Raw genomic sequence first — 61322 nt, forward strand, 5'->3', positions numbered from 1 at the left:
CTAGATGTTGGGAACCACCAAGACTCTTCCTAGAGCTCGCCGCCCGGCCAAACTGAGCAATCGGGGGAGAAGGGCCTTGGCCAGAAGGAAGCCCCTCCTCAGTAAAAGGCACATGATACCCCGCTTGGAGTTTGCCAAAAGGCACCTAAAGACTCTCAGAACATGAGAAACAAGATTCTCTGGTCTGATGAAACCAAGATTGAACTCTTTGTCCTAAATGCCAAGCGTCACATCTGGAAGAAACCTGGCATCATCCCTACGGTCACCCCCAAAGCCAATTCCTCCTTTGGCCGCCTGTCTTTCCAGTTCTCTGCTGCCAATGACTGGAACGAACTGAAAAAATTGCTGAAGCTGGAGACTCTTATCTCCCTCACTAACTTCAAGCACCAGCTGTCAGAGCAGCTCACAGATCATTGCACCTGTACATAGCCCATCTGTAAATAGCCCATCCAACTACCTCATCCCCATACTGTATTTATTAATTTATTTATTTTGCTCCTTTGCACCCGAGTATCTCTGCTTGCACATTCATCTTCTGCACATCTATCACTCCAGTGTTTAATTGCTATATCGTAATTACCTCGCCACTATGGACTATTTTATTGCCTTACCTCCCTTATCTTACCTCATTTGCACACACTGTATATATACATACTTTTTTCTACTGTATTATTGACTGTATGTTTGTTTATTCCATGTGTAACTCTGTGTTGTTGTATGTGTCGAACTGCTTTGCTTTATCTTGGCCAGGTCGCAGTTGTAAATTAGAACTTTTTCTCAACTAGCCTACCTGGTTAAATAAAGGTGAAGTAAAAATAAATGATGGTGGCAGCATCATGCTGTGGGGATGTTTTTCATAGGCAGGGACTGGGAGACTAGTCAGGATCGAGGGAAAGATGAACAGAGCAAAGTACAGACAGATCCTTGATGAAAACCAGCTCCAGAGTGCTCAAGACCTTAGGCTGGGGTGAAGATTCACCTTCCAACAGGACAACGACCCTAAGCACACAGCCAAGACAACACAGGATTGGCTTCAGGACAAGTCTCTGAGTGTCCTTGAGTGGCCCAGCCAGAGCCCAGACTTAAATGGGAACCCGATCTAACATCTCTGGAGAGACCTGAAAATAGCTGTGCAGCAACGCTCCCCATCCAACCTAACAGAGCTTGAGAGAATCTGCAGAGAATAATGGGAGAAACTCCCCAAATACAGGTGTGCCAAGCTTGTAGCGTTGTACCCAAGAAGACACGTGACTCTAATCGCTGCCAAAGGTGTTTCAACAAAGTACTGAGTAAAGGGTCTGATTACTTTCCAAATGCACTGCGTATTTGGAAACCCAAAATGCAATCTGACACTTACAGAAAATGAAAGCAATTCATAGCTATTTCATTGAGTGTCATTAACTCCTCTAACAGCCATCTTCACTGAGAGAAGTCAAACACACGTACAGGTATGTCAATTGAATTACAAGAAGGGGTTCATTTGGGTGGGAGCGTATGTCTAGATTAGGGACATGACGTTTATAGTTTAGTATAAATATTTATGATGATGAATGATCCTCTATGAGCCAACATCTATTGGAGGTAGTTCTACCACCCTAAAAAAACATGTTCATCTTGTGTAATAGCCACACTCACAAAAGCAAAACTCAAGACAAGGAGTTTTTCTATCTTAGAATAGTGCATTATTCTCATACAATATATTCACAACATTTTTCTATTTGCTGCTCTTGCTATTTCCCCTCAAAAAGGATGAGGTTTCACTGAAAAACATAATAGACACTTCTTGCCTGGTTCTCACAGTTGGGGGAGGCTGGCAAATCCTGTGTTACGTAACGGGATGTATATCTCCCCCTCAGTGGAATGGATCTGGCCCTAAGCATGGGAAACACTTACCCCTAAAGCCCCCATTGCCACTGTAATTCTGTAAGGATATCATGAATGGTGTGAGAGAGCTATTGAAAACAGCCTTTCTTTACACCAAACTCCTTCACTTCCACTATAACACCTTGACAAGGAGAATCCCTCTGTGTAATGGATTGTGCAGAGACACCATGACTGGAGGGTGCACTACAATTGCTTATTACCTGGTGCATGAGGCAGTTGGGATGGCATGGGAATAGGCAAATCTCCACATACACACATCTTCCCCTGTCTCCCCCAATGGCAAACACACACACACACACACACACACACACACACACACACACACACACACACACACACACACACACACACACACACACACACACACACACACACACACACACACACACACACACACACACACACACACCTTGGCTGATGGTGAGCCAAGGTGTAAAATAGTGACCTTGTAGCGGTCGTGAGGACAAAGATTCAGCAGTAGGCAGGCAGGTAGAGGTGTAAATGGTGGTTGAATTTATTTACACAGTGCTGGTGATGATGGGGATACATTTACAATTCAATTGATTATATATACAAAGTTCTAGACTTCAAACGGACTATTCTAAATAAAAAGCTTATTATATGCCAAAATCTGTACTAACCATTCAAGTCACAGGTGGGGTCTACCTTGCCAGAAAGTTCCGACCCTACCGTTACGCTTGTTTACTCTGAGCTGCACTGGAGTTGGAACTCAATTACATTTTAGTCATTTAGCAGAGTCTCTTATCCAGTGCGACTTTCATACTTTCAATCATGGTTACCTTAAGACACGGTGGAGCCGGCGCGTGATCGGATCGGAAAACGTAGCTCAATGTAGGTATTCTAAATTTGACCTTCATCCACACTGCACCATTGAGAAGATTGAAATACTGCTAGTTTTCTTGGAAAACTGCCCTTTTGTCCTCATGCTAGCTAGCATTAGCCACAGCAGCCATTCTGGAATGGCAATTTCACACATCATTGGACAAGGTGGAAAAACCAGACATGTGCTCCAAGCAAAAGACAATGAAACAATTGACATAAAACTGGTAAATAGAGTTAAATAAACCAAAGCTTCTTTATAACAAGTGTTGCGCAGTTTCTGAGCTCTTCAAACAACTTCTAGAATGAGAAATGTAGGCTATGCATGTAATAATATATTTAGGTAATGACTGAACATAAATTAGGCTACAATAACCAAACATTATCGAGTGCTGGGGAAATGCGGGGATTAGCGATAACTTCAATACTGAGTATATATTTAACAGGGAATTGATAGACGTTGACAAACAAAGTGCACACAATTGACACAATGAATCAATGAATGTGCACAAATAGGCGGGAGTCAGTGGAGACTCCCGCCAACCCCGACAGTCAGGGTTGTAAAACAAACCTGTTTTCTTTGTCTACCTACGCAGCACTTTGCACAGTGTCTATCAGATGGCGGTTCTTTATCAAGGTGTGACTAACATTGGCTGAACACTAACGAAACACAAAGCACTTTAACACAAGAATATTGGAGGGTTCCATGTAAAAGTTAGGGGTGCTTAGTGTCTTCAATGTCCTACCAAGCAACAACTGAACTTAAAGGTAATATTTGCATTTATCTGGAAAATTGTGTATTGTTGGCCATTACTTTCTTTGGCCATTATTTACCAACATTTATAATCATAAAGAAATACAAAATACATTCATAAGTAAAATACAATAAAATCAAAATCAAAATCCTTATCCTACCCAATCAGACAATAGGATATTGTAGAGTTGCATGGCTGTTTGATGCAATGTAACCTAACATAGCAGACGTAGAAGAAACGCATGAGCAAAGTTCTCACTTCCGGTTTTCATCGGCAAAGGAAGATAGTTTGAAGGTACCGATGTCCCTGAAAACTGGATAATTGTGGTTGTTGGCAAATCCGCTAAAGGTAGATGCAATGACACCACTACCAGTAAATTATCAGGGTGTTGGGAGGTAGGGATAGGATTAGTGGTAATTGCCAACTGTGACGGGGTGGGTCCTCTGTAAGCAAATTATTGAGATGGGGAGTGATTACTGGCTTTACCAAAAGGGAAGCAAAAATTATCTGGGAGAGAAAAAAGGAAAATGGTTCCTTAGCTGCTAGTATTTGCCAGTTGATCCATATTGCAGAAAAAATATACACAAAAATAAACAAAAAGTGTACAAAATTAAACCTAGAAAGCATATCAAATTTGACAATGTTTAGGAAAACAATTCAATCAAAATTGAAGAAATGGAACAAATAAGGTGTGGAGTACCTGTAGCTTGAACGAAATGCCCCCTGGATAGATTTTTCATTTTCATTATTATACCAGTATGTAAAAGCATGTGTGCATCCACTATCAAATATTATTTTGCAATTTTGTTAGATACAATGCCTTGGAAAACTGGTAAATTCATTTGATTGACACTCTGTTCTCATATTTCTCACTTTATCCATACTTTATCATATTCGTCACTTCCTCCCTACCTATATGTGCAGTACCAGTCAAAAGTTTGGACACATCTACTCATTCAAGGGTTTTTCTTTATTTTGACAATTTTCTACATTGTAGAATAATTGTGAAGACAATCAAACTATGAAATAACACATATGGAATCGTGTAGTAACCAAAAAAGTGTTAAACAAATCAAAATATAATTTATATTTGAGATTCTTCAAAGTAGCCACCATTTGCCTTGATGACATCTTTGCACACTCTTGGCATTCTCTCAATCAGCTTCATGAGGTAGTCACCTGGAATGCATTTCAATTAACAGGTGTGCCTTGTTAAAAGTTCATTTGGAATTTCTTTCCTTCTTAATGCATTTGAGCCAATCAGTTGTGTTGTGACAGGGTAGGGGTGGTATACAGAAGATAGCCCTATTTGGTAAAAGACCAAGTCCATATTATGGTAAGAACAGCTCAAATAAGCAAAGAGAAACAACAGTCCATCATTACTTTAAGACATGAAGGTCAGTCAATCAGGAAAATGTCAAGAACATTGAAAGTTTCTTAAAGTGCAGTCGCAAAAACCATCAAGCGCTATGATGATACTTGCTCTCATAATATTTGATAGTGGATGCACACATGCTTTTACATACTGGTATAATAATGAAAATGAAAAATCTATCCAGGGGGCATTTCGTTTAAGCTACAGGTACTCCACACCTTATTCGTTCCATTTCTTCAATTTTGATTGAATTGTTTTCCTAAACATTGTCAAATTTGATATGCTTTCTAGGTTTAATTTTGTACACTTTTTGTTTATTTTTGTGTATATTTTTTCTGCAATATGGATCAACTGGCAAATACTAGTAGCTAAGGAACCATTTTCCTTTTTTCTCTCCCAGATAATTTTTGCTTCCCTTTTGGTAAATCCAGTAATCACTCCCCATCTCAATAATTTGCTTACAGAGGACCCACCCCGTCACAGTTGGCAATTACCACTCATGAGACCCGCCACAGGAAAGGAAGACCCAGAGTTACCTCCACTGCAGATGACAAGTTCATTAGAGTTACCAGCCTCCGAAATTGCAGCCAAAATAAATGCTTTACAGAGTTCAAGTAACAGATACATCTCAGCATCAACTGTTTAGAGGAGACTGCGTGAATCAGGCATTCATGGTCGAATTTCTGCAAAGAAACCACTACTAAAGGACACCAATAATAAGAAGAGACTTGTTTGGGCCAAGAAATATGAGCAATGGACATTAGACCGGTGGAAATCTGTCCTTAGGTCTGATGAGTGTGCGGTATGTGGTTCCAACCGTGAAGCATGAGGTGTGATGGTGTGGGGGTGCTTTGCTGGTGACACTGTCAGTGATTTATTTAGAATTCAAGGCACACTTAACCAGCATGTCTACCACAGCATTCTGCAGCGATACGCCATCCCATCTGGTTTGTGCTTAGTGGGACTATCATTTGTTTTTCAACAGGACAATGACCCAAAACACACCTCCAGGCTGTGCAAGGGCTATTTGACCAAGAAGGAGAGTGATGGAGTGCTGCATCAGATGACTTGGCCTCCACAATCACCCGACCTCAACCGAATTGAGATGATTTGGGATGAGTTGGACTGCAGGGAAGGAAAAGCAGCCAACAACTCCTTCAAGACTGTTGGAAAAGCATTCCAGGTGAAGCTGGTTGAGAGAATGCCAAGGGTATGCAAAGCTTTCATCAAGGCAAATGGTGGCTACTTTGAAGAATCTCAAATATATATTATGTTTTGATTTGTTTAACACTTTTTGGTTACTACATGTATCCATGTGATGTTATTTCATTGTTTTGATGTCCTCACTATTATTCTACAATGTAGAAAATAGTAAAAATAAAGAAGAACCCTTGAACGAGTAGGTGTGTCCAAACTTTTGACTGGTACTGTACATATATACCTCAATTACCTCGTACCCCTCGGTACTGGTACCCCTGTATATATCCAATTGATTGTATCTCAGGGTGTATTTATTCTATTATTTCTCTTTTTTCTCTCTGCATTGTTGGGAAGGGCTTTAATATTGAATGACACCAAACTTGGAGGTGGCGTGCAAGTGGTATTCATATCCTTGAGTAGTATATTTTGTGGAGGTATTGTTGCAAGATTCAATCTAAAATGAGCAACTGTTGCCAAAGCACCAATCTCCCATGTAACCAGTGGTTGTTTACACACTTTCTTACTCAGTTGGCATGGTACAGACCAAGACCTACATCGACTAACACTGAATTGCAACATATTGTCTTACACTATTTAATTTATGCATGGGCAATTTTTTTCTCCTTTTCTTGGCCTCACGTGGACAACTGGTTGAAATGCATGCATAAAAGGCTCGTGTTTTGGACCTAGCCATATGCATATCTCAAGTTTTCCCTCCAGTTCTACAGTCATCAGTGTGCAACAGGACCAGCACTAGATAAGGTCAGAGGTCATCACGTACTGCCTACCTACTTCTGCTAAACACCCGATTCTGCATGTTGCAAAACAGGCCTACATTTCATGCATTTGGTGACATATTAATTACTTTAAATAAACATTTTTATTTTCATTCTTAATTATCTATAAAGCATAAAAGAATGATACAATTTGACCAAATGTTCTAGGCTATAAATGAAAAATACAATTTGTACCACTTTGACATTGAATGGAAAAACTCCTCCTGCTCCAGTACTCCCACTATCTGGATCAGCGGTCAGTGACGTCATCGGAGAACTGGGTTGCATAACAAAAATATCAGTATCAAAACCATTGTCATAATGTGTTGTACATCAGTTGTCAAACCTGAGTGTATATTGGGCTCCATGTCTTATAAGAGTTGAATATTAGAGGGCTGCCGGACACCCAGCTGGTCTGTGGAGACAACCCGCCCAAGGAGAGCCAGAGCCAGGGGTTCAACACAGCAGGAGGAGGTGGGAGACAGCAAGTCCCTGGCCTACAACAACCAGATACAGGAAGTGACATCAGAACCCAGTATAGGGGAAGGCCAACCGCAAAAGGACAAGGAGGCGGGCCTCCGAGGTAACCAGGAGACGTCTGCAGCACGGAGGAGGGGGGCCGAGAGAGAATGGAGGGCCAGGTATGTGTGGGGAATGGTAGGATTTTGTTCAATTCTATTATTTCTTGTTCAAGTTTTTGATAATAAGTAACAGGAGCGGCATAAACTGCCAGTTAATCATACAGTGCAAAACAGTTCATATGTGCTTCCGTGAACAAAGAAAAGAAAAGACGGTGTCCAACCAAAGTTATTTCTTATAGTTTAAGAAAAAATACTTTCTCTGGAGTTCCCACCTTTGTAGTTATAGTATCTATTGACACTTGCTGAATAGAATTTGGCACTCTGAGTCAGTTGAGCGATACAGTATACCACTAAAGCCTGATGAGTAAAATGAGATGCATATCTTATCCAACAATGCATGGTCTTGGCTTCCTGAAGGGTTAAATAGATAGAAGGCTTGGGTGACCCTATGTTATTACTGTAGCAGCCTGAGCCTTAGTGAATAGCAGAGTTGAAGGCTCACAAATGAATAGGGCACGGAAGCTCCATTGTACTACACTAAACATACCTAAATTCAAGTGTGTGTATGCGTGCATGTACGTTACGAGTGTATGCATGTGTGTGTGTGTGTGTTTAGGTGTGTGTGCGTGCGCATGTGTGCGAGTGTATACATGCTTGTGTGTGTGTGTTTTAATCCATATTTCTGGGTGTGGAAGGTGTGTGTTTGGAGAGCGGTGCCTCAGTGGGAGCAGGAGGTCATCCCCCAGGGTGGTGTTGTTACTACCGTACCCAGAGAGGGAGAGGAGCCCAGGGGCCCGGGGCCCTTCTTTTTCTTTGAAGGAGTCACTCCCCTATACCAATGATGTGACATTTTAAGACAATTCAACATAAGTCTTGCTTTAGTATTTAGAGTATTAACCTCCTATTGTGAGAGTAGAGGATGGCAACGGATCTACGACAAGACCGGAGGACTTTAAACTCAAGTGGTCCGAGACCAAATCTCCTGTCACCTACTACAATTTCAAAGAAAGTAGCTGTAGTATACAAGCTCATGTGGTTCACCCCTCAAAGGTATCAATACAGTGACAGTAACATTACATTTTATTCAGTCTTGATTATTTCTAAATAAGCACCAAATATAGATCTGGGTTCAGTGTTTGAAATGTTGTGTTTTTTGTGGAGGACAGCAATAGGAAGGAGAACAGTTTTGAATGTGTCATCATGTTGTAGGTCAGCGTTTCCCAAGCTCAGTCCTTGAGACCTGGGGGTGCACATTTTGGTTTTTGCTCTAACACTACACAGCTGATTCAAATGATCAAAACTTGATGATTAGTTGATTAAATCAGCTGTTCAGTACTGGGTAAAAACCAAAACGTGTACCCCTTGGGGTCCTGAGGACCGAGTTAGGGAAACCCTGTTGTAGGTAAACAGCTTCTGTACCAGATCCCCAACAACAAGGTGCTGACCACTAACATCGTCCTCCTTAGCAACCTAAGGGAGTATGATTGCATCAGCAGCAAGGTCAACCACGGTCCAGGACTGAGGTGAGGCATCTGAGACAAAGAGGGTGCATAGGCCTCTCACAGTACAGTCAAAGATATAGATAGGTTTAATTTTCAGAAATTCATGTGCCACAATGGTTCACTTTGGCAGTTTACATTAAAGAAAACTGAATTTCAGTGCAGCTTACATAAAATAAAGACCATTAACATGATTAAAAGAGAGACCCATTAATAAAAGCATTTCAATTTGAACACCTACCCCATCTAGTGTTCATTTAAAAACATAACTAATGATGGTGTTGGCCTTTTTGTAGTGTTTCTTTCTTTTTTTTGCAAAATATGGTTTAATATGATGCCTAGAAACTGCTTCTCCAAAATAAATCTCAGATCACGCTTGTAGGCGATGTCATGGGCCTTAGATAGCTAAGCTTGCGCAGAAACACGTCATTGGGTCTAACGGTTGTGTAGGCCATCAAATCAAGGCACTCCTTCGATATAAAGTTTTTTTTTTTTTAAATGAAAACGTGTCAGTTTGTCAATAATGGGTTGTGCCTTGAGAAATTGAGAAAATGAACAACTAAGGACACATTATTCACTTCTCTCATTGACACCCCAAACCCGGCTCTGTCGAGTCTGCTTCATGAGGCAGCGTTCCCGGAAGTATTAGCCTGTAGTCACTGTTCTACATAAACTTATGAGTAAAAAAAAAAAAAGTACTTCCCTAGGGTGTCGTCTTTCCTAGAACCGTTTTTAAATTTGAAAAAGTAGACTATCCCTTTAAATAAGACAGTTTAACTTCCTTTCATCTAACAGCTGCTTCTGTGCCTTGTAGGAGGTTGAAAATTGAGGAGTTTTCCCCCGCTACCTTCCACATGGGAGTGAGGAATGAGAGAGAGGTTTTCCTTGCCCAGCGGTAAGGTAGAAATTGGCCCAGGTCAAACATAACGCCTCCAGTTACACGATGACGCGCCAATAACAGCAAACTACAATACAGAACTAGATTCTGTAGGGGGCGAGAGTTGAAAAAGGAACTTGTGCTTCATGGAAGAGACAATGAAAGCAAACTATGAAAACAAATCATTCGTAACTGACAGGTTTGAGTGACACAATAGTCGTCCTTGTGATTTTAATGTATTATTATTTATTGATTTTATGTTGGAAAGTTACGGTACATACTGTAGAGTACAGAACTTCAGTTCCCAGCAGGCTAGTATGATAAAATCACAAGAGAAACCTGCTCTGTTGCCATAGAGACATGTTGGCAGAGGGCAGGTCTGAGACACAAAGAGAGCTACACAGGGAGAAGCCATGACACCCACAGTCTTTTGAAAAGTCCCTACCGCCTCGCCTCAGCAGGATTTCCACCATTATGTCTCTCCAAATTTCAAACCTGTTTATTTGGTTTTTTTTATTAAAAAAAAATGTATTTAACCTTTATTTAACTAGGCAAGTCAGTTAAGAACAAATTCTTATTTACAATGACGGCCTACCAACAAAAAAATATATAATAAAAAAAAAAAACGTATAAATATAAGGCAAAACCCACATCACGACAAGAGACAACACAACACTATATAAAGACAGACCTAAGACAACAACATAGCAAGGCAGCAACACATGACAACACAGCATGGTAGCAACACAACATGGTAGCAGCACAAACATGGTACAAACATTATCGGGCACAGACAACAGCACAAAGGGCAAGAAGGTAGAGACAACAATACATCACGGAAAGCAGCCACAACTGTCTGTAAGTGTCCATGACTGAGTCTTTGAATGAAGAGATTGAGATAAAACTGTCCAGCTTGAGTGTTTGTTGCAGCTCGTTCCAGTCGCTAGCTGCAGCGAACTGAAAAGACCAGCGACCCAGGGATGTGTGTGCTTTCTTCAGTAAGAAGGTTTGTTGAAGAAGAAACCATGACACAGTCAGTTCTCCCACTTAACACCAATAGCACAAATAGACTTGTGACTCAGCTGTCGTAGAAGAAGGATGCAGTATTATTTGCAATGTTCATCATCATGTTTCTTCATAAAAGTAGAAACATACATGCAGTTTATAGTAACTTTAATTCAAATTCAGTTACAAGGATGACAGTGATGCATTTGCATATTGTTATCAACTGAAACAGCATATCTCAAGACTACGGCATAATGACAACAATAAGGTAAAATAACACGCAGTTATCAAAGTAAACAAATCCAAAGATACTGTACCGCCATCTGTGTGAGACCCCCATGTGATTGAGTGAGCCAGTGAGATATACTGCCTGGAGAACAACAGAACAGAGCTGCATTTGCCAGTGCTCTTCCCATTGCTTTGTGACATAAATAAGTAATTATTATGACATATAGGTAATGTCGTCAGCATAGGTGCTATTACTAATTCATCAGTATAGGTAACATACAGTGGGGAGAACAAGTATTTGATACACTGCCGATTTTGCAGGTTTTCCTACTTACAAATCATGTAGAGGTCTGTCATTTTTATCATAGGTACACTTCAACTCTGAGAGATGGAATCTAGAAATCCAGAAAATCACATTGTATGATTTTTAAGTAATTAATTTGCATTTTATTGCATGACATAAGTATTTGATACATCAGAAAAGCAGAACTTAATATTTGGTACAGAAACCTTTGTTTGCAATTACAGAGATCATACGTTTCCTGTAGTTCTTGACCAGGTTTGCACACACTGCAGCAGGGATTTTGGCCCACTCCTCCATACAGACCTTCTCCAGATCCTTCAGGTTTCAGGGCTGTCACTGGGCAATATGGACTTTCAGCTGTCTCCAAAGATTTTCTATTGGGTTCAGGTCTGAAAACTGGCTAGGCCCCACCAGGACCTTGAGATGCTTCTTACGGAGCCACTCCTTAGTTGCCCTGGCTGTGTGTTTCGGGTCGTTGTCATGCTGGAAGACCCAGCCACGACCCATCTTCAATGCTCTTACTGAGGGAAGGAGGTTGTTGGCCAAGATCTCACGATATATGGCCCCATCCATCCTCCCCTCAATATGGTGCAGTCGTCCTGTCCCCTTTGCAGAAAAGCATCCCCAAAGAATGATGTTTCCACCTCCTCATGATCATTGATGCCCCACGAGGTGAGATCTTGCATGGAGCTCCAGACCGAGGGTGATTGACCGTCATCTTGAACTTCTTCCATTTTCGAATAATTGTGCCAACAGTTGTTGCCTTCTCACCAAGCTGATTGCCTATTGTCCTGTAGCCCATCCCAGCCTTGTGCAGGTCTACAATTTTATCCCTGATGTCCTTACACAGCTCTCTGGTCTTGGCCATTGTGGAGAGGTTGGAGTCTGTTTGATCGAGTGTGTGGACAGGTGTCTTTTATACAGGTAACGAGTTCAAACAGGTGCAGTTAATACAGGTAATGAGTGGAGAACAGGAGGGCTTCTTAAAGAAAAACTAACAGGTCTGTGAGACTGGTTGGTAGGTGATCAAATACTTGTGTCATGCAATAAAATGCAAATTAATTACTTAAAAATCATACAATGTGATTTTCAGGATTTTTGTTTTAGATTCCGTCTCTCACAGTTGAAGGGCACCTATGATAAAAATTACAGACCTCTACATGCTTTGTAAGTAGGAAAACCTGCAAAATCGGCAGTGTATCAAATACTTTTTCTCCCCACTGTATACAGTTGAAGTCGGAAGTTTACATACACCTTAGCCAAATACATTTAAACACATTTAAACTCAGTTTCTCAATTCCTGACATTTAATCCGAGTAAAAAATTCCCTGTCTTAGGTCAGTTAGGATCACCACTTTATTTTAAGAATGTGAAATGTCAGAATAATAGTAGAGAGAATCATTTATTTCAGCTTTTATTTCTTTCACCACATTCCCAGTGGGTCAGAAGTTTACATACACTCAATTAGTATTTGGTAGCATTGCCTTTAAATTGTTTAACTTGGGTCAAACGTTTCGGGTAGCCTTCCACAAGCTTCCCAGAATAAGTTGGGTGAATTTTGGCCCATTCCTCATGACAGAGCTGTTATAAGTAACTGAGTCAGGTTTGTAGGCCTCCTTGCTCGCACACACTTTTTCAGTTCTGCCCACAAATTTTCTATAGGATTGAGGTCAGGGTTTTGTGATGGTCACTCCAATACCTTGACTTTGTTGTCCTTAAGCCATTTTGCCACAACTTTGGAAGTATGCTTGGGGTCATTGTCCATTTGGAAGACCCATTTGCGAACTTCCTGACTGATGTCTTGAGATGTTGCTTCAATATATCCACATAATGTTCCTGCCTCATGATGCCATCTATTTTGTGAAGTGCACCAGTCCCTCCTGCAGCAAAGCACCCCCACAACATGATGCGGCCACCCCCATGCTTCACGGTTGGGATGGTGTTATTCGGCTTGCAAGCCTCCCCATTTTTCATCCAAACATAACGATGGTCATTAAGGACAAACAGTTCTATTTTTGTTTCATCACACCAGAGGAAATTTCTCCAAAAAGTACGATATTTGTCCCCATGTGCAGTTGCAAACTGTAGTCTGGCTTTTTTATGGCGGTTTTGGAGCAGTGGCTTCTTCCTTGCTGAGCGGCCTTTCAGGTTATGTCGATATAGGACTCGTTTTACTGTAGATATATATACTTTTGTACCTGTGTCCTCCAGCATCTTCACAAGGTCCTTTGCTGTTGTTCTGGGATTGATTTGCACTTTTCACACCAAAATACGTACATCTCTAAGAGACAGAAGGTGTCTCCTTCCTGAGTGGTATGACGGCTGCATGGTCCCATGGTGTTTATACGTACTATTGTTTGTACAGATGAACATGGTACCTTCAGGCATTTGGAAATTGCTCCCAAGGATGAACCAGACTTGTGGAGGCCTACAATTTTTTTCTGAGGTCTTGGCTGATTTCTTTTGATTTTCCCATGATGTCAAGCAAAGAGGCACTGAGTTGGAAGGTAGGCCTTGAAATACATCCACAGGTACACCTCCAATTGACTCAAATTATGTCAATTAGCCTATCAGATGCTTCTGAAGCCATGACATAATTTTCTGGAATTTTCCAAGCTGTTTTAAAGCCACAGTCAACTTAGTGTATGTAAACTTCTGACCCACTGGAATTGTGACACAGTGAATTATAAGTGAAATAATCTGTCTGTACACAATTGTTAGACAAATTACTTGTGTTATGCAGAAAGTAGATGTCCTAACCGACTTGCCAAAACTATAGTTTGTTAACAAGAACTTTGTGGAGTGGTTGAAAGCGAGTTTTAATGACTCCAACCTAACTATATGTAAACTTCTGACTTCAACTGTAACTACAATGGTTACTATTGAGATATTCTTATAAGATATTCAAAAACACACTCACACATCTATCTGACTTATCTTGTTGCAGGCACGTGGAAATAATGTGATAACGTCAAAGAAAAAAGAAACATACACACTGCTCTTGCTCATCATTTTAAAATCCATTACATGAGATATTCTAAAAAGACCATTGCGTTGCTACTAGGTATGTGTGATGAGGAGATGAGCGTGTGGATCTGTAAACCCATGGGCCTTCAGTAGGGGCGGGCATCTTCCTCCTGAAGAACCAGATTGATATCTCAGCCTTTAGACTCAAGCTGCAGAACATCGCAGAGAGTCAATGCAACAGGAAGCTGCGTTTTCGCCTGCCCCAGGCATGCATCGTGCATCGGTGGGTGAACACTAGGGCTGTGAACACTACTCTGTTAGGACATTCAGTACTTTGTCTGCCATAAGGAATTGCAGATGATATGATCATATCATAGAGATAGATAGAGGACATCTTTGTAGCTGAGCCATTATAGTGTCTGTGAAAGCATGGGCAGAGCCATTAAGGCGATCTCCAATTTGAAGTAGTCAATTTTCTTCTTCACGATTGGCTGATCCCTCCTGATGACCCGGTTGGACATGACTCCAACAAGGTCACCAGGAGGAATCAGCCAATGAAGTTGGAAGTCCCACCTAGTTGACTACATTGAAGTGGTGGATGTCCTCAATGGCAATGTCCTCAATGGCCACTAGAGGTCTCTATCATTCTCTATGGATCATATACATTCGAAAATTTGTGTTTAATTCAATGTGGTTATACTGTAGTACTCCGCGGCAGCCACGCAGCTTGTATAAACCAAATTTAGAAAAGTGTTTCAAAATTCTCCATGAATTGTAAAGCTGCCAGTGTCAACCAGAATCGGATATGTTATTCTATTTCTTACCAACAGAGGGAATACAAGATCTGTTTTTAAAAGAGATGTACTGTAGATACAATGTGTTGGGCTTGTATTCAGAAAGATTCAGAGTATGTGTGCTGGTCTAGGATCAGTTTAGCTTATAGATCCAAATGAATAAGATTATATGGACTGGCTTGATCCTAGATCAGCCAAGTGCATTGTAAAGTATAATAACTCATGTTTCCTCAGGTATGTCCAGAACACTCTGCTCCTGAAGGCGAGAAAGTTTGAAGTGTGCTTCTATTTCCTCATTGCCAGCGCCACACCCACACACCTGTTATTTCGCCATGGTTACTTGCACTTCCTGTGACCTTTATGACCCCAACTCCAACAACCTCTCTTCCCATTTGACCAATAAGATGAGTAGAAAAAAGATGCTTCTCTTGTTCGGCTTTCAAAATTATTTTGCATCCCTTGACCTGCAAGTTTAGTAATATAATCTGAGATTCACTATTTCAGAATCAGGTTGTCAACAGATGCATGAAAATAGACCAGAAACCAGGTCATAAAATAATGGTACCAGTCCACTTTCAACAACTCTCTCCTCTCTCTGGCCCACTTTCTCTGCTGTTTCCCCACAGTACAAGCAGAAGAAAAACACTCTGTACAGTGTGTTGAAGGGGGAGACCATCTGGTTCATGGACTGATTTAACACCTACATCAATGACAAGCTCAGGGTTGACAAGGGTCTGCCTAGGGACTGGGTGCAGGGTACTTTGACCTGATTAGGTGACTTCATGATTGACGAGAACTTTAAGGCTAATTGGTTTTTAATATACTGTGTGTGGGTTTCAATGTATTAGTGAGCGATTGGTGAATTTAACAGCTGAAGTACTTGCTGTGTCTTGGTCTGTCCTAATCTAGGTTTGGCTGTTGAAGATGAACTGTAACCCAGCCCACCACACCAACTGCAAGGTCCTGAAGGCAGTGATTCCCAGTATTGTTGAGGAGACTTTGGGTGAGCACACACTACCTTAACCAGTTCTGTTGGATTATATGACCTAAATAAAGTCTCCTCAAATGCAGCTGATCTCAGAAATAAACTCATTTCGTAACTTTGTCTTCGTAATTCATGATAGCGAGATGATTTGTTGATGTGTCTCCAGTTCCCCTTTAATTTGTTAGTGTGTGGCTGCTCTCTGTGTTTCTGTTGGAGCGTTGAAAATAGTCTGATGTGTAATACTGTAGCTACCACCCAGCTGTTGGTTATTCAGGCCTTACTGCCTTATGCCTTATCTCCTGCATGTCTGACTCTGGAGATCTCCAGCAAGTGTCACTGTGGGCTGAAGCTGCTGCCACTGGCCAGTAAAAGGAACTTTGTGTTACTGTATGATGAGGAGACTGCCCCTGTCCCTGCTCTCAGCCGCAGGAGCAAAACAGCAGTACACTGCCGAGTCCAGCGCCCAAATAGTGCCTCCACCACCAGCAGGACTCAGAAGGCCGAGTCTGTAGCATCAGTGTCTGGGGAGGTCATTGTGGAAACATAGCTTCTCCTACAGTCATGACGGCTGTCTCTGAATCCCTCACTGGCACTGACACCACTCAACCCCTGCCGCCGACCCTCCTGTCCCTGTCACTACACACAATGATCCATCCCTGCAGGCTGCTCCCAACCAACCCACAGGCCCAGCAGGCACCCCCAGAGCCCATCCCACCCCAAAACCCAGTACTCGGCCCCCCAAGCGAGACCACACTCAGCTGCAGCTCCGGCTCAACAATTTCTGGCAGTGGCTCCCAGGTGAACACGCAACACTGCAAGCCCCTAGACCTCCTGCAGGTGAAGAGCACCTTCATGTCCCTTTCCATCCCGGCTCTGAGCGAGGGCTCGCACCTCTCTGTGCGACGCCTGCCAGTCACCAAAGCCTGCCCACCCCCCACCCCACCCCGACCAGGCCCAACCCTTCTGCTACTCCCTAAGGCCCATCCAGTTCCGCCTGGCCCAGCCTGGCACCAGCTGCCCCGTGTGGACAGACAAACAGGAGAAGGAAGGGGGGCAGGGAGGAGAGGGGGGCCAGGAGCCAGGTGAAGACACACAGAGCTCAGCCAAGGAAAGATGAGAAAGAGCACACGGAGCTGTGATATATTCACACTGAGACACTCATTTCGGTGAGTTGGCAGCAATATGGAACCTCGCCATGAAAGGAATCCCGCTTAGCTTTTCATTACAGAAAATCCCATTACATTACATTTAAGTCATTTAGCAGACGCTCTTATCCAGAGCGACTTACAAATTGGTGCATTCACCTTATGATATCCAGTGGAACAACCACTTTACAATAGTGCATCTAAATCTTTTAAGGGGGGGGGGGGGGTTAGAAGGATTACTTTATCCTATCCCAGGTATTCCTTAGAGAGGTGGGGTTTCAGGTGTCTCCGGAAGGTGGTGATTGACTCCGCTGTCCTGGCGTCGTGAGGGAGCTTGTTCCACCATTGGGGTGCCAGAGCAGCGAACAGTTTGGACTGGGCTGAGCGGGAACCGTGCTTCCTCAGAGGTAGGGGGGCCAGCAGGCCAGAGGTGGAAGAACGCAGTGCCCTTGTTTGGGTGTAGGGCCTGATCAGAGCCTGAAGGTATGGAGGTGCCGTTCCCCTCACAGCTCCGTAGGCAAGCACCATGGTCTTGTAGCGGATGCGAGCTTCAACTGGAAGCCAGTGGAGAGAGCGGAGGAGCGGGGTGACGTGAGAGAACTTGGGAAGGTTGAACACCAGACGGGCTGCGGCGTTCTGGATGAGTTGTAGGGGTTTAATGGCACAGGCAGGGAGCCCAGCCAACAGCGAGTTGCAGTAATCCAGACGGGAGATGACAAGTGCCTGGATTAGGACCTGCGTCGCTTCCTGTGTGAGGCAGGGTCGTACTCTGCGAATGTTGTAGAGCATGAACCTACAGGATCGGGTCACCGCCTTGATGTTAGTGGAGAACGACAGGGTGTTGTCCAGGATCACGCCAAGGTTCTTAGCACTCTGGGAGAAGGACACAAGGGAGTTGTCAACCGGGATGGCGAGATCATGGAACGGGCAGTCCTTCCCCGGGAGGAAGAGCAGCTCCGTCTTGCCGAGGTTCAGCTTGAGGTGGTGATCCGTCATCCACACTGATATGTCTGCCAGACATGCAGAGATGCGATTCGCCGCCTGGTTATCAGAAGGGGGAAAGGAGAAGATTAATTGTGTGTCGTCTGCATAGCAATGATAGGAGAGACCATGTGAGGATATGACAGAGCCAAGTGACTTGGTGTATAGCGAGAATAGGAGAGGGCCTAGAACAGAGCCCTGGGGGACACCAGTGGTGAGAGCGCGTGGTGCGGAGACAGATTCTCGCCACGCCACCTGGTAGGAGCGACCTGTCAGGTAGGACGCAATCCAAGCGTGGGCCGCGCCGGAGATGCCCAACTCGGAGAGGGTGGAGAGGAGGATCTGATGGTTCACAGTATCAAAGGCAGCAGATAGGTCTAGAAGGATGAGAGCAGAGGAGAGAGAGTTAGCTTTAGCAGTGCGGAGAGCCTCCGTGACACAGAGAAGAGCAGTCTCAGTTGAATGCCCAGTCTTGAAACCTGACTGATTAGGATCCCTAGATCATGTATGAAAATAATAAAGTATGTTTATCCTCTGAACAAAACAGATGAATCTGTCTTTGACGCTTTGCATTTTGAGGTGGCTTCAACAGTACAATTGCACGATGAGTATGACAACTGGTCCTAGCACACCTATTCAACACTGTTCTAATCTGTACCAACACCAACAACCGTGTTGAAGCTGTGGTTTGTTTTTATGACTGCATTGTCTCTCATTTAAACAGGAGGATTCTTTCAACAACAGTCAACAGTGTCTCTTGTTTCTCAATTGCTTAATCTGCATAATTCTAAAAGGGAGGCTGACAGGCTTCAGAAGAAGTTAAGTTTGCTTTGTGACACCGTCAAAGTGAAAAGACCACTGAGGAAGTTGCGTGTCTCTCTGCGTGGTCTGAGTGCAAACTGACAGGAAGGAAGAAAGAGTGCACTGTGACGCTGCTCACAGTTTTTCGCTTCTTGACTAAACTCATCTCAGGAACTTTGGCACCTTTTTCTTGGTATTTCAGGGATAGTGATATTGTGTTTTAGAAAAAAGGGGGAACTAAGAAGTTAAGCGACAGGCGTGTCCTCTTTTCCTCTCTATCCCCCCTCCCTCTCTCTACATATCCCCCATGTCTGGTCTTAGTGCGGTGCAGAAGCTGTGGGGATGGGTGCAGATGGAGGCAAATGGTACAGTATAGTTAGTGTGAGGACTAGGGACTGAGGGTGAAGGAAAGAGTTCTTTGTCTGTCTGGACTGGACTAGGCTGCAAGAGGAGAGGAGAGGGCAACCTGGTCATGGGATGCTGTAGTGTGACTCAGAGAGGAGCGCATTCTGGGATTGATGAGGTGGGCCCTGACGAGATCGAGCTTCTGGAGATTGACAACTCAGGGTGAGTCTTTGTTTGTTGATAGTTTGATGTATAACAGAAGACCATGAACTATATCAATCCCTCATGGGAGCGGTCTGTTTAAGTTTGATAGCCAACCAAGCTTTTCACAACCTCACAATCCCATTTTAATTTGATTCGGAAACACGACTGTGGAGATTTTTTATATATATTTATGACACATGACAGCATCTAAGACTAACAAGAAAATTATCTGATATCTCTGTTGAAAATACTGAGCCTCTTGGCTTTAGAGGAAAGTTTGAATGAATACTATTAAACAGTACCTATTGTTGGGTTTTGGCTGATTAAAAGTCATAAGACGAAGCATTGAGAGGAAGTGGTGAACCTTTGGGTGATGGGTGAAAATAATAGTGCTACAACCACTGTGGCTTCCACTATCCTTTTCAAACATATGAGTTTCAAATTATGGAAGAGAGATCACTGTAGTAAACTGTCCGGGTTTATATTCAAGCCTCTTCGTCTGTTTCTGCAGAGTTTTTGTAGTTGCCAGCACCAGTCAATCAGAATAACTATATAGCCTAAGGCTAATACCACAATCTTATATTGCTTCAGTTTTTACAGCGAAGCGATGCTGATCATGGTTTTACTAGGAAATGGACAATGAAATTGGAAGGCCTCTTTCTCTGAGCACTTCAGTTCCGTGACTAAGAAACAATAACATTTGAGGGCATATATTATGGAACAATGAATATATCTGTGTCGTTTTCATTCACACAAAAGCACACACACACAGAGGCAGAACGCTAGTTTGGACTCTGTTTAGACATGAACATATTGACGAGACACTGATATGATTAGGACATGAACGGCCGGTGAAATCAATCAAATGTATCAAAATGTATTTTCAGAAGTTGTCACAAAGTGCTATACAGATACCCAGCCTAAAACCCCAAAGAACAAACAATTCAGATGCAGAAGCACAGGAGGGAGGGATATTGTCTCACTAATTAGCAGACAATACTACCGTTCATCTCTTTTTTGTCCAGCCTGGTCTAAAACTGACCAGGCCTCTAAATCCCCTCATTAAAGGAATGGGGGATTAAAACAAGGAGCTAATCATAATAGCAGCTCACAGACGACATGTGTCCAAACTGAGAGAAGACGAGGGATCAGCCACCAGCACACACGTAAGGATGCTTGTTCGTACACACAGAGACAGACACACAAGCACAAACACAGATGTAACAGAACTGTTACCACACCTAGGGAATGGTTTAGGGGTGTGTGGCTACTATATCACTACCAGACGAAATGGTCCAATGAGGGCAACAGGTCTTTGTGTGAGGTGATCAGATGGTGGGTGTCTGCTCCTTGTGTGCACCCCACTTTAATCTGCTTATGAATGGACACTGGTCGGGCAGAGAGGGCTCAGGCTGTAAGTGGGGTGGGCAAATTGGTCTACAGTAAAAAAAAAAATAAGAATCCCTCTTCTACATTTGCTGTCACTACACTCAGTTCAGGGGAATTGCACATGTGTTTGTAGACTAGTTCAATTTGTGAGATGCTACAGTAGAGTGTGGAATAAATGTAACATGGTTTAATGGGATGTGGTAAAATGAGATTTTGGATTGACTGCTGATACAGTATATATTGTTTCAGGATATGGACTCTAGGAGAGAGCAGGCTTCAGCTCTCTGTGAGGAATGGAAAAGACGATCCAACCTCTCGCTACACTTCAGTGAGACACCTCGATCAGGAGGTCAGTGGAGAAGGAGAGGGTGTGTGTGAGTGCGAGAGAGAGACAGACAGAGAAAGAGATGTCTGTATGAAAATGACACTAAGATATAAAGTGGAAAAAGTTCTGCCATGCACTTATCACACAGTAAAACCCCCAGTGGACCGCATAATTTGAGTGCAAGCGAGTGGTGCCAATGGTGCCAAACGTCAACATACCATTTTATGTCAAAGTTGTTATATCACATTAATGATACAGTAATACTGATGTATACTAATGAAAACTCCTCCACTACATCTTATTTTTTCATGAGACACCTAAAGTATTCTATTCTATTCCCGTAGATTGTGCTATGGGGCAGGAGCAGAGAGGAGCTACACCACAGCATATACAACCAGCCCATTTGTGATTGGGAGGGCCAGCCTGCACACATGTATGGAGAGATAGTGCACTCCTCCCGTGTGTCTCTCCACAACAGCTACACACAGGTAACATCTCTCTACACCATGTTCATATATACTGTAGATGTCAATCATCACTCACTGTCCAGCACTCACTGTCCAGCACCCACTTTCCCGACTCTAGGACTTCTGTACTGATGTTCTGTTCATGTTTTCTTTGTTTATGTTCCTATAGGAGACAAGTGAACACTATCTGGTGCTGTTCTCCTTCCACTTATTGATCCTATCTCTGGATCCCTCTCATCAAGACTTTATCTACGAGGTTGGTTGCTTTACAAATGGGGAAATACTGTAACGACACAGATGCATGTTGAACATTTAACTTGAATGTACATTGCATTCCCCTAAGGCTAGTCAGTGTGTTGCTTCTTCTTTCTCAGGGCATCCTGCCTCTCTCTGGACTGTCTTTCCAAGCCACCTCACTGGACTCCAACAAGCAACACGTATTCCAGATCAGTGGTGAGTCCTATTATCATAATGGATCAAAAATCTTCACAGTTCAATAAAGCAATTAATACACAAGGCTGTTTGATTTATTGTGGTTTGTCACGGCTGTGCTATGGTCATAGGTGTGAAGCAAGCCATCAGAAAAGGGTTTAATTATTGTATTGAACATGGCAAGCATCTCCCTTCCACTATTAGGTCCAATGGTGGACTCCAAAGTCTTCACCTGTGCCAGTGCAGCCGAGCTGAACAAATGGATACACCACATGGAGGAGAGGAGATACAAATCCATTAGCCAACCGCTAAGCCCCTCCAGCTGTGCACTGTCTTACCTGGTAAGGTATTCAATCAGAACACCCCCTGGAAGAACCACCCCCTTTTGCAGTAAATTATAGATCTTAAACAGATGTGTCATTGTTAAATCTAAAACTGTCTTAACAATTGTGAGGTTTACTTTGCTTGATCACAAATTGAACATCTAATGCGCTAAATACATCATCATGAAAGGACATTTGTAAAAAATAATTATCATTGGCGAAACTCTCCAAATATGAAGCTACAGTTCTGTTGTAATTTACTGTAGGTACCCTGCGATGAGAGCTGGAAGAAAGAGGAACTGAAAAAGTATTTACTGCAAGCCCCAATAAGGCACTGGGAAGGGGCCCCCATCCAGCACATGGGCCAGCCGGGATACATATCCATGGTCCACATCATCAATACACAGAGACAGGTAGCTAACACAACCCACGCTGTAACTTCTGTACTCACCACTACTCTGAAGTCCATTTCAAGGGGTCTTGATAGCTTAATAGTTGTCATGCTAGCCGGCATTTTAGAAATGCTAAACGATTGAAATATGTCACAATAATACATGTTGTCCAGGAATGAAAAAGTCAAACATATGTGGAATATTGTAATTTAGCAGACACTCTTATCCAGAGCTACTTACAGTAGTGAGTGCATACATTTTTCATACTTTTTTCTGTACTTGTTCCCCGTGGGAATCAAATCCACAACCCTGGCATTGCAAGTGCCATGCTTTACCAACTGAGCAACACGGGACCAAATGGTGGCAGAAACGGTGGCACAATGACCATAAAACTGCAGAAATCCATTATATCTCCAGCACTAAGCCCCAAAAGGTCAACAGCTGCTCAAGAGCTCAACAGTATTTTATGCAAGTGGTAAGCTGGGTAGGTGAAGCTAGCTAACCAAAATGTACTGAGATGAAAACTCACCAAAAGACACAAATCCACCAAAAATGGCACCACTGCTGCCACCATTGTAACTTTAGGGGCTGCATACAACTGGATGGATGACTTCCTGTAAGCAGCAAGGACTGGATGATGGAGACGGATAACTATTTAGGCAGACCCCATTGAATAGGCTGTGGTAACTAGTGACAACCCATTGAATACCATTAGCCACAACTCAAGAACTGTCTGCCACTTCCTGTTTCAATAAAGATATTAAAACACAATTAATGCATTGGTAAATCAAATAACAGAGCATTAGTTCCCATGCAAAGATTTTCTATTATATTGACAAGATAGTCGAATGACCGGTCTAACAATGTAAATACATGTCCTCAAAGATGGAAGGCAGTCGGGAGGAGGCGAGATCAGATGGGACCATTCTAGCCAATGAGAGGGCAGATACCCATGTAAACAACAGGCACAACTCCAATATAAAGTTGTTTTTCTCAAATCTGTCGAAATGCCACGTGCATACACTCACATCAGTGCATTCGTAACAACCTAACCATTACGAAACTTCTATTCGAGCAAATGAGCCTCACGTAGCAAATTAGTAATGATTTTTTTGTTGACCAAATTTGACACTCTCTTATTGACCACCATACAAGAATTCCTCACTTCATGGTCTTATTTTCATGGACAGATTTTTGGCGGAGTAAACCCTCTCACTTTGCCTCTTCTTCTCTTTTCACAGGTTAATAATGAATTACATATTTCCAGAATTAGGCAAACACAGTTATCTTCTAAAACACAGATTCACCACATATTAGAAATGTGTATAAATGCCATACAAATTAAACAATTACTTAGAAAATAATCCTACTGTCACGTCCTGACCATAGAAAGCTTTTATTTTCTATGGTAGAGTAGGTCAGGGTGTGACTGGGGGATTAGTTTATTATTTCTATGTGGGGTTCTAGGTTTGTTTTTCTATGTTGGTGATTGTGTATGATTCCCAATTAGAGGCAGCTGGTAATCATTGTCTCTAATTTGGGATCATACTTAAGTAGCATGTTTTCCACTTGTGGGTTATGGGATATTGTATTTTGAGTAAGTGTATGTAGCACCTCTGTAGTCACGTTTTGTTTATTCTTTATTGTTTTTGAATTCTGCTTAGTTTCACTTTATAATAAATATGTGGAACGCTACTCACGCTGCGCCTTGGTCCGATCATTCCAACGAACGTGACACCTACACTAGTTTACTCAGAAAATAATCCTACACTAGTCCAGTACTCTGTCAGAACTATCTGCTACATAAAAAAGCATATATAAATAATGCTAATGTTAATACATATACTAATAGTAATAATGGTCATAGGGCTAATAATAGTACTTGATTATGCTAATGGTCATATTGCTAATGATAACAGTAACTATGATGATAATAGTGGACTTGAGATAAAATAAACACTGTGACAACATTGATATATTCTTGCAGGGACTTCATGGGCAGCTACTCGTACTCTTCCCTCAAGATGTCCTCCTGCTCTCTGTGGATAATGAGCGCCTCAGTGTCAAATATGAGGTACAGTCAAATTATGTTCTCAAGGAAACCATGTCACAGTAAACATTGTGAACCTGGTGACCTTACCTAGTTTGCCAATTTCCGCTATACAGTAGATGTTGGTGTGACATTCTAAAATGTACAGTTCAGAAGATGTTGTAATTTATAGAGCTGATCCAATACATGACACTTCAACCTGTTTGTCATAACACTTTAGGGTAGATTGTCTCGGAAAACCATCACAGCCGTGGAGAGGTCTGCATTACCTGGGAGGCTGGAGTTTGAGTTAACAGGTAAAATACAAAACAGACATAATGTACGTCATACTGCTCTAACATTTTTGCATAGTGAGGCAAAAGGACCCTAAATTAACCATTGAAACTGCGACTAGATCTGCAGCAAGTCAACTCTATCAAGTGTTGCTGTAGACAGTGGTGAAGAGCATTGCACTTCTATTGTATGTTGTGTGGTGCAGGTGAACTGATGGAGCCGCTGCAGGTATCCTGCACCTGTCCTGAAGACTATCAGAACTGGATCTTCCAGCTACAACAGGTACAGTACCATTACAGTCCCATTAAAAAGGGAAAGGAGGGAACAAAGATAAAACTGGTTGGAAAAACTGTGTGGCCAGCCTTCTCTGCCTATATATATTAATTCCAATTGAGCCATACATGTATATCCATTTTGTGAAGATGCAGGATGCTAAAAATGAGTTAGCTTAGCCTTGAACTGTTGTGATAGCAGATTAATTTACAGAAGAAATCAAGTTAGTGACAGTAAGTCCCCAAAAGTAGTCCCAAAATGTAATAACCTAAAAATTCATTTATTTTCTCACATAGCTGGAAAAAAACCTCCAAGCTACCTCAAACCACACGGCTCCACCCCTCATGCCGAAAAAACAGCGGAGCAGGAAGGAGTCCCAGGGACCAATGACAGTAGCACGAGACTGAGACTCACTGGCCAATGGCCTCACTCAATAGAAGACTCCTGCCTCTTTTCATCAATAGACACTGCAATTGTGGATAGCATGTACTGTATACAGTGTATATGCATACATTATTCAGTCTGGTACAATGAAATGAAGAGATTCTGGTGAAATTTCATATGCTGTAGGTTACTGTCTGTAGAAATCTGCTTCACTAGTGACAGTAATAGCAATGGATAGGCTAAATTGGGAGTATATTTTTAGTGCACTGATCTTACAATATTTCTTGTCAAATCGCTGTTTAAATCAAAATAGAAAATGTAGTGCTGTTCATGACCTTTTTCATATTTTCTATTATGTTGTTCTTGATACTGTAAGTACAAACTCAATAAAAATGTTTTTTTCATCACTACCTTTCCCAAATTGCGTAGGCCTACTTATTTTGTACAAGTAACTCAAACTTTATGTCATGTCCACAAACATTCAGGCCTCACCTAAATACTGTATTATTGAAAAAAAATACATTTTCAGTAGTCATTTAAATCACTGAAAAATGTAAGTATGTGCATTTATTTCAGGGGTAAAGCATTTACAGTATTGTGCTCATAACCAGAAATCTCAAGTAGCTCACATATGTTATTAGTATTTTGTAATCTATATTTCTGAATTCTAATATTTGTTGTAATGGTATGGCATGTTTTTGGCAGATCCTGGCCCTTATAAATTACAGTCATAATAGTAAATTAGACATATATTCATTTAAACATGTAAGTACATCTACAGAATGTAAATTTACATCATTTTCTCCATAGAGAATAACCAGCTAGGAGCATAAACAAATACACATGCTGCAACAGCAATCATTTAAATTAGTACTAACAACTCAGAAATCCAACAAAGGTATATTTCAAAATAATAATAATAATGTGCCACTGGAATGGTGTACATCAACATGTAGATGGTAGTAGTGGTTGGTCAATAATATTATGTGCTTCCATCTTCATTGTTGTCTACGTGTAAACAGCTCTCACTGTGAAATCACAGGGAAGATGTACAAACTCCGTAATCCTCAATGTTTTGTTGAAATTGACTTTTTCCATTAGTAAATTAGTAGGCTAGTCATGATTTGAATGTACAGTATGTCTGAAATTGTGTTTATTTCTGCTGAGAGGACTCTTTAAGATGACAATTAAAGTGCTTGGGGGCAAAGAAAAACACTTGATTTCTGATGTCCCAGTAGTTGTGTTACAGTAGTTGAATATGCAGTCATAGCAAGCATGAGTGAAAGGAAATTACTGCTATGCAGCTGGAAAACCATATTACTTAGCTATATTGCTTATGGTCAAGATACGCCAAATCTTATGAGCACCTGCAGACTAAATAAAGCTCCCACATCCAGATCACCTAAAACTGCTCAGCTCTTATATAACTGGTGTTGCGTAAAAGCTGGGACTTATAGATATTTGGGGTTGAGAGTTACTACACCATTACGATTGGACATTCCAAGTGTAAATTCAAAGCTGCAGGGTGGAGAGGACACTTAAAAGAGCTCCTCCTCCAGTTTCTGTGTGACACACTTGATGCGGATGTTTTCTCTGAGGTTGCGGAGACGCGCACTGCGATTTGTGATCTCCTCTACATTGGTTTTGGGGAACCAGCCCCGCTCCCCATCTGACAGCCGAATGCCCTCTACCCAGCCTGTGGATATAGAATACACGACAACCTCACTTGTGGTGGTCTACATGTTTTACACTGAATCTTTGGGTTTGACGTATGATAGAAAAGTCCTATGAACTACTTTAAGGGTAAAATGTTTTTATCTTATTGAAGTTGCCCTTTAAAGTTTATACTTATTATGATAGTGTTTAATATGAGGTCGCCAAATGGAGTGTCTCACCGTCACTTGTTATGGTCTTGGCTTGAAGAATATCAGCCTTCTCCATTGTTAGCTCGTCATGCTCTTGGGCCTGGTAGCTCTTGATGCACTGAACTTGAGAAAGATCTGAGAGGAGAAAATTTATGAAATAAAAAAAAATCGAAATTAATGAAAAAGGTGTAGTGCTGTTAAAATCTATTTTTAAAACTTTTTAAAACATGAAGCAATATTTTCCAGGTTACAGAAAATTAAACAATAGAAACTCAGTGACACGGCAACATGTGACTGCTTATACTCACCATCATTCTCACTGGCCTGCTCAATGTCTTCCAATGGATCAGAGGGGAACATGGCTGTGATCCATCTCTGTTTCCCACTCCTGGAAAGAAACAAAACCCATGTAGAGGCTGTCAGTTCTTACATTATCACTACCATTACAAATCATGATCGTGATTGATAGTGGTGTGTGCACTAGCTCACTCAGTGTGGGCCTTGAGCAGGATCTGGTGTTTGAGCTGCTGGCCCTCACACAGCTGCAGGTGGAAGATGAAGCCTGAGATGCCCTGGAGCTTCTGACTGAGGTCCTTCACCTTCAGCTGCCCAATCTTAGCGTGAACAAACACCATGAACTTCCACGTGCTGCAGACAGACCAAGGACAGAAATTTGTCAATGTATGCCATGCATCACTCAATCAACCAGCATTTAGGACATAATGCTATGAGCCATACATACCATTGTATAGTGTAGCATAGCACAGGTTAGTATATTGTAGTATAGCATAGCATATTTTAGCATAGCATAAATCCATAAATATAAAAAACATACAGTTGAAGTCGGAAGTTTACATACAGTTAGGTTGGAGTCATTAAAACTCATTTTTCAACCACTCCACAAATTTCTTGTTAACAAACTATAGTTTTGGCAAGTCGGTTAGGACATCTACTTTCTGCATGACACAAGTAATTTTTCCAACAATTGTTTACAAATAGATTATTTCACTTATAATTCACTGTATCACAATTCCAGTGGGTTAGAAGTTTACATACATTAAGTTGACTGTGGCTTTAAACAGCTTGGAAAATTCCAGAAAATGATGTCATGGCTTCAGAAGCATCTGATAGGCTAATTAACATAATTTGAGTCAATTGGAGGTGTACCTGTGGATGTATTTCAAGGCCTACCTTCCAACTCAGTGCCTCTTTGCTTGACATCATGGGAAAATCAAAAGAAATCAGCCAAGACCTCAGAAAAAAATTGTAGGCCTCCACAAGTCTGGTTCATCTTTGGGAGCAATTTCCAAATGCCTGAAGGTACCACGTTCATCTGTACAAACAATAGTACGCAAGTATAAACACCATGGGACCACGCAGCCGTCATACCACTCAGGAAGGAGACACCTTCTGTCTCTTAGAGATGTATGTACTTTGGTGCGAAAAGTGCAAATCAATCCCAGAACAACAGCAAAGGACCTTGTGAAGATGCAGGAGGAAACAGGTACAAAAGTATCTATATCTACAGTAAAACGAGTCCTATATCGACATAACCTGAAATACCGATCAGCAAGGAAGAAGCCACTGCTCCAAAACCGCCATAAAAAAGCCAGACTACGGTTTGCAACTGCACATGGGGACAAAGATCGTACTTTTTGTAGAAATGTCCTCTGGTGTGATGAAACAAAAATAGAGCTGTTTGTCCTTAAAACCTGTTATGGACAGAAGTTCCACTAGCGGGACCCCTAGCCAACAGCCAATGGAATAGCAGGGCGCGAAATACAAAACAACAAAAATATCATAATTCAATTTTCTCAAACAATCAACTATTTTACACCATTTTAAAGATAAGCTTCTCGTTAATCAAACCACATTGTCCAATTTCAAAAAGGCTTTACGGCAAAAGCATAACATTAGATTATGTTAGGACATCAACTTGACAAGAAAACCACACAGCCATTTTCCAAGCAAGGAGAGGCATCACAAAAACCAGAAATACAGCTAAAGTTAATCACTAACCTTTGACGATCTTCATCAGATGACACTCCCAGGACTTAATGTTACACAATACATGTATGTTTTGTTCGATAAAGTTCATATTTATATCCAAAAACCACATTTTACATTGGCGCGTGATGTTCAGAAAATGTATTGCCTCCCAAAACTACCGGTGAATGAGCACATCAATTTACAAAAATACTCATCATAAACGTTGAAAAACTTTACAACAGTTATTGAAGTAATTATAGATACACTTCTCCTTAATGCAACCGCTGTGTCAGATTTCAAAATAGCTTTACGGCGAAAGCACATTGTTCAATATTCTGAGTACAGAGCTCAGCCATCAAAGCAAGCTATACAGTTACCCGCCAAGATCTGGAGTCAACTAAACTCAGAAATAGTATTATAAATCTTCACTTACCTTTGCTGATCTTCGTCGGAATGCACTCCCAGGACTCCCACAAGAAATTTTATTTTTGTTCTAAAACTCCATATTTATGTCCAAATACCTCCTTTTGTTTGCGCGTTCAGATCACTATCCAAAGGCAAAATGTGCGAGCGTAAAACCAGAGACAAAAAGTCAAAATGTTCCATTACCGTTCATAGAAACATGTCAAACGATGTTCACAATCAATCCTTAGGGTCTTTTTAACATAAATATTCGATAATATTCCAACCGGACAATTCATTACAGAGGAAAAAGAAGGAGCAGTGTGCCTGCGTGCTCGCGCAGTAAACAACTCACTGGTCCCAGGCAGTCCACTGATTGACTGGGCTCTTATTCTCTGCCCAGTAACAGTAGAAGCATGAAACAAGGTTCTAAAGACTGTTGACATCTAGTGGAAGCCTTAGGAAGTGCAATATGACCCCACAGACACTGTAGTTTGGAAAGGGATTAGAAAGAAAAACTACAAGCCTCAGATTTCCCACTTCCTGGTTGGATTTTTCTCAGGTTTTTGCCTGCCATATGAGTTCTGTTATACTCACAGACATCATTCAAACAGTTTTAGAAACGAGTGTTTTCTATCCAAATATACGAATAATATGCAAATATTTGACTCTGGGCCTGAGTAGCAGGCAGTTTACTCTGGGCACACTTTTCATCCGAACGTGAAAATACTGCCCCCTATCCCGAACAGGTTAATGACCATCGTTATGTTTGGAGGAAAGAGGGGGAGGCTTGCAAGCCGAAGAACACCATCCCAACAGTGAAGCACGGAGGTGGCAGCATCATGTTGTGGGGTGCTTGCTGCAGGAGGGACTGGTGCACTTCACAAAATAGATGGCATAATGAGGAAGGAACATTATGTGGATATATTGAAGCAACTTCTCAAGACATCAGTCAGGAAGTTAAAGCTTGGTCGCAAATGGGCCTTCCAAATGGACAATGACCCCAAGCCTACTTCCAAAGTTGTGGTAAAATGGATTAAGGACAACAAAGTCAAGGTATTGGAGTAGCCATCACAAAGCCCTGACCTCAATCCTGGGCAGAACTGAAAAAGCGTGTGCGAGCAAGGAGGCCTACAAACCTGACTCAGTCACACCAGCTCTGTCATGAGGAATGGGCCAAAATTCACCCAACTTATTCTGGGAAGCTTGTAGAAGGCTACCCAAAACGTTTGACCCAAGTTAAACAATTTAAAGGCAATGCTACCAAATACTAATTGAGTGTATGTAAACTTCTGACCCACTGGGAATGTGATGAAAGAAATAAAAGCTGAAATAAATCATTCTCTCTACTATTATTGTGACATTTCACATTCTTAAAATGAAGTGGTGATCCTATCTGACCTAAGACAGGGAATTTTTACTCGGATTAAATGTCAGGAATTGTGAAAAACTGAGTTTAAATGTATTTGGCTAAGGTGTACAGTATGTAAACTTCCGACTTCAACTGTAGGTTTTTTTTCTATTCTCCCTCTACATTTGACATATTTAGTACTCACTCTTTCCTCCTGGACAGCAGAAGACAGTCATTGAACAGATGCAGATACACAGGCCTTGTGGGCAACTTGAACTTTGACCCAGAAATACTCATGGTCTGTGTGTCCACCTCCAGCAGTTCCCCGTGTTTGACCAGCCAGCGAGACTGGGAGATCAGAGGGAATATCTAAAACGGGGAGAGCTACGTTATTAATGAGCATGAATGAACAGTTAATTAATTATTACTGGGTTTAGAGTCATAGTAGTTTCTTTACTTGGGATATACAATTGGCAAACATGATAGGGTTAACCCATACTATGGCAATAAGAAATAGGATTCTTTGTTGTCCAAAACCAATCCTGCAATGGATAGAGGAAAGGGGAACATACTATACATGAACATACAGTAGGTGTACTGAGAATGAATGTTCTCCGTGCTCCTAATGAGTGATGTTTTCATCTACCTTGCCCTCAAAGTGGATCTTCTTATTGAGGTGAATGAGCTCTTCCATCCTCTTCATTGATTGCACACTGGAGTTACACTCCTTTATAAGCTGTTTTGGGCACAATAGTCTATTAGAAAAAAGTTTAATTGTTTCTTCAAAATGCAATGTCTATGTCTATGCAAAGTCTACTGTTAATGACCAGAAATTGGCCTCACTCCAGCTTTTGGTATAAGGAGTGGCTGCGGTTCTGATTTCTTCGTAACCCTCTTGCCGATAACTAACGATCTGAAGCTTCTGTGCATGTGCAGGATTCTCTACTTTACGCACAGTCTTTGCTCTGCTTGTTCGGCTGCTCAGAGAACAGGCTACTCTGGCGAATTTCAGTGATGAATGGGGAATGGTGCTTGTGCAAGATGACAGTATTCGACATAACACAACCGAATATAATAGCATATTATAAGGTTACTGTAAGACAAAAAACACCACCTCATTTCTTTTTTTTTACTCATGCGGAAAAATATGTGCTTTGATTGAAACAAAACACAGGTAGGCCTATGCTACAATTTGTTAACACCATCTACTCAAAAATGTGCTCACTATTCACAATTTCAAAACAACACTGCACTTTGAAACAGCACTGTACATAACTCAAGAAGCATATTTCCATTGAGATCAAATGGTTGGCATGCAGATGCTGCATAGACCTTTTACTGGTAAAACTTGAAGAATTATCATTCACGACTGACAGTGAGAAATGTGAAGGGAGGGTGACCACAAAAATGCGTGCGTAAAGTATTTTTGTATATTTTCTGTTACCTTTTTCAGTTCATTGAAGGCCTTGGTGGCTGTGTCCTCACCCCTAGAGCCTGGTGTTGTCCTCTTCAGGATATTCTATAAGATAGAAGGAAGATAGAACATTTTGGATCTAGACTTTCACCTAAGGGCACTGCAAAAACGTACTGCTGTGTACTGGCCTATTCGCTGGTCAGTAATCTGATGTAAGGTAGAGTAATGTTCTGTCCCTGCAGCCAGTCATGAATAGTTGCATTTTATGGTGAACAGGGGTCCTCTATATCGTACTTCCACCAGCATCTTAAGCCGTGTGATCCTCTGGAAGGGGAGGATGAGGAAGGAGGCAAGGGGAAGACGCTGGCAGATGGGGTCTTCCTCCAAACGAGCCAGGATACCTGGGAAGCGAGCATTTTCCTGTCTACAGAGAAAATATAAAACACTAAAATCAAGCAACATAGTAGGAAAACCTTCACTGGTATGGATTGGATATGTAGTGTATATCCGTGGTCATGAACTCTGGAGAGCTACAGGGTTTCGTTCCAACCCAGCACTAACACACTTGGTCTTGATGATTAGTTGATTAGTTGCTTCGCTGGAACAGAAACCTGCACACCCTCTATGGGTTAACCACCCAATCCATATGTATAAAGCAACTATTTAAGTGTGTGTACTAGGCACTGAGTGACATACGGTCATTTTCAAGCATCATACTTACAGACTCAAATGTGCAACAAAGACCAATAGAAATACACACAAAGTAAGACTGCTCACAACAGGCGCTGGTAGGTCTGTTCCTGGTAGGCCTGGTTGGTCACGTAGGGGAGGTAGACCCTTCGTAGGGCGGGACAGTGGGCCAGGACGATGTCGCATACGTCAAAACGCAAGATGTCCTCCTCCAATCTGTGCTCCAGGTCCTGCAGGAACCTAGACCGAGAGGAAGAGAGAGCGAGAGGAAGAGAGGGAGAAACAAAGAAAGTGAAGAATTCAGAGCAAAAAGAGTGAGTGATCAAGATAGAGAGATGCTGAAAGCCAGAGAAACAGAACCCCCAAATACTGAGTGAAAAAACAAGACAGAAAAAAACAGAAATAATCTCATGATATACATTCAAGAAATGTACTCTCTCATCAGTGTCATGTTACTATACTATACCGCTCACTGACGTCCTTGACCTCGGGGAGCTTGGAGAAGAGCCACTGTCTGTCCTGGGTCCCCAGACACTCCCCCAGCTCCTGGGACAGCATAAAGTGGTCCACCGCGATGGCCAGGCTCCGGATGTACGATGCCTCAGACGTCACTAGCTCAAACTTGGCCTGTGATGAGGAGACATTATGGGCCTTTAGGAAGCAATAGGCGCACCTCTCACAAAATATCAAATATTATCATGAGACATTGTGGGGGGGAAAAAATCATGAATATAATGTAATGACCACAAATGTTATGTCAAAATATGTTAACCCATAAAAAATGTAATCCATCACATAGATGAAACAAATCAACTTAGCTGGCTAATTGGACATGCTAAAAGTCTGTAGGGTTGCCATAGAGATGTATAGAGGGTGCACTTTCCACAAAAGTCATGCACAACTTCTATGCATCTCTTTGAGTGCTGCCTAAATCCCAATGTGGCTTGATGTCATCCTCGTGCTCTCACCTCCTGTAGTTTGCGCTCCTCGTTGCTGAAGTTGTCCAGCTGATCGCTGGTCTGGACATCAGGGATGTCCTGCCACAGGGAGAAGGCGGAGCCTCGTGACGAGCAAAAGGAGCTTGACGGAGACAGATTGGACGGAGATGGGGCCTCCCCAGCCCCTTCCACCCTTAGCCTCTCCTCCTCAGCACCTGGCTCCTCCCCCTGCTGCCTCTGGATTTCTCGGTTGATTGCAACATCACTGTACTCCTGGTATAGAATTGCTGAGGAGAGTGAGAGAGAACAAGAGCAAGAGAAAGAGAGAAAGAGAGAGAGAGAGAGAGAGAGAGAGAGAAAGAGAGAAAGAGAGAGAGAGAGAGAAAGAGAAAGAAACAGCGCAAGAGAGAGAGAGAAGTAAGAAGAGTATACAGGGTTGATTGAGAATTAAAATCGTTAGTGAAGAAAGTTTTAAAAAAAAGTACTTTCAGATGTTATGAAGCATGTGGTTGAACGAGCGTGAACACAATTGCTATGCCATATAAATACCACTGACACTGGAGGTGGATAACGGAGGTGGAATTAACTCAATTATTGACACAGGATAAGAGGAATGTAAGACTCACAGCTGGGGAGAAACCATGACAGACGATTGGAGCTGCTGACTGTGGGAGGAGTGCACCAATCCTCCTCGATGGATTTCTTCCTCAAACTGTGGGAAGGGTTGTAGTTATAATCATTATAACAGTGTTATTTACAGCAGACATCTTTACGACCCACTTCCAGCAAAGATGTATAGTTGAAATGTGAGGTTAATCTTGATAATATATACCCATTTTAGCTGTTAAAACACACTTTTTGATTGTGAATCCGGTGCTCCGTCGATGTTGCTGCGTGTTATTGTCAGCAGTGGGTAGTGGCAGTACAGGTCCTACAGGACTGTGGGGGGCGCTGTGACTGGAAGCACCTGAGCCACGGTGCCTGGAAGTGGACTTATCTGGAGAATAAGAAGGTAGATGGAGGTAGAGGTCTTCATAAGTCCAACAGACCCAAAATTCTGAGATCCAACCCAGGACACGAGCAGGCCCGGGTCTTAAATTCTGACTTTTGTCTTGGATCTGGGTGGGTCTGATATAATTGCCATGGGCCTCGGACATGTGCAATTAAAATTGATTTACCGACTGGACCCATTTGGAACTGTCCTCTGTTAATGTACTGTTTGTGTGATGAGAACTGCGCAAGCTTGTTATCTGTGTCAGCCAATTGCAACTCAATAAAACGTATAGCTTATGTTCAGCTGAAACTGGTTCCAGCTGCTCACCTCAAGTGCGACCTGCTGCTTGGTGGAGAGAAAGAGAGAGAGAAAGAGAGAAAGAGAGAAAGAGAGAAAGAGAGAGAAAGCGAGAGAAAGCGAGAGAGAGAGAGAGAGAGAGAGAGAAATATATAGAGAGAGTAAACAGAGCCTTGGCAAAGGCTACTCTTGATTGCGAAGATGGATTCTCTTTCATTGAAGTAAAATGAAAGTTAGAGGACAAAGAGTATAGTGAAGAGAAGCCGACGAGGGGAATGTCCTCGGGGACAAGTTTTAATATTGTAGTGGACAAAGATGAGAAGAACGTTCGCGCGGCCAAATGGACTGTCTGCAACTTGCTCTTTAGGTTTGATGCAATTTTCTATCTTTCATTTATTTATTTAGTATTTATTATCAATTGTTTAGTCATTAATAATAATAATAATTATTATTGTTATAGGCCTGTTGTAAAATAAATAGCATTAGCCTATTACTGTCATTTGTTGGGTAAGCCTAAGGTAGGCAATCACCTTTGTTTGTAATAGCTGCAATATAAGCCTGTTCAAAACTTTTTTAAAGATTTAATTCTGTTTTGCCATTTTTGTTTTCCAAATTAAGTTCCATTTGTAACGTTGTGTTTGCTGCAATATAATAGAATTACCTGTAGGCCCACTATGCTACTCGCACTCAAACCATGAAAAGGGAAAACCAAAGAAGGCAAGACGTAAACAATGACTTGACTTTACTTTTAATCTTACCCTAATAACGTTAAGCAATTTTTGTTTGGTGTGGTATGGCAATTGTTAGGTTTAGAATAGGTTTAGCTACTGCAGGCCTGTGAAGGCAGTGCGTCCCGGCACTACAACTGACTCCGACAGTGGAATTTGAGGTGAGGATTAATGTTTTAGGCCTACCAGAGTTACTCCTTTAATCTAAAAATATAATGCTTATCTTTATAAAAAATATTCTGCTAGAAAATTTACGAATTAGCCTCCTTCTGTACGCCTATATCTGTATAGCAGTAGTAGCTTATCTGACAAGTATAAAGAAATGCATGTCGATGTCGGGAACATGATGCCGGCATATCTCTATCTTTGTCTTGGTCTCTCTAGGGCTAGGCCTAAGCTTGTCTCCCTTAATATGTTTTTTATATGAATATCATACAGTGGACGCCCAGACCTATGCCTATATGCAAGCAATGCCCTGATGCATTTAGTGCTCAAATCTCTGACAGCTAAACCATGTGGTACACAATTATTGTTTTAGGAAATTAAAAACCAATAAAACAATAGACTATATGTTTTGAATATGCTACACATTGAAAAACAACAATAGTTTTTTTGTCATTTGTTATTGGCAGTTTTTAAGTACACATAACTGTGGATCATTTGGCCATTATAGCTTGTTTATTGATGGCACTGGCAGCGCCCAGTTGGAGGTTTCTCTCTCTCTCTCTCTCTCTCTACTCTCGGATCTGAACCAGCATGTATCTGTTTGGGTCTGTTTTCCACGGTCCTTTTTGGGTCGAACTGTCCGAGGGTCCATTTGGAACGGTCTTGTTTTATTTCTTCAAATTAATTTATGCATATCGGGTCAGGTGGACCCATGAAGAGGTGGAGGAAACTAGCAGACACACAACCACCACAGAATTTTGCCTCAAGTTGCTAAATTATTTATTAGCATTTTTGGCTAATGCGGGACACTTACAGTCAGAGCTGGGGCTGAGGTTGCTGGAGGTCTGCCTGTCACGGGAAGCCACGCGAGCCGACAGTGACTTGCCTAGCTTTAGCGTGAACGAGTTCTTCCTCTGGGACAGCTGCAGTCGTGAGATCAGCTCAGAGGCAGAGAAGCGCCGCCGCTCGTGTTCCGCCATACAAGAGCAGGCTAAAGCGCTCCCCCCGGTGGCCGAGGAATTCTCTACAGCCCCAAGGTTCATGACAGAGGAGTCCTCTGACGACTGACGTGGCTCTGCGGACAGAGGTGGACTCTTTGGGAGGTTGGGGGTTTGAGGGTCTACGGCAACCCCTGTTGATGAGGGACTCGCGGTGTCTTCAGGGTCTCCCCTGAGGTCCTCTTCCAGAAAGAAGTCGAAGGGTCCTGGGAAAAGGTAGTCGCCGTCCAGAATGGGGCTGGCCAGAGACTCGTCGCTCAGGCTGTCTGGTGAGTACACCCGCACCTTACGCCCTGGGACATAACACAAACAAGACTCAGGTGAAAATGTTCCCCCCCGAATTACAGTCCAGTCATATTGGATATGGCCTTGAGCAAAATATTTCTGAAGTAAGTGTGATCTTGAAGTCCTACAGATAAAAATAGGTGAAGGGGGATAAAACATTCTCATGATGAGGACTAACAGAGAGTTGAAGATGTGAAATGGATAGATACTGTACATACGGATGGACTTTTCCCTGAGGGAGCTCTGTGATGACCTCCTCTGGGGTCGACAGGTATCTGGGCTCTGCAGCCACGGAAGCTCAGGAGAGGATGGAGAGCCAGGTGGCTGAGAGTCCCAGGAGTCTGTGTCCCTGTACAGGGAGGACAGAGGGAGGGACAGGGGCAGGCTGAGGGCTGAGTGGAGTGGAAGAAACACAGATGACACCGTCATGGGTCTCTCATACTGCTCCTGCACTGGAGGGTTAGTCCTGATATCTTCCTGGATAACCAGCTCAACCTCGCCCCCTAGCGTCTGAGAGTCTAAACTCAGGTCCATATCAGTATCAGTGTAATGATTAGGTTTACTTCTCCCACTGCCAATTTGTGCTTCACTCGTGTGTTTATGATGATTCAGAGACAACGGGCTGAAGCGTTGAGTGTCTGCAGTAGGGGAGCCCCAGCCTTTGACGCTGGGTGTCACAGGCGGCTGCAGCTCGATGAAGGTCAGAGTCTCCTGCTGACACACAGCAATGTGCTTGTGGTGGCACTGCCGCAGGAGAGGCATGTCGTCCGGGGCCTCGCTCAAAGCCTGGGACTCGCCTGAGACCGGGATCCACATGCTGGGGCTCTTTCCTCGGAAACGGAAGGCGTGTAGGTGAGGCTGGAAGTCAGGGAGAGGGAAGAATCCATACCCAGGAAGCATGACTGAGAGAACACATGGGAGCTGCAGAAGAAAGGAGAAAAAGTTTTTGCCATAAACTTCAATTGCCAACATAATATCCTCTTGCCATATCTGGTAAAACAGCACCAACTGTAGGCTATATTGTATTCACTTATCTCTAATAAACACTTCATAATTTGGTCTCGTTCAGGCTTCCCTCTATAGAAGGCATGAAATACAGTTGAGCAGGTCGAGAACTTCAAGTTTCTCAGTGTACAAATCATCAAGGACTTAAAATGGTCCACTCACACGGGCACAGTCCTGAACAAGGCGCAACAGCGGCTGTTACCCCTCAGGAAGTTGAAAAGGTTTGGCATAGGCCCTCAAATCCTCGAAAAACTCTACAGCTGCACCATTGACAGCATCTTAACTGTCTGCATCACTGCTTGGTATGGAAACAGCACTCCCCTCGATTGCATTGCGCTACAAAGGGAGGAGCGGACAGCCCAGTACATCACTGGAGCCAAGCTCCCTGCCATCCAGGACCTCTACGTCAGGCAGTGTCTAAAGGTAGGTCCAGAAAATTGTTAAAGACTCCAGCCACCCAAGCAATAGCAATAGACTCTCTACCACACGGCAAGTGGTACCGTTGCATCAAGTCTGACACCAACAGGCTCCTGAACAGCTTCTATCCACAAGCCATAAGACTGCTAAATAGCTAACAGAATGGCTACACGAACTATCTGAGTTGACCCTTGCAATGAGAGGACTTTGCTGCACACTCAACTGACACTTCAACACACACATAAAATGCACACACATTTATACTGACTTTACACACACACACACACACACACACACACACACACACACACACACACACACACACACACACACACACACACACACACACACACACACACACACACACACACACACACGTAATCATCATTTACGCTGCTGCTACTCTGTTTATCATATATCCTGATGCCTAGTCACCGTACCCCTATACATACAGTGCATTCGGAAAGAATTCAGACCCCTTTACTTTTTCCACATTTTGTTACATCACAGCCATATTCTAAAATTGATTAAATAAATGTTTGCCCTCATGAATCTACACACAATACCCCATAATGACAAAGCAAAAACATTTTCTTAGAAATTTTGCACATTTATAAAAAAAAAAAAATGAAATATAACATTTACATAAGTATTCAGACCCTTTACTCAGTGCTTTGTTGAAGCACCTTTGGCAGCGATTACAGCCTCAATTATTTTTGGGTATGACGCTACAAGCTTGGCACTCCTGTATTTGGGGAGTTTCTCCCATTCTTCTCTGCAGATCCTCTCAAGCTCTGTCAGGTTGGATGGGAAGCGTCACTGCATAGCTATTTTCAGGTCTCTCCAGATCGGCTTCAAGTCCGGGTTCTGGCTGGGCCATTCAAGGACATTCAGAGACTTGTCCCGAAGCCATTGCTTATAGTTTGTGTATGCCAAAATAGGTCCCCTCCACTCATAATTGTCCAGGTTTTGTGATGTATACTGTTAACAAATTGTGTTTCCTGTGATATTTTCAGTTTGTTCTATCTCTCGCTCACTATGTAACAATCTCTTGTGGGCAGTGTGAAAGATATACTCGTTAAGGAAGAAGTCTGTTCATTGGAGCACAATGGAGGTTGAACTTACATGCATAGGAGTGTGCCTTCCACCTGCCCCCCAGGTCGGGCCCTGTGCGGCTCCTGAGCCATGTCTTCCTGCTCTAATTAAAGACTGCTCCACATACAGCTCTCAGCCCCCTGTATTTATTCTCCACACACACACACCTCCTTCATCTACAGATGGCATGGCCAGAGCCACAACAGACACACATTCAGATCCCTTCAACAGACGGCCAAACCAAGTGAGACAGTATCCTCAGCCCCTGTGACCTTTCACCCTTTCACTTGAGAATATAGACCAATCTTTCTCTCACGGTGTTTAACCTTTAACCTGGATGTTATGACATGATCAGTGGTCAAGAGATTCAGAGAGAGAGAGAGAGAGAGAGAGAGAGAGGAGGGAGAAAGAGAGTCACAGTCTGGGCCGTTGACTCACAAATGATTCACCCACTGACCCATGAATAAGAGTACTGAACTTTACGCTAGTGTTACTAACTATAAGGAAATTATGAACAGGGAGAGATGTTCTTGGAATGTATACGAGTTTTCAAACCCAGACATCCAGTGAGTGAGTATGATTACCATTTATACTTGTGTCTTGGGGTAGTGGAGTATTGAATTCAATCAATTTGAAACTACTTCCAGACCTTCATAATGCTTGGAAGTTTCTCACAACAGACCTTCATAATGCTGTGATAGTTTCTCACAACAGACCTTCATAATGCTGTGATAGTTTCTCACAACAGACCTTCATAATGCTGTGATAGCTTCTCACAACAGACCTTCATAATGCTGTGATAGCTTCTCACAACAGACCTTCATAATGATGTGATAGTTTCTCACAACAGACCTTCATAATGATGTGATAGTTTCTCACAACAGACCTTCATAATGCTGTGATAGTTTCTCACAACAGACCTTCATAATGCTGTGATAGTTTCTCACAGCAGACCTTCACAATGCTGTGATAGTTTCTCACAACAGACCTTCATAATGATGTGATAGCTTCTCACAACAGACCTTCATAATGCTGTGATAGTTTCTCACAGCAGACCTTCATAATGCTGTGATAGTTTCTCACAACAGACCTTCATAATGCTGTGATAGTTTCTCACAACAGACCTTCATAATGATGTGATAGCTTCTCACAACAGACCTTCATAATGCTGTGATAGCTTCTCACAGCAGACCTTCATAATGCTGTGATAGTTTCTCACAACAGACCTTCATAATGATGTGATAGCTTCTCACAACAGACCTTCATAATGCTGTGATAGCTTCTCACAACAGATCTTCATAATGCTGTGATAGCTTCTCACAGCAGACCTTCATAATGATGTGATAGTTTCTCACAACGGAACTTCATAATGCTGTGATAGTTTCTCACAACAGACCTTCATAATGCTGTGAGAGCTTCTCACAACAGACCTTCATAATGCTGTGATAGTTTCTCACAGCAGACCTTCATAATGATGTGATAGTTTCTCACAACAGACCTTGATAATGCTGTGATAGTTTCTCACAGCAGACCTTCATAATGCTGTGATAGTTTCTCACAACAGACCTTGATAATGCTGTGATAGTTTCTCACAACAGACCTTCATAATGCTGTGATAGTTTCTCACAACAGACCTGCATAATGCTGTGATAGTTTCTCACAACAGACCTTCATAATGATGTGATAGTTTCTCACCACATTCTTGACCGATATACTCAGATAGAGGGCTGCCTCTTTTTTCTTTGTCTAAATAAAAGAACATCCTCCCAGCCATCGGTTTCTTCCTACTGTACCCCTCCTCACAGCACAGGTAACTCTCTCTACTCTCTCTCTAACACCACTCAGGTAACAGGCACAGGCTCCCAGTTAAAGAGAGACACACACGGACCCACACACGGACGCACACCTGCTGCACAAACAGCTCCTTCTCCTTTCACATAACCACACCCACTCGTGAGTGCACAGATAGGCAAGTTGCGGCCCTCTCTGCCTCGTACGTACGCACGCACGCACGCACTCACGAACGCACACACAAGTGCAGACACAATCGGTTGCCTGTTCCCTGCTTTAAACAAAGGCTTTCTTTATCCTTATGGCTCGGGGTAGGTTGCCTGGTACACAGGATATCTAAGAGGGTGTGGGAACTGTTTGTGATCCTTCCACACTAGAGAAGAGTCAATTACTCTCACAGTAAATTAATGCATCTTGAATATATACAGTGCCCTCCGTAATTATTGGGACAGTGAAGCATTTTTTCTTCTTTTGGCTCTATACTTTAAATGTTGGACGAGGTTAAAGTCCCAACTGTCAGTTTTAATCTGAGGGTTATTTCATCCATATCGGGTGAACAGTTTTGAAATTACAGCACTTTTTGTTCATAGTCCCCTCATTTTAGGGGACCAAAAGTATTGGGACAAATTCACCCTGTATATGCACAGTGCATTGCGAAAGTATTCAGACCTCTTGACTTTTTTGACATTATGTTAAGTTACAGACTCATTCTAAAATGGATGAAATTATTTTTTCCCTCATCAATCTACACATAATACACCATACTGACAAAGCAAAAAACAGGCTATTAGACATTTTTGCTGAGATATCACATGACAGAGGCCTTTGTGTTCTTGGGGACCTTCAATGCTACAGACATTTTTGGTACCCTTCCCCAGATCTGTGCCTCGACACAATCCTGTCTCAGACCTCTAGGGACAATTACTTCGACCTCATGGCTTGGTTTTTGTTCTGACATGCACTGTCAACTGTGGGACCATATATAGACAGGTGTGTGCATTTCCAAATCATGTCCAAGCAATTGAATTTACCACAGGTGGACTCCAGTTAAGTTATAGAAACATCTCAAGGATGATCAATGGAAACAGATGCACCTGAGCTCAATTTCGAGTCTCATAGCAAAGGGTCTGAATACTTATGTAAATAAGGTATTTCTGTTTATGTTTAATACATTTGCAAACATTTCTAAAAACCTGTTTTCACTTTGTCATTATGGGGTATTGTGTGTAGATTGATGAGAACAAATAATAATTTAATATATTTTAGAATAAGGCCGTAACTAACAAAGTATGGGAAAAGTCAAGGGGTCTGAAAACTTTCCGAATGCACTGTATTTTAAAGTAGTAAAAACAAAGTATTTGGTCCCATAACACACAATGACTACATCAAGCTTGTGACTCTACAAATTTGTTGGATTCATTTGCTGTTTGTTTTGGTTGTGTTTCAGATTATTTTGTGCCCTATTGAAATGAACGGTAAATAATGTATTGTGTCATTCTGGAGTCACTTTTATTGTAAAGAAATAACAGAATATGTTTCTAAACAATTCTACATATCAGTGGATATTACCATGATTACGGATAATCCTGAATGAATCGTGAATAATGATGAGTGATAAAGTTACAGACACACAAATATCATCCATCCCCAAAAATGCTAATCTCCTCTTTTTTTGCAACGGTGAGATGTTAGCATGTCTTAGGGGGTATGATATTTGTGTGTATAATCTTCTCACTAATTTGTAGTGTCACAAGCTTGATGTAGTCATTGTGTGCTATGAATATGGGACCAAATACTTCACCTTTTAAGTGAATTTGTCCCAACACTTTTGGTTCTCTAAAATGGGGGGACTATGTCAAATTTCTAAACGGTTCACCCAATGTGGATGTGTAACGATGTGTGCTGAGAGTCAGGAAGCAAGTTCAGGGAGTGAGTGTTTTTAATAAATAAACGCAACATAAAACAAAACAAGAACAATGCACAGACTTAACACCGGAACAGAAACAGAAATGATAATGCCTGGGGAAGGAACCAAAGGGAAGGTAATCAGGGAGGTGATGGAGTCCAGGTGAGTCTGATGACGCGCAGGTGCACGTAACAATGGGGACAGGTGTGCTCCATAATGAGCAGCCTGGTGACCTAGAGGCCGGAGAGGGAGCACACATGACAGGATGAAAATACCCTCAAATTAAGCTGACAGTCTGCCCTTTAACCTCATAGTCATTATTTGATATCAAATCGAACTTTTGGAATATAGAGCCAAAAGAAGAAAAAATGCCTCACTGTCCCAATAATTAGGGCACTGTACATGTCAGGTGGGGAAAATGTTATTACCAAAGCAGTGTGGGATAGTATAAGAGACACATGTTGGCTGACACACACTCAGTTAGTTAGTAGGGTCATACACACATGTACAATAAGACAGTATCCAGTCTGAGTCTATAACATGTTCATATCCAGTCTACCACTGTGTTGGGCCCCAAAGGGTGACGCTACTATCAGACAGCAAAACATGTAACACCCTGCAAACCTGCAATGTCTGCCCATTCCATCTAGGCACCGCATCTACTGATAACTGCCAACAAGGTCATCTCCATAAATACATTCCGAATAAGTTATGTATTTCTTGCACTCATTACATTTCTAATGAAGTTACATTTTCATTCATTCAATTCAAAAGCTTATAATTTGCTTTTGGTGATAAGGTGTTATTTGGGAGTGTTATGGACTTTGGTGTAGGTGTTTCAGTGTAATTTTAGTCCGCCGTTGTAAGACAGAATGTCTACATCGTTGACAAGTGTACTACTAATTACGCCCTGACCATAGAGAGCCCTTGGTTCTCTATGGTTTTGCGTCCGCACCTTTGGGGGGGGGGGGGGTACTGTCACGACTGGGGGTGTTCTATGTTGTTTATTTCTATGTTGGTGTGCTTGGTATGGTTCCCAATCAGAGGCAGCTGTTTAGTGTTGTCTCTGATTGGGGATCATATTTAGGCAGCCATTTCCCCACTGTTCTGTGGGATCTTGTTTTTGTGTAGGTGCCTATTTGCACTTCACTGTCTTCACGTTTCGTTTGATCATTTATTGTTTTTGTATTTTGCTGAAGTTTCACGTTATAATAAAGATGTGGAATGCTACTCACGCTGCGCCTTGGTCCAATCATTATGACGATCGTGACAACACTAGCATCTCTTTTGATTATGATTAAGAACAATGTATTTTGTGGCATAATCCCGTATCAGACTCATATATCATGGATATGACCATAAATTCAGGAAACAGTAGAGGGAGCATCCCCCATCCACATCGACGGGATAGCAGTGGAGAAGGTGGAAAGTTTTAAGTTCCTCAGCGTACACATCACTGACAAACTGAAATGGTCCACCCACACAGACAGTGTGGTGAAGAAGTCGTAAGAGTGCCTCTTCAATTTCAGAAGGCTGAAGAAATTTGGCTTGTCACATAAAACCCTCACAAACTATTACAGATGCACAATTGAGAGCATCCTGTCGGGCTGTATCACTGCCTGGTACGGAAACTGCACCGCCCACAACCGCAGGGCTCTCCAGAGGGTAATGCGGTCTGCACAACGCATCACCGGGGGCAAACTATCTGCCCTCCAGGACACCTACAGCCCCCGATGTCACAGGATGGCCAAAAAGATCATGCAGGACAACAACCACCCGAGCCACTGCCTGTTCACCCCGCTATCATCCAGAAGGGAGGTCAGTACAGGTGCGTCAAAGCTGGGACCAAGAGACTGAAAAACATCAATCTCAAGGCCATCAGACTGTTAAATAGCCATCACTAACACAGAGAGGCTGCTGCCTATATACATAGACTTGAAATCATTGGCCACTTTAATAAATTGAACACTAGTCACTTTAATAATATCACTAATAATGTTTACATATCTTGCATTACTCATCTCATATGTATAAACTGTATAATGTTCTATACTATTCTACTGTATGTTAGTTTATGCCACTCTGACATTGCTTGTCTATATGTTTATATATTCTTAATTCCATTCCTTTATGTGTATTGGGTATATGTTGTGAAATTGTTAGACACTACTTGTTAAATATTGCTGCACTGTCGGAACTAGAAGCACATGCATTTCGCTACACCCGCAATAGCATCTGCTAAACACCTGTATGTGACCAATAGAATTTGATTTGATTTGAAATTCAATTCTGATTCAAGTCTCCATGCCTTTAAGTTAGCATGCTTTCCGTTTGGCAGAACAAACCATAAAGATAGAGCATAGTGTGATCTCTATGGGATAGACATGGCAATAATGACATCATGGGATTCACGGCAGTTAAACAAGCACATTGTGACTGTGGTAATATGGTATGATGACTGGTGTCACTGTTGGGATTGATTAACAGCCTTACGACAGTCAACGCTCTTTCAAGAGTCAGTCCTCCTCAATCTCGATCAACTTGCATAAATCTCTCTGTATCTCTTCCCAGTTTCAAAGGGAAAGTCAGGGGACAGACAGAGACCTGTCCTGAAGATGGAGTCGTGCGTCTCCTCCTCTATGTCCCTCGTCCAGAGTTATGTGGTCTGTTATGGGATGAGTGTGTTTGAGCAGAGTGGCCTGGCGGTGTGGTGTGACCCCGTCCTGTGTGTGTGTGAGGAGGCAGTGAAGCCCTGTCACATCGTGACATTAATTGCCCTGCAGTATATTGGGGGACTCTGCCACTATGCCATAGATATCCGATATACCCTATGTGACATCATTGGACTCTGCACTATCGGCTATGCTGGTGAGGCAGCGCCATATCATTGAAATGGCCAGACTGGGCTTTCTCATTCAAGTTAAGTTGTAGTAATTATATTTCTATGGGCAAAGTGGTATCGGACTATGAAGGAGATTATCAAACCTTTCCTCCACTAGAACTGAGAATAATGTGAGGAGATTCATTCAGGATTGGATACTGAGATGAAAATGACATCAAATGTATTTATAATGAAACCCCACCTGAAAAGCGATTGCAACACTGAACCACTTACTGCGACCATTCCCTCAAAATTCAAAGACTAAAGTGTCTAGTCGTTGATGTGAATTGCTGGGTAGATGTTTTTAAAAAGGGGTATTCTGATTTTTCCTTGTCTGCTGTGTGCACCCATAGGTGAGGTTCTCTGAGGCCATGGATGGGAAAGAAAGACCCCTTAATGTTGACACTTGGTGTGGGTCCTAAGCCTGTTCAGATCCTAGGGCAGCTACCCCTGCCCTTTTAATACTGACAACCTGGCTTACCATGGCACAAAGAACTGACATACAGGGAGAACTTTGGTGGACGGACGCACACCTGAGCATAGCGAGAGAGTGATTTTAGTTGTCTTTGATTAGAGGGACACAACATTAGAAAGATTTCTTGTTGAGTATATGACCGACAAATTCGGCGAAGAGTCGGGATCCTAGCTAACAGACAGCACAAACAACAATATATTATTTAAAAGCCCACAAAAATGTGGAGCATCTCACATGTAAACAATAAGACATCTGCAGCTTTGCTTTCCCCCTCTCGGTGCACCAGCACATCCTGTCCCCTCGACAATATTATCCCCCCTGTCAAAGAGACAGATTGTGTGAGGGAGACGAGCAGCAGACACAGACTCGGCTTAGTCAGGAGGGTAAGTTTCAAACCTGGGGTTCAAATACTATTTGAAATCATTTCCAATACTTTAGCTGTGCTTGATTGAGCTACTGTGTCACAACGAACCAATAGAAAAGTCCCAAAAGTGCAATCCCCGCCCATCTGGCACTCTAGGCAGGGTAAAACCAAAAGTCAAAATATTTGAACGATTTTAAAAAGTATTTGAATCCAAGTCTGACGAGTTTATGAAGGAAGTACTCTAATTAAAGGCTGATTTCTTGTCTCAATTCAGATATCAAAATATTAGCAAATGTGCTCTATTATTGCTTTGTATTGATCTGTTCATTTATCCAGGTTAGCCTCATTTAGATTAAATCTCTTTTGCAAGATGCTGACTAATAGATTGGGATAAATGACTAACTACATTACATCTTCTTCTAGGAATAGCATTGAATTCAGGTGAATGCCATAATATTGAATTGTAAAAAGTAGGCTAAGGATGAACTGAAGACCTCTCATCACAAAGCAAACGGAAGCCCTGAGATGTTTGTACTTTTCAACAATCCTGTGTGAGAATCCACATCGTCGTAACAATGGACAGCACTGTTTCATTGACTACGGTAGATCCATAACATTGGATGCATTGTGAAGGCCTTAAATTACTTATGACTTTGAAAAGTAAGGCAAAGGAATCTTACCCAAGTTCTGTTATTGATGTGTTATTTACATTTAGTACACATCCACTCAAACAGCTTTCAATCAAAGATTGCTTAATTCAGATCTGATCATGTGTCAGAACTTGTACATGTACTTTGAACATTCTGTTGATGCATCTGTGGTATTCATCCACTTCTCCCTCTTTCTCGGCTCCAGTTTCAATCCAAGACAGCATTTTTTTTGTCTTTCTCTCTCCTTTATTATCTGGACAGGTATGGACAAGTCAACTGAGGGCTGCTTGTTTTGAAACATGATTGGGGTTGGTAGAGAACCCACGTCAAAGTTGACTAGGCTGGCAGGTAGCCTAGCAGTTAAGAGTGTTGAGCCAGTAATTGGAAGTTTGCTGGTTCTAATCCCCAACCTGACTTGGTGAAAAATCTGTCTATGTGCCCTTGAGCAAGGCACTTAACCCTAATTCCTCTGGATTAGAGCATCTGCTAAATGACTAAAATATATGCAGGAATATTTGTTTTGCATGTAGGGGGAAGATAAACTATTCAAAAACAAAGGATGAAAGAGCACAGCCTCAGGAGGTGAAATGGAGTCAGGCTAAATGCTAACAGTTGAACATTTCAAAGGACAAACTCCATAGTTCTCTTTCAAGTTGGCAAGTAAATGCAGTAAAGTAAATACTGGCTCAACACTCTACCTTGCAGCCATATCTGGGGTTAATTTTTGAACAGAATACTAACGTGTACAACTGAAGGGATTAACTCATGAAGAACACTGCACAACTGTCTTTGATTGAAGAACTGTTTAACTTTATTGTAGGACAGAAATATATTATTGTGCATGAGTGCATATGTGCATGTGTGAAAACCTCCCTATATCAATTTAGATTATGTGAGGCCATAGCCAACTCAGTGGTTGGAACAGTCTGCAGGCTTCAGCTCTAGATGGGTGTGCAAGCAACATTGTCAGGAAGGGCCTTTCACACAGCCCGTGAGCCAAACTTCCTCTCAGCTCTGGTTTATAATTCACTTAGAGGACCAGGGCCAAAACTTCCTCTCAGCTCTGTTTTATAATTCAAATACAGGATCACCACTCACACTCATAAGAAAAAGGACAAGTTTGTGAATCTAATGGGTATTTTAAAATATATGTTTTCTGAATACACTCAAAATATGAGATATCATCAAGGGGAAAAACTGGTTGGTTGTTTTATGTTATGTACATTTTTTGATTTTTCATTCCATTCTTTCCATGTTGGATCAATGTACTGTACATATCAACATGACATCACTACAGAAAATGTGTCAAAACTTAATAATAAAATGTCACACTTGCTTACAATTGAAATGATATGTACATCATCGGGGGCACAGTGCCTGCCCTCCAGGACATCTACAGCATACGGTGCCACAGGAAGGCTAAGACGATCATCAAGAACCTCACCCACCCGAGTCACGGCCTGTTCACCCCACTGACATCTAGAACACGGAGACAGTACAGGTGCAGCAAAACTGGGACCGAGAGACTGATAAACAGCTTCTATATCCAGGCCTTCAAACAGTCATCACTAGCCTTCCTCTCCCCAGTACCCTGCCCTGAACCTTAGCCAGCAGCATACCACCCTGCATCTCACTGCTGGCTTGCCTCTGAAACTAAGCAGGGTTGGTCCCTGGATGGGAAACCAGATGCTGCTGGAAGTGATGTTGGAGGGCCAGTAGGAGGCACTTTTAGAATTTGTTCTCAGTCAACTTACCTGGTAAAATAAGGGTTAAATGAAAGACACAGTCAATACCCGGCTACCACCCGGTACTCTACCCTGCACCTTAGAGACTGCTGCCCTATGTACATTCACACCCCTTGACTTTTTCCACATTTTGTTACGTTACAGCCTTATTCTAAAATGGATTGAATTGTTATTATAAGGACAAAGCAAAAACAGGTTTTTAGACATTTTTGGTAACTTATACAAATAAAAAAATGAAATATTACATTTATGCAGCGACGCTCCTCATCCAACCTGACAGAGCTTGAGGGGATACGCAGAGAAGAATGGGAAAAATTCCCCAAATACAGGTGTGCCAAGCTTGTAGCGTCATACCCAAGAAGACTCAGTGCTGTAATCGCTGCCAAAGCTGCTTCAACAAAGTACTGGATAAAGGGTCTGAATACTTATGTAAATGTGATATTTTTATAAATTAGCAAAAATGTCTATAAACCTGTTTTTGCTTTGTCATTATGGGGTATTGTGTTTAAATTGATGAGGGAAAAATACAATTTAATACATTTTAAAATAAGGCTGTTACGTAACAAAATGTGCAAAAGGTCAAGGGGTCTGAATACTTTCCGAAGGCACTGTACACCTCTAGCCACTCTCACCCATGCATACGTGTACACACTCAAACACAGGCACAAGTGCACATTAAATACACAGCACACACATGCATACACACAAACACACACATACGTGCATACATGTATACACACACAGACTGTCTGAGTGACAAGTGATGGGGCAGGTTGCTCCAGAGAGAGGGAGGGGAGGGAGGACAGGGGAGTAGGGAAGGAATATGAAGATAAGAGAAGGGGAGGGAGAAAAGGGTACGCTGCAGTAAATTAAGTTATAAACCTCAGCGAGGTCTAAGTGAAGGCACATGACTCTTGACCTCAAATAAAAATCCATCACTCAAAGAGGACCATCACTCAACTGTTGACTCACAGCAAGAAAACCTTAGATCAACATAGGCATAACATGATAACTAATAATAACCATTATGGATATTCTACGTTTATAGTAATATACAGGCCATTTCCCTGGAATGATTTACCACTGACTCAATGATCAGTGATGATAAGGGACCCACCAGGCATAGTTGAACCAACCTTCTGTCAATGTTTCCACCACAGCTGTGTTTTTGTCTGTGGGGTCTGAGTCAGTCAAGTTATGGCTGTCTCCTTCACCTCCCCCAGACAACAAACATTACTATATGGCTGTGACATCACAGACTGTGGGAAGCCCCCACAGCCACACAATAATTATGGTCTGATCCAAAGAGTGCTTTAGTCACTCTCAACTTTACCCAGTATTTGTTATGGTATATTCTATCATATTTGCCTATATGATAAAATTACTCTGTCAATACTTTCCTTCCCACAGCAATACATTCTGGTGTTAAAATTGCATGCTTAGGAGCAAAACAGTCAGTGATCAAGGGATATGTTTAATTTCCTAACGAAAGATACATTCAACTTGGACAATTCTGCAATCTATATTGAATCTGTTTATGTAAAGTGAAACATTGGCTCTTAATTCATTTTTATGTACAGATCCTCGTATAAGCCTGGAGTGCAGCAGCTGTTGTATGTCTATCCGTTTCTGCAAGCGGAAATATGCTATAGGCCAGTAGGCAAATCAGTAGCACAGACTCACACACAGAGATATACCCTCACACACATTTATTCAACCAGCACAGACACTGACACAGGCAGAGACACGCACAGGCTCGGACGCTGGGACACACACACACAGTCTTTTCCCAATGACAGCGCACTTAGTCATACGCAAGACAGACTAAATTACTTGTGGGTATTCTCTAAGCATCACCTTGGCACTCTCTCTCACCACATCCATTAGTGTTACATCAACTATCTATATCTAAACAAGAAGTCGTCTTTGGGGACATGGCCTCAATCAAACTTAGTAAAAAAAAACAAAGCCGATTAGAGCATGCCTGCATCACAAATGAAACTCTATTCTCTAGTATTTATTTGTTGAACCTTTATTTAACTAGGTAAGTCAGTTAAGAACAATTTTTTATTTACAATGATGGCCTATGAACAGTGGGTTAACTGCCTTGTTCAGGGGCAGAACGACAGATTTGTACCTTGTCAGCTCGGGGATTCAATCTAACAACCTTCTGGTTACTGGCCCAACGCTCTAACCACTAGGCTACCTGCCGCCCCTCCTTTGACCGACATAGGGAATAGGGTGCTATTTGGGACAAACTCCATGTAATAGCCTCACAGGCACTAAACAGTTATATTGCTAAGCTGTTGAATGTCATCATTGCATCAGTTGTTTGTTCCTCAAAAAGGTCTGTAAACAGCTTAGCCAGATTGCAGTTCCTATGAGACACAGAGTTAAATGGGCAAACAAACATGCTAGGAGGTAGAGTGAGGGAGAGAAAAACACTCCCTGCACAAACACTGCTGTGAGAAACACAAACACACGCAAACACACACACAGATATCCACACATGGTTGCTCCTCAGTTTACAGTGTAGTCACTAGAGGGCCTGCAGCTGAACTGAACTGTCTCCTGGTGTAGACTAAGATGTGGAAAGAGTGTGTGAACACTACAGCACCAACTTTCAGCAATGTACAGTTCATTAATACCCCCCCCAACATATTCCTGACGTGCACTTACCTGCCCTGCCCTGTAACTACTCACAGCTCCTGCCTCCTACTGTAACCACTGCACCTCAGCATCAAAGCCTCACAAAACCTAATGTCCTATGCTGTACCCAAGAAGAGGGAAATATAATCAATGCAAAAAATAACACTTCCAGTGGTGGAAAAGCACCTTAACTGAAAATGACCCAAGTAAAACTGAAAGTCACCCAGTAAAATACTACTTGAGTAAAAGTCTAAGTATTTGGTTTTGAATATACTTAAGTATCAAAAGTAAAAGTAAAAAATAAATAATTTCAAATTCCTTGTATTAAGCAAACCAGACAGCACAATGTTCTTGTTTTTAAAATTACGGATAGCCAGGGGCACACTCCAACACTCAGACATACAGTATATAATTTACAAATGAAGCATTTGTGTTTAGTGAGTTCGCCAGACCAGAGAAAGTAGGGTTGTTTTCTTGATAAGTGCATGAATTGGACCATTTCCCTGTCCTGCTAAGCATTCAAGAATGTAACAAGTACTTTAGGGTGTCTGAATGTATAGAGTTAAAAGTACATTATTTTCTTTAGGAATCTAGTGAATTAAAAGTAAAAGTCATAAAAGTAATAAATACAATATATATCTCCAGTACCAGTCAAAAGTTTGGACACACCTACTCATTCTAGGGTTTTTCTTTATTTTTACTATTTTCTACATTGTAGGATAATAGTGAAGACATTGAAACAATGAAATAACACATATGGAATTATGTAGTAACCAAAAAGGTATATTTAATATTTGATATTCTTCAAAGTAGCCACACTTTGCCTTGATGACAGCTTTGCACACTCTTGGAATTCGCTCAACCAGCTTCATGAGGAAGGCTTTTCCAACAGTCTTGAAGGAGTTCCCACATATGTTGAGCACTTGTTGGCTGCTTTTCCTTCACTCTGCGGTCCAACTCATCCCAAACCATTTCAATTGGGTTGAATAGCCCTTGGTCAAATAGCCCTTACACAGCCTGGAAGTGTGTTTTGGGTCAATGTCCTGTTGAAAAACAAATGATAGTCCCACTAAGCGCAAACCAGATTGGATGGTGTATCGCTGCAGAATGCTGTGGTAGCCATGCTGGTTAAGTGTGCCTTGAATTCTAAATAAATCACCGACAGCGTCACCAGCAAAGCACCCCCACACCTCCTCCTCCATGCTTCACGTGGGAGAACTTCCATTCACCTACTCTGCGTCTCACAAAGACACATCAGTTGGAACCAAAAATCTCCAATTTGGACTCATCAGACCAAAGGACAGATTTCCACCGGTCTAATGTCCATCACTCATGTTTCTTGGCCCAAGCAAGTGTCTTCTTCTTATTGGTGTCCTTTAGTAGTGGTTTCTTTGCAGCAATTCAACAATGAAGGCCTGATTCATGCAGTCTCCTCTGAACTGTTGATGTTGAGATGTGTCTGTTATTTTAACTCTGTGAGGCATTTATTTGGGCTGCAATAACTGAGGCTGGTAACTCTAATGAACTTATCCTCTGCAGCAGCGGTAACTCTGGGTCTTCCTTTCCTGTGGCGGGTCCTCGTGAGAGCCAGTTCCATCATAGCACTTGATGGTTTTTGCAACTGCACTTGAAGAAACTTTAAAAGTTCTTGACATTTTACTGATTGACTGACCTTCATGTCTTAAAGTAATGATGGACTGTCATTTCTCTTTGCTTATTTGAGCTGTTCTAACAGGCACACCTGTTAAATGAAATGCATTCCAGGTGACTACCTCATGAAGCTGGTTGAGAGAATGCCAAGAGTATGCAAAGCTGTCATCAAGGCAAAGGGTGCCTACCTTGTTTAACACTTTTTTGGTTACTACATGATTCCATTTCATAGTTTCAATGTCTCCACTATTATTTTACAATGTAGAAAAAACATTAAGATAAACCCTTGAATGTGTACAGTAGAGGTGTGTCCAAACTTTTGACTGGTATTTTATATAACTAGTGAAGTACAGATACCCCCAAAAACGACTTAAATAGGACTTTAAAGTACAGTGCCTTCAGAAAGTATGCATACCCCTTGACTTATTTCACATTTTGTTGTGTTACAGCTTGAATTCAAAATTGATTAAAACTAAATTATTCAACCATCTACACACAATATCCCATAATGACAAAGTAAAAAAAAGTTTTTAAAAAAGTTTGCAAATGTATTGAGAATTAAATACAGAAATATCTAATTTACATAAATACCCCTGAGTCAGTACATGTTAGAATCACCTTTGGCAGGAATTACAGCTTTGAGTCTTTCTGGGTAAGTCTCTAAGAGCTTTGCACACCTGGACTGTACAATATTTGCATATTATTCTTTTTTAAATTCTTCAAGCTCTGTCAAGTTGGTTGTTGATCATTGCTAGACAGCCATTTTCAAGTCTTGCTGTAGATTTTCAAGCCGATTTAGGTCAAAACTGTAACTCGGCCACTCAGGAACCCTCAAAGTCGTATTGGTAAGCAACTCCAGTGTATATTTGGCCTTGTGTTTTGGTTATTGTCCTGCTGAAAGGTGCATTTATCTCCCAGTGTCTGTTGGAAAGCAGACTGAACCAGGTTTTCCTTTAGGATTTTGCCTGTGCTTAGCGCTTTTCCGTTTCCTTTTATCCTAAAAAACTCCCTAGTCCTTGCCGATGACAAGCATACCCATAACAGGATACAGCCACCACCATGCTTTAACATCAGTGATGTGCTGTATTTGCCCCAAATATAACACTTTGTATTCAGAACAAAAACAGGATGCATGTTTTGGAATATTTGTATTCTGTACAGGCATCCTTCCTTTCCTGCTGTCATTTAGGTTAGTATTGTGGAGCAACTACAATGTTATTGATCCATGCTCAGGTTTCTCCTATCACAGCTGTTAAACCATATAACTATTTAAAAAAGTCACCATTGGCCTCATGGTGAAATCCCTGAGCGGTTTGCTTCCTCTCCGGCAACGCAGTTAGGAAGGACGTCTGTATCTTTGTAGTGACTGGGTGTATTGATACGTCATCCAAAGTGTAATTAATAACCTCACCATGCTCAAAGGGATATTCAATGTCTGCTTTTTTTTAACCATCTACTAATAGGTGACCTTCTTTGCGAGGCATTGGAAAACCTCCCTGATCTTTGTGGTTGAATCTGTGTTTGAAATTCACTGCTCAACTGAGTGACCTTACAGATAATTGTATGTGTGGGGTACAGAGATGAGGTAGTCATTCAAAAATCATGTTAAACACTATTATTGCACACAGAGTGAGTCCATGCAACTTATTATGTGACTGGTCAAGCACATTTTTACTCCTGAATTTATTTAGGCTTGTCATAAAAAAATGGGTTAAATACTTATTTTTAAATCTTTATTTAACCAGGTAGGCCAGTTGAGAACAATTCTCATTTACAACTGTGACCTGGCCAAGATAAAATAAAGCAGTTCGACACATATAACAACACAGAGTTACACATAAACAAACGTAGTCAATAAGACAATAGAAAAATCTATGTACAGTCTGTGCAAATGTAGAAGAGTAAGGCAATAAATCAGCCATAGAGGCAAAATAATTACAGTTTGGAATTAACACTGGAGTGATAGATGTGCAGATGATGATGTGCAAGTAGAGATACTAGGGTGCAAAAGAGCAAAAGGATAAAAAACAATATGGGGATGAGGTAGTTGGGTGTGCTATTTACAGATTGGCTGTGTACAGGTACAGTGATCGATAAGCTGCTCAGACAGCCGATGCTTAAAGTTAGAGAGGGAGATATAAGACTCCAGCTTCAGTGATTTTTGCAATTCGTTCCAGTCATTGGCAGCAGAGAACTGGAAGGAAAGGCTGCCAAAGTAAGTGTTGGCTTTGGGGATGACCAGTGAAATATACCTGCTGGAGCGCGTGATACGGGCGGGTGTTGCTATGGTGACCAGTGAGCTGAGATAAGCAAAGACCTAGCTTTACCTAGCAAAGACTTACAGATGACCTGGAGCCAGTGGGTTTGGCGACGATTATGTAGTGAGGGCCAGCCAACGAGAGCATACAGGTTGCAGTGGTGGGTAGTATATGGGCTTTGGTGACAAAACGGATGGCACTGTGATAGACTACATCCAGTTTTCTGAGTAGAGTGTTGAAGGCTATTTTGTAAATGACATCGCCGATGTCAAAGATCGGTAGGATAGTCAGTTTTAAGAGGGTATGATTGGCAGCATGATTGAAGGAGGCTTTGTTGCGAAATAGGAAGCCAATTCTAGATTTAATTTTGGATTGGAGATGCTTAATGTGAGTCTGGAAGGAGAGTTTACAGTCTAACCAGACACCTAGGTATTTGTAGTTGTCCACATATTCTAAGTCAGAACCGTCCAGAGTAGTGATGCTAGGCGGGCGGGTGCGGGCAGCAATCGGTTGAAAAGCATGCATTTAGTTTTACTAGCATCTAAAAGCAGTTGGAGGCCACGGAAGGAGAGTTGAATGGCATTGAATCTCGTCTGGAGGTTAGTTAACACAGTGTCCAAAGAAGGGCCAGAAGTATACAGAATGGTGTCGTCTGCGTAGCGATGGATCAGAGAATCACCAGCAGCAAGAGCGACATCATTGACATATACAGAGAAAAGAGTCGGCCCGAGAATTGAACCATGTGACACCCCCATAGAGACTGCTAGATGTCCGGACAACAGGCCCTCCAATTTGACACTGAACTCTATCTGAGAAGTAGTTGGTGAACCAGGCGAGGGAGTCATTTGAGAAGCCAAGGCTATTGAATCTGCCAATAAGAATGCTGTGATTGACAGTCAAAAGCCTTGGCCAGGTCGATGAATACGGCTGCACAGTACTATCTTTTATCGATATCGTTTAGGACCTTGAGCGTGGCTGAGGTGCACCCACGACCAGCTCGGAAACCAGATTGCATAGTGGAGAAGGTACGGTGGGATTCGAAATGGTCGGTGATCTGTTTGTTAACTTGGCTTCCGAAGATTTTACAAAGGCAGGGCAGGATGGATAAAGGTCTATAACAGTTTGGGTCTAGAGTGTCTCCCCCTTTGAAGAGGGGGAAGACCGCGGCAGCTTTCCAATCTTTGGGGATCTCAGACGATAAGAAAGAGAGGTTGAACAGGCTAGTAATAGGGGTTGCAACAATTTTAGCTGATAATTTTAGAAAGAGAGGGTCCAGATTGTCTAGCCCAGCTGATTTGTAGGGATCCAGATTTTGCAGCTCTTTCAGAACATCAGCTGTCTGGATTTGGGCTGGGGTGCTGAGCTGTTGGCCGGGGTAGGGGTAGCCAGGTGGAAAGCATGGCCAGCCGTAGAAAAATGCTTATTGAAATTATCGATTATCGTAGATTTATCGGTGGTGACAGTGTTTCCTAGCCTCAGTGCAGTGGGCAGCTGGGAGGAGGTGCTCTTATTCTCCATGGACTTTACAGTGTCCCAAAACTTTTGGGAATTAGTGCTACAGGATGCAAATTTCTGTTTGAAAAAGCTAGTCTTAGCTTTCCTAACTGACTCAAGACATTTCAGCTTTTCACAGCTTTCACGTCCAAGCATATCAGGCAGAAGCCAATGTGCCCATTTCAAAACATTCCTAAAAACATAATTCCACTTTGACATTATGGGGTATTGTTTGTAGGCCACTGACACAAAATCTAAATGTAATAAATTTTAAATTCAGACTGAAACACAACAAAATGTGTAAAAAGTCAAGGGGTGTGAATACTTTATTTACAGTTAATACTGTACTTTTACTTAAGTACTTTACACCACTGAACGCTTCCAATATAATATTTTACAATTTTTATGAATAATTGATGTGAAAGGTTGAGTCTGTACTTTAGGTTGTGCTCCTAAAGTATCTATATGTAGTGACAGATGCCTGTGTGTATTACATGGATACATAATCCTTATACAGTACACAATACTGTCTCAGACTGTAAAGTCAGTCTCTGGATTAGAGCAAATGTCAGGGATTGTTATTGTTGTTGTGCATATTTTACTCTATTACGTTTATTGAGTTGTTAAATGCACTTTAAAATTAGGTTTAATTCCATAACAGTTAAATATTATGGAGTACACCCCTATGATATGGTAATGAAAATTGACCCTTGAACTCTCACAAACTGTCTTACTCTAAAAGCACATTATGTCGACTGTACATTAGAGGAACACACACTCTCAGTTCAAATACCATGAAAATAACATAATATGACCTGGTGCTTTTTTCAATATAATGTAAAATTGAGGGTGTTTTTGATTATCAATTTTTCCGTCTACCTCTAAATGTGTGCATCTGACCCACAGCAAAGCAATAGTCTGAAAGCAGCACCATGGCACTGTTTTGACTGCCCCCCCCCCCCCAAAAAAAACAGCCAGGCTTAACTTTCATATTCAACATCATAATCCACCCCCCACCAGACCACACCCTTATCCAAAGGTCACAACAGCTAACAATGGTACACACTGAGTCTACATTCCACATTACAATGCACAGAGAGAGAGAGAGAGAGAGAGAGAGAGAGAGAGAGAGAGAGAGAGAGAGAGAGAGAGAGAGAGAGAGAGAGAGAGAGAGAGAGAGATAGGAATCCATATGGATAGATAGGCTATACTACCTCATGGGTATCAGTAGCTTCTGGGCTGGACGGTTGCCAGCGACAGTGTGAGAATCCAGGCCATCCTAGCGTCTGGCTGAGCCTCTATGTGCTATCCATGACTGCCTTGTGTTCCTCCCGGCTTCTTTCCCTTCAGTCGTTTTCCTTCACTTTTTACTCCACTCGTCTGAAGACCAATGTGCCCAGGCAGGGGAACTGGTCGACAGGGTCCAGACTCCTCCGTTGTATCCCTCTTCTCCCTCTCCACCAAAAGCAGTTTAAAAAAAATGTTTTAAGTGTTCGCTCTTCTGGCTACTTACCATGCAGATCCCTCTAAGCTTTTGCTCTCCCTCTCCTTGCTCACAATCCTTCTCGCTCTCTTTCTCTCCCTCTGCTACTGTTGGGGAAGTGCACGCTCTCCTATTCTCTCTATCCTCCCTCTCCTCTCTCTTTGTCAGTCTCTAATAGTTTAGTGTTGCATATTAACACCTGCTTATAGAAAGAGAGGGAGAGAGGAGTGAGCTAGCAGCCATCTGCGTGAGAGAAAAATATTTCCTCTCTGTGAGTATGTGTGAGAGTGTGTCTGACTGTGTGTGTGTGCATGCATGGGTCGTATTCTCGTGTGTCAACAAAAATGTACTGCAAGTGGATAGCAGGCAGGTAGGAGGGGGAAAGGGGTGGGAAGTAGACTGTGTGTGTGCTCAGGCATGTGTCTGTGTGTGTGTGTGTGTGTGTGTGTGTGTGTGTGTGTGTGTGTGTGTGTGTGTGTGTGTGTGTGTGTGTGTGTGTGTAATTAAGTAGGTAGAAAAATATCAGTTTGGAGAAAGAAAGTATCTGCAAGACATGATTGAACTCCTTGGCTTCTGCCTCTCTAGCACTGTAACTCCCTAATTAAACATAAAAAAAACAACAGTTAACGCTGACATGTTTTGAAGTTGACTTTCTGAGTTTTATTTTCATGATGTCTAACAATTAACCAGAAATCAATCATATAAATTCTGTCTATAGTTGGCAGCTGATGTGCTTTCATAACTACTCTACACAATATTGTACATTCAATCTTACAATGGTAACGTGTTCGTGGATAAATGACAAGTTGACACTTTTCAATCAACACATCAACTGAATACCATTGGGTGGTGTTATGGGTTCTCACTCCCTGCCTTTGAGTGCTTCCCTGCTCTGTTAAGTGTGGAATTGAGGTATAATGGGAGAACTATTAGTACAGTGTCTCTGTCCTAAATAGCACCTTATTGCCTACATCGTGCATGACTTTTGACAAGAACCCTATGGGCCCTGGTCAAAAGTAGTGCACTACAGTATATAGAATATGGTGCCATTTGGGACGCACTCGGTGTCTGTTGGAGGCTGTGTCCACGTTGCATACCTGCCTCCACTAGTTGACATGTACTAGCGCACACTTCCTGCAGGCTGAATGGCAAAGGAACACACTCACAGCAATCATAACAATCAAAACATGAACGCTACAGCAGTAGAGAGAGAGGGCGAGAGAGAGAGAAAAGAGACAGGGCGAGAGAGAGAGAGAGAGAGAGAGAGAGAGAGTTGCCCAAGGCAATAGGAATATTTTGGAAGGGTGCGTAGGAGAAGAAGGAAAGGAGGGAGAGAAATCATTAACAGAACACCTGTCTTTCTCTGACTCCTAATAAATCAGAGGGGTTTCATCTGTCTGGATTTCTCCTTTTCTGAGGGGGTCATGTTTCCGAGCGAGTGGGGAGGAAGGGAGGAGGAGATTTTTTGGTAAGATAAGTTCTCCGGCAT

General features: G+C 42.0%; 2 protein-coding genes across 2 annotated transcripts; one reads left to right on the forward strand and one right to left on the reverse strand.

The window, feature by feature from the left end:
* Positions 1-18714: 18714 nt before the first annotated feature.
* Positions 18715-26268, forward strand: LOC115165864 (probable pleckstrin homology domain-containing family N member 1). The gene is made up of 11 exons (XM_029719308.1): positions 18715-19564; positions 21185-21284; positions 21605-21748; positions 21897-21983; positions 22102-22180; positions 22364-22500; positions 22749-22895; positions 24862-24948; positions 25145-25220; positions 25403-25479; positions 25767-26268. Exons 1-11 carry the CDS (start codon positions 19470-19472, stop codon positions 25875-25877), a joined length of 1140 nt encoding a protein of 379 aa, XP_029575168.1. The 5' UTR covers positions 18715-19469; the 3' UTR covers positions 25878-26268.
* A 121-nt stretch (positions 26269-26389) lies between these two features.
* Positions 26390-60190, reverse strand: LOC115165863 (rho guanine nucleotide exchange factor 19). Its single transcript, XM_029719307.1, has 16 exons — positions 59565-60190; positions 38189-38891; positions 37502-37978; positions 35359-35500; positions 35130-35215; positions 34534-34790; positions 34032-34192; positions 33653-33805; positions 33170-33299; positions 32906-32980; positions 32108-32197; positions 31667-31830; positions 28209-28367; positions 28028-28107; positions 27750-27854; positions 26390-27550 (listed from the first exon to the last, which is right to left on the reverse strand). Exons 2-16 carry the CDS (start codon positions 38868-38870, stop codon positions 27393-27395), a joined length of 2919 nt encoding a protein of 972 aa, XP_029575167.1. The 5' UTR covers positions 38871-38891; positions 59565-60190; the 3' UTR covers positions 26390-27392.
* Between the last annotated feature and the right edge of the window lie 1132 nt (positions 60191-61322).

Source organism: Salmo trutta, chromosome 28 (assembly GCF_901001165.1).
Source record: "Salmo trutta chromosome 28, fSalTru1.1, whole genome shotgun sequence".
Classification (NCBI taxonomy): domain Eukaryota; kingdom Metazoa; phylum Chordata; class Actinopteri; order Salmoniformes; family Salmonidae; genus Salmo; species Salmo trutta.

Coding starts and splice junctions, on each gene's coding strand:
- LOC115165863 (XM_029719307.1), bottom strand. CDS start 38,870: ATGCTTCCTGGGTATGGATTCTTCCCTCTCCCTGACTTCCAGCCTCAC. Junction 35,216..35,358: donor ACCGGATTCACAATCAAAAA/GTGTGTTTTAAC, acceptor CCCTTCCCACAG/TTTGAGGAAGAAATCCATCG. Junction 34,791..35,129: donor GTCATGGTTTCTCCCCAGCT/GTGAGTCTTACA, acceptor CACTCTCCTCAG/CAATTCTATACCAGGAGTAC.
- LOC115165864 (XM_029719308.1), top strand. CDS start 19,470: ATGGGATGCTGTAGTGTGACTCAGAGAGGAGCGCATTCTGGGATTGAT. Junction 19,565..21,184: donor CTGGAGATTGACAACTCAGG/GTGAGTCTTTGT, acceptor ATATTGTTTCAG/GATATGGACTCTAGGAGAGA. Junction 22,181..22,363: donor ACACGTATTCCAGATCAGTG/GTGAGTCCTATT, acceptor TTCCACTATTAG/GTCCAATGGTGGACTCCAAA.